This window comes from Raphanus sativus, chromosome 2 (assembly GCF_000801105.2).
Source record: "Raphanus sativus cultivar WK10039 chromosome 2, ASM80110v3, whole genome shotgun sequence".
In the NCBI taxonomy this organism is placed as follows: Eukaryota; Viridiplantae; Streptophyta; class Magnoliopsida; order Brassicales; family Brassicaceae; genus Raphanus; species Raphanus sativus.
Genome location: NC_079512.1, coordinates 24873379 through 24942242, shown reverse-complemented (window position 1 = coordinate 24942242; position 68864 = coordinate 24873379). Strand labels below are relative to the sequence as shown.

Here is a 68864-nt window from a genome sequence, read left to right as displayed (position 1 = left end):
GTTTGAAATTGATCGAGAGAGAGTGGATATGAAATCAGGATAGGAAGATTGTACGATCCGTCATCGTCGATGAATGAAACTAACCTGAAAGCAGCTGAGTTTGAATCTCTCTGGTTGCGCCTCGAACGTGATGCATTAACGAAGAGTTTAATAATTAGGCTTATATATATAAATGGGCCTTTCTATAAGAATTATTTTTGGTTTATTGGGCTTTGTTAATATCCGAATTTAGTATCTTTTAACACATGACTAGATGAACTGAATTCACATTACCAAAATAGATGTTTGAATATTTTTACATGAAAGTAATATTATTTGTTTTTATATTTTTAATCAATAACAATATTCCTTTGTACACGAAAACAGTTTTTTTTTCATTTGCGTGTTTTGATAAATTACCAAAATTTTGTGATTTATTTAGAGGTAAACATATTAATTACATACATTCAAACACGCAACATAAAATTCTGTTTTTGAAAACATATAATATCACCTTCCCTACTCAAGTATTTGTATCACATATATATTGATGCAACTCATGCAATGAAAATTATTTCAAATTCCAAATAACAAAACCATTTGAAACAAACAAATACAAAATACAATCAGAATTTGTTATATGTTTCATTAAAACAAATCCTATTTCAAATCTCAGTAGGGTTTCAAACACGATTTTTAAAGAGCAAGCTTGTTTAGCTATTAATTCTCAGACATTCACATAGTTGGTGTGGCCCGTGTGGTTGATCCGATGGCTCGTCTCTCCACCATGAGGAAATGTCCGAGAGACTGCACATTGTTACGACGGTTGTCCTCGTTTATAGTAATTTTGTTATGGGGAATGACAGTGGAGTGTGTGCTTAGTTTGGAACATATAGAGAAAATCCATGGCTTGTAGGATTTGAGATTCTTCTGATGTTGATGGTTCCTAGAAGCTGTTTGATCAATCCTTGTTCGGTTTGATCTTCTTGAAAGTTCTAGAAAGCTTGATATCCCCATTAGGTTTCCTAGTGTGTAGCCCCTATCTCGGAAAAATGATCCCATTGACTGAAAAAATAAGAGTAGTAAATGTTATATGTCAAAAGTTAAAAGTGTAAGTTGATGCACCCACACGCAACATAAATCTTGATATGGTTGCGATGTTTACTTCCATTGAAGAGGTCTAGAGTTTGATTTTGATGGTGAATGGTGACCAAACAAAGTATAATGTGTAATATCTTTTAGAAAAACTGCAATAATAATCCATATTGTTTTGTAAAACTGAGATCACATAAATTTGAAATTATTTATGAGAATGAGAAAAAAAATCTGTGAATTCACATAGGCTCAGTAAATTATAGATAAATTTTCTTATACAATGGTTACATTCCACTTTCCAATACAGTGTGACCAAAAAGTTGCGAATATATTTGAGAAATTGCTTTGTTTAATATTTTTGTTTTTATGGTATATAGTACTTTTGTAAAAAAAATGGTATATAGTTAATACGTTTAGTTTGAGGATGAAAATTAACAATTCCCGACAAACGTGCCCTTTTCAGACAAACCATCTCAGCTTTAAAGAGCATACAATTGGTTCACGTTCGCTCAGAAGTCATCCAACCAACAACAATACTGTTTTAGTAATTTATAACTTTAATAAACAAAACCAGAAAACAAAATGAAAGACAATGTGAATTGAACAGATCCAAAACAGTAGTCAAAGTATAATCATTATCGAATTTCTCCCAAGAAAAAACGCACACAAAATCAAACGGCTCATCAACTGATATGCAAGGAAAATGCAAGAATCTGCCTAAGACCTATGAATAAATAGTTTAATGTATCGTGTGTTATGTGTTTGTATATGTGTAGTATAAGTAGAGGAGTGTAAATATAAATCTGACCTGGGAATCAAGATCGGAGGAAGAGGGAGAGGAGGGAGAAGGAGAGTGAAGAGAACTGAAGGAGATGGAACCAGCAGAAACTTGTTCATGATGAGGTTCTCTTGTGAGTCCACCAATTCTTGCATTTACTGGTCTCAGACCCAAGGGCCATCCTTCCTCCTGTAACTACAAACATAAGCATGTGTATATATATGTATAAGTGCAAATATGCTATTGTGATTGAGAGAAAACAGGAGCATTAGGAGTACCTGGTGAGCCATTTTGGAGTTTTGAGAGAGAAGAGAGAGATTTGGTTGAGTAATAATTGTAGAATCAGAAGATGCAACAAAAATTAAGAATAAGAAATATTTATATACTTTACGGAAAGAGACCATTTATTTATTTAGTAATTTAATCCTAACAAAATCAAAAGAAAAACAAACAAAGTTTATGGCTTCGCCCGGGTTCGAACCGGAGACCCTCAGTGTGTTAGACTGACGTGATAACCAACTACACCACGAAACCATTTTGTTAGTTGAGTACAAGTTACCTTATATCAATAAACATTGTGAAAGCTTCTCTGTCCAGCCAGTATTATAACTTTGTATCTAATCATCTGATTTCAACTGTTTGATTAGAGAGTGAGAGATTAGAGAGTGATACTCCTCGAAAACCCATTAACTGTTCAATAGTATTATGGGTTTAAATTGTTTGATTAGATACTATCTGGAGTATGAAGGATTTAGTTGCTTATAAGTCTCTTGTTAGCATTTCTGATAAAGGGTTTTGGCCATAATACCATATAGAAGGATTGATATAATATTTAGTAGAAAATGATTTTAAACATGAAAGGAACAAGTAAACAAAGTAACTATAGTAATGCCGTTAGAAGCTCGAAATTGAGAAAAGTAGAAAAAGAAATGCTTTGGTGTGGACAAAGACCATATGCTTCGTTCTGTGTACCTCGAGAGACATCAACACTTTTTCCTTTTTGGACCACATCATTCTGTTTTGTACCTTTCTATTTTTTTTGTCCTTTCAATAACATGATTGGGCTCAACAACATAGAATTCAAACACACAAATGTTCAATATTCAGAATAATCAGCTAACTCTAAAACTGAGGATAACGGTTTTACTTTCTGTTGCAGTGTTATGTTCCATTTAAAGTTAGGGAGTAGATGTTTGCTTCTAAAAAAAAACTAGGGAATAGAGGTGTGACTATGTCAGCGAAGCCCATACTAGCACAAACTCGTACGAACATGATGACTATATGTTCTTAGTTTTGGAGCAAGAAGACTCAATCACATTTTCTTTTAGAGGTCATGTATACCAACTCTAAAATCAATATGAGTTTCGATGACGCAGTACAATGTTTGGATCTATTCTTTTTTCTTTTTATCAATTTGTTTTTGATCTACGGTTATATAATATACATATCAAACTCAGTAGACTATACAAGAACTTCGTAGGAGCTGTACACTGTATAAATATACGTATATAATGTACATGAACCGCGTCAAAACAGAGAGCCTTGACGACTGACTCTGCGGGGCAACCCGAAATTCTGGTACGCCCGGATCTGGCCACCGATCGTGGATGTAACGATCACCATTCCCCAAGCCGTTGGTTGATTATGCGATCCATGACTGCCACTACCATCAAACCAAGACCAGGAAGATATCCGAGATGATAACGAAGTAGAAGGTGAGTCCCCTGGCTTTAGTGTCTCTCCTGTATTGTTCTCTGTTTCGTTCTGCGGAGTATTCGTCGTCCCGGGCTCATCTTCTTGATGTTCTTCTGTTGCTCCGTCGGCGGTGTTGTCATTGTTTTTCTTAGGTAACGGTGGGAGACCGGACTTTTTACCACCGGTTGCGTTTTCTTGTGTAGTGGCGGTTGAAGTTTTTTTCGTGTTTTTCTTGGAATGAGTTTGTGTGGGTGGTGGTTCGCCTTTTACGACGCCATGCCAGGGGATTGCAACGGAAACGTCTTTGCAAGGGAAGGTTTCGTAAGAAGTACACATGGCGATGGTTTTTCTACCGGTGATTCCTAGTCGTGGCTCTTCGTGTTTCCACACGTAAACCTGCGAGTCCTCGCTTGCGCAGATAATGTGTTTAGCGTCTAGTGTGTACGATGCTGTCATTTGGCTGCATGTGTTTTTGAAACCTGCATGTTTATTATGGATCAATACAAGATTAGTTTACAAAAAAAAAAGATTAATATATAGAATATTTATTTTTTTGTGAAATTAGATGAAGAAATGAATGAATTGTTTCAAATAAATTTAGTACCTCGGAATTTTTGAACAAGTTCAGTGCCATCAAGAATCCGAATGCGTGAATCAGCAGAAGTTACAAGCACTTCTGCTGGATTAATCGGTGAAAACTGTTCATACAAAACTCAATGGTAAGGAAAGGAACAATCCTCTCTGATATAAACCAACTAAAGTAACTGTTTAGATTTCTAGTGAAACCTGGAAAGCTGTGATCTTTTTAGCTTGAGCTTTCTTTTTGTTTTGCAGATCAATATGGTTTGTTTGCTCCAGCTTGCAGTCTGATCAATTAAAAGAGAAACAAGTTTTAAGTGTAAGGTTAATTACCAAACATAGTTACAAAACAGAACAGGTCTTTAGCCACTATACCCTCTGCACTGTAAAGCCGGCAGTTTCCTTTATGCGAGCCTACAAATGCAGCCTACGTACCAAAGACACATAGAGATAATTAATACGAGGTCATCAGTTTCTCAAGTACATGAATGTGACAGTCCAAGAGAGAATTATTTACCTGACCATCAGGAGTGTAACAAACCGCGGTAACCATTTCATTTAGATCATTCCACTCCACTACTTGACGGTTCGATATGTTCCAAATACGGATCTTGGCATCAAGTGAGCCACTTATGAAGTAATCTTCATCCAATGGATTAAAATGTACACAAGTAACTGAAAAAACCAAAGCGTAAGGCATTAAAGCTCCGAGAGCATTGTGAGAATTAAAAGACAGCTTCTTATCTTACCATAGTCATTGTGGGCAAACAGTTTTAGGCAGCTTTGAGTTTCGATATCCCATAACCGTACGGTTTTGTCCTTGGAAGATGAAAGCAATAGCTGCACGAGAAAGCACTGTTAAGTTGTTTTGATCATGGGTTGCTTGCATCAAACTTGACAATAAAGAAACATAAACTAACATTTGACCTAGACCAGGATAAGTCCAGAACATCATCCAAATGGCCAGTGAAAGAGCACATTGGTTTATCCGACAGCGAGAAGACAGTTTCAGGCGCATGGACGTAATCCGGTATCTGGTTTCCTTTTCTAGCAGACGAACCTTTCCCTTTCTTCTTCTTCTCGCTGTGCACTTCTGAATCATCACCACCTTCCGCAGAAGAAGAAGAAGAAGAAGAAGCAGACATGGAAGGATGAATCGGTGTCAAGCTCCCTTCGTTCATCGACATGATCTCACATTCCTGAACCTCCCACACGTGAATCGCGCAATCCTCCCCTCCGCTCGCTAACAAATGAGTATCTAAACTGAACTTCATAGTCCAGATAGCTCCTTGATGAGCTTGAATCTCTTGGCAGAGATGCAAAGCGCTCAGATCTTTATGTGACTTCCCCGAATGCCTCACCTTCACCCACTGATTCCCTTGGTCGTTGCTCTTCGCGTCGACTACTTTAGGACTACTACTACTACCAGCAGAAGAAGAATCCTTCTCCGAAGAAGAAGCCTTGGAGCTCATCGAGTGAGCGACTCCCTTTATGTTCTTAAGCAACGCGGCTCCTTTCTTCTTGCTCACTCTCAAGCTCTTCGACATCAACTTCCTCATGTCATTAGTCGAGCTCGCGGCGCTCTCTCGCCTCATGAGGTCTTTAACGACGGTAGAGTAACCGACGCTCTTCTCGAACTCGTCCATCGTCAGCTGCTTACCGGTTTGGATATCGCTGAGCCGGTTCCACATCCCGTTCTCTCCGTACTCCTTCACCACGAACTCTTTGCCTGTATCTAGATTCTTTATCAGGAAGAAGGCGCTGAACTGAGTATTCGAAACCGCGGAGGAGAGCATCGCGCCGCAACGTTTCCCGCCTTGAGATCGACCGTTTGGTTTTGCAGAAGGCGAGGCTTGCGTTTGCGTTCTCGCGCAGTGAGCTCCAACCGCAGCAGACGCGGTTCTGGTGAGACGTGATTTCGACGTTTTCTTCCCTAACATCTCGTCTCTCCTCTTTTTCTCCGCGGAGGAAGATTCGATGTCAGAATCAGATCTGGACCGTACGATCATATGCTCAGGAGAACGATGAAGACGTTGTTGATTCGCTACTACCGGAAAAGGATCACGATCGGGATCTTTGACCTTCGCTGCTTCCGTAACGGCTAGCTGAGCCGTTACGGGATTGCTCACGCGCTGGATCGAGATGGAACCGAGCATGCTCTTCCTCGACTCCAGCCCCATCCCGTTGAGGAGCTTGCGTCGGCGCTCGGTTATAGATCCGGGCGCCGACATCCAGATATCGTAATCGGGAGACATGTTCGGCTCGGGATGAGGAGGAGGAGGGCGGGAGAAGGAGATCCGGCAATCGTCGAACTCGCCTTCCTCGTCGGAGGATGAAGCTAAATCCACGGGTACGACGGTGGAGATGCGGTTAGAGGTCTCGAAGAAGTGGTCGTCGTCGTCGTGGTCGTCTTCTTCAAACTCCCCTAACCCCGCCCAGTTCATCGTCATCGTCTTCCTCCGTTCGAGTTGCTTCCCGTTCACGCCGTCTCGATTCGCCATAGCTATACATAGGGTTTTTTTTCGAATAGTTTTGGCAGATTAAAATTCAAATTTTCTTGCGAGCCATTTTTTTTTGTTTTGTTTCCTTTGTGGTGTGATTGTTTTGGAGGGAGAGGAGTGGGAAGGAGATAATCAAGGGATCCCTAACACTATTAATGGGGTGGGGGATTTGTAAATGTGATGTTTCAACTCGTTTAGTTTAATTTGTATTAGATAAGCCCATATAAAAGCCCATTTTCGTTGTCAGTATCAATGTGTTTAGTACGATGGCCATGTTCTTGTTTTAGACCATTTGAGTGGAGCGATGAGGATGGTGTCCAGGGTTTATTTGGTATGGACAAAAGTTTGGTTCTTCAGATACTGGGGGGTTCATATATTCTCTGTTTCTTTTTGTTATTAGAATAGTTTTAACATTAGGATCAAATGCTTGTATCGAGTTACTTGTTTAACAAGAACAAACGGTCTTCTAATAACGATAATGTGTATGTACGCATTGTTCGCAAAGGCCCGTCTAGCTCAGTTGGTAGAGCGCAAGGCTCTTAACCTTGTGGTCGTGGGTTCGAGCCCCACGGTGGGCGACATTGTTGTATATTTTTCTTTTTCTGATCCTCCTCCGACTTGAGATTTGGAGAACAAATAATACCAAATCATGCAAATATAAAATACTCATTTTAAATTGTTGTTAAACTAGTTCCTAACATTCTAAGCATTTTGTTCCTTCTTTTTTTGCTTATCTTTACGTTACTTTCTTATCACGAGAAAAGCAAAACACAATCCAATATAAAGAACAGAAATTGGTGGAACTACACCTAAATGAATCATATATTTGTCATATGACCTCAAGTATATAGTCCACATTTCTATGACCATTTTACCCCTCTGTGCTATTTCTTTTTGAACTATAGATTCTGTTGCATGACAGAAAGAAACGTTCTACACATTGGACAATTAGTTGTCTCATAGCTTTTCAGAAAAAAAAACAAAACAAAGCTAATTGTGTATTAGTGTTTTTGTCCAGAACATCAAAGAGACATTTATTCTTGTTTCTACAATCATCCTAGTTTAATATTTCTACCAATATTTTTTATTCGTTTCATCCCAACATTTATAATCTCAAAATCCTCTCACTCTCCATTTTTGTTAAATCCTTTAAATCTTCGATATCTATTGTTTCTTTCTGCCCTAATTGCGCATTCAATGTAGGGAATTTTTCTTCTTTAAATGATTTTTGCAGATGGCGAAGAGTCTTTGAATAACCGAGTGAACTCGTATCACAAAATCATGATCATCTAAGCTGGTTATTGACGCCCTTGAGTCTGAAAAGATGGACGGAGTTCTTACGCAATTTAACTTTTGAGAAGACTCGGCCATTGAAGAAAATCTGCCATTCTCGGGTCCCTTTGGACAACATGTCGTTGCGATTAACAAGATTGGTAGAATGTAGAGGTAATAGTTCATACATATACTGGTTTAAGGTAAGTACAACATAGGTCCGCTAACTTTGTTTGATTATTGATAATGGTTTTTTAACGGTTAACAAGATTGATAAAATATAGAGGTGATAGGGCAAGCATATACTTTGTTTATGTTAAATACAACTTATAGTTGCTAATATGTCTGTTGAGGGATACATGTCATTTTAGTGGTTAACAAGATTGATAAAATAGAGAGGTGATAGTATACAGTGTACTGGTTTAGGGTTAACAAATTATTTATCCGCTAAGCTTTTTAGATATGGCTATGTATCCGCTAATTTGATGGCGTCAGTGCACCCCAATGTTTATTTGTGGATAACTATCTTTTTGCGATTAGCAAGATTGGTAGAATGTAGAGGTGATAATTCATACATATACTAGTTTAACGTAAATACAATATATATCAACTAACTTTATTTAATTATGGCTAATTGTATTTTTAGCGGTTAACAAGATTCATAAAATATAGAGTTGATAGAATATGCATATACTTTGTTTACGTTAAAAACAACTTATAGCTGCTAATTTGTTTGTTGATCGATACATATCCATTTAGCGGCTAACAAGTGGCTAACAAGATTGATAGAATAGAGAGGTGATAGTATATGATATACATGTTTAAGGTTAATAAAGTTTTTATCTGATAAGCTGTTTAGATATGGTTATTTATAATTTTAACCGCTAGGATGACACATAGTGTTTACATATTTAGTCTTGTTAATTGATGTGTTATTTTATAACAGTATTTATGTGCACTCATTGAAGGTGGCTGTCAAGTAAATTCTAGAGGATCCGTATACAGTCAGCTGGAGCCCATATGTCCTCAAATCAGTGGCCTCTCAGAAAGTATGTAGTTTTGAAGAACTTTCGGTTTTGAGATGTAAAGAAATCCCTCAAAGTCGAAGCCCAACCGATGCAGCCGTCATGAATGTCCTATTGATTGAAGCTCATGCAGATTCAGTGTCGATGGATGTAAGTTATCACTCCTCGCGTTCTTCCAGACGCCGCAAATCAACTGATTCTTAAATTTCATGAAGATCTCTCGAAGTAGTGGTTGGTCAGTCTACTACAGACTTTGTTTAAGATTTTAAGGATTGTTTGTTTCTTTATGTACACTATCGACTTTTTCATTTTTAACAGATAATTCATGTGTACTAGTGGACCATTATATTTTATTCGTTAAATCAAATCGTTAGGCTTTAAAATAGTGCTTGATCGCTTAGTCATTAACTCAAATCATTAGTCGGTAACAAGATATCTTCCCAAAATGATCAATACAAATAACCAATTATTAGATGTATTAACACGGAATTTAGGTGATCAATACACTATATTTTTGTCGCTAAATTAGCTTAATACACCCAACATACATCTTGTTCGCTTGATTGTTAACTCAAATCGTTAGTCGGTAACAATATGTCTTACCAAAACACAACTCCAAATTTTAACCTATCTTAGTAATACTAATCACTAACACTCATCTATGAAATACATCGAAGTGGTGGTCTTAGAAGAAGACAATGTGTCGAGGTCAAATAAACCATCACAAGCTATTAAATATTGTCTAATTTCCGGTCACGCTAAAAACATCAATACCGAATGCCAGGTTAGTTATCTTTGTAATAGTGTAGGTAACTGTTAAATGGATTATTACTCTCTACCTTGTTGATTAGTATCGTGCTTATTTATCGGGCTTAGTTGTTATTTTGTTCACGCTCTTACCCTATGTTTATTTTTTTTACCGTTATTTTATGTAGGATCCTATGCAGAGTAACATAAAGTGTTAGACGCTACAAAGTTATTTACAACCTTGGTTTATATCCCATACATTGTTTGTTGAAGTCTCATTTTCCTTGTTACTTGGCTAGTTACGGCTATTGAGTAGCTTATCTTCAGAATCATGACCAGATAACTCAGTCGTTGTTTGTTAACTTCATTGTTACCGGCTAACTATGTTTTTAAATGTTAAAAATATTTGGCTTACACCATGTATATTTATCTCTTTTGTTGCTTGTTAACTTTGCACTTTCCTGCTAACTCGTTCAATTATAACCAAAGAACACATAATATGATCTCAACGAATTGATAATAACGATTAGTTACTTGATACATGTATTGTGTGCTGATATATAATATGATACCAAAGAATTGATAATTGGTTTTATGATATTACAAGAGACTTGACGTTCATTGATATATGGTTTGTGTAGATGATAAATGGTTGAATAAATAACTTGCGAACTTGTACATTTTTGATACTTAGTTTGTTAGATGGCAAATGGGTTGATACATAGCGTGGATTAATTTATCTGATACATTATTTGTACTCGCTAAATCAACTAACATAATGTGTACTCGCTAAATTCTAGAGTTACACGTAGTGAAAACTAGGTAACGTTTGACAATAACAAAAGTTAACTGTTAATATATATTGGATATGTAACACAACATATTAGTTGTTATTGAATATCTTATGGGTAATATAATTTTGATTTGATTTTCACTGCTTTATTCAATAGTCAATTGTCTGCTTTGCTGCTGATCTCTGCAGTCTGACACACGTTTCTGAGTTCTGACGCACGTCTCTGACACACACCTCATCTCTCCAGAATCTGTATTTGATAAAACAAGGGTATTTTCGTCCGCACAGTACCAAAATATTACTCATTTTTGAGTTATTCATTGTCATGGTCATTTAACCAATTTGTATCTTCCGTGGGTATATTACACAAATTATCTCTATAAAGAAAAGCAAAACACAATCATTATGGAATTGGACTTGTCAAGAATGCAGTATACCCAATATGGACGGTCCTCCTAATTTTACCATTACCTTTTTCTATAGGTTTGATTCGAATACTTGCATAGAATGGACAAACTCCATCATGGGTACACATTTCTTTTGGTAGCCACCCCAACTTGCCTCATCTTTTTGGTTACTTTTACTTCGCTTTGTCGAAAGTCATGGAAGCCAAACTTTGGAACACTACTTTCTTTTGCAACATCTTCTCTTAAGAAACTTTTTTAAAAACAAAAGAAAATCAACCAATATATAATATCTAATCAATAAATGATAAACTATATATATCTTATAAAACCAATCACAAAATCCAAAAATGTCAAGTAGATCATGGGATAGTTGCTACTTGCATCATGGAGTGTGACAAGTATTTCTATGGTGGTGGGATAGTTTTCAAGTTTGAGGATGTTTTTCAATGTTTCGCTTTTTTTTTCGAAGGGAGCAAGCAGGGCTATGTTTCCTTGTTTAATTATATTTTCCTCAAGATTTGTTTCCTTTTTATTCCATCAAATATATGCAGTTAAAAAAAATTGAATCGTGTGAGAGCAAGTCCTTGGGAACTCCAATAGGACGTTTTCAATTAAAAGTTTGAGATGATTTGTATTAATATGATAAATTCACTGTTGTTTAAACATGGATTTAAAAAATACTTTAAAATCTACTGTTATTTAACAAAAAATTTAAGTTGAAAAAATATTTTAAGTGTTTTTATAGTGTCTGAGAAAGAATTCTTAGTTATAAAAATTAAAATCTAAATCTCATAATTTTATATAAAATTCTAAAGTTATTTAACAAAAATCACATCAAATTCTCAGATTCTTCTGTAATTATTTAGAAACTCAATAAAAATCAAATCACTTCAAATTTTGAGATTCAATACACCCCATTAAAGTTCCTCATCTTGCTAAAAAGATAAGCTATCTGGTTTGTTAACGGTACCTACTGGTAGGCAAGTGCATTGATCAAATAGTGTAATAGTATATTTTTAGTATTTGTGATTTGCTACGTACTTGATGGATATCTGATTTTCCAATTTGCTTTATTTTGCAAAAATACAGATATCCGAATTTGTTTTTGACATTTGCGAATATCACGAATATTTGCAGATATTTCATCTACTTGGTTCAATACAAGTAAATCTAGGAAAAGAAACAATACCCATTTATTTTTTAGAAATATCTTTTAACATAGTAAAAATATAAAGTAAAATTTTAACGAAACCATATGTTTTATAATTTTTAAAAATTAATATTTTTATAAAACATGTTTTTAGAAAAATTTAGTTTTGTATAAAAAATTTATAGTCCTTTTTAATTTAATATTTTTATAAGTAATGTTTGGAATAAAATTTAATAAAATTATTTGTTAAAGAATAATTATATAACGTTATTATTTAAAACTTTATATTTAATCGTAGATATACATCTATTTGTATAAAAATTAGAGCGGATTGGATATCCGTCTTTATTTTTTTTTAATATTTGTGATTTGTTTCATTTTTAACGGTTATTGATTTTTAATATTTACTTTGTTTCGAAAACTTACATGATATTTTTTTATGAATCAAAACGAATCAAATCAAATTTAACTCATGAAATACCAACCCTACCTACTGGTACCACTTTGTTTTGAATTTGGTAAGAAACTAATGGTAATTTTTGAATTGATGGTAAAAATCTTTTTGAAACAAATCACATTAATGGAGTTTGGTTTCAATTTTCAATGGAAATGACTTGTCATGTTAACATCATTCTCAAATATTTAATTTCTCTGTTGTTAGAAAAAGATGGTACGTATTAAACAGAAATGAATACTGGAACCATTATTAGGAGATAAGAGTTGACTACAGCCTTCACAGGTTAGAGATAAGAATTGACTAAAGTCTTGACAGGTGGAAGGGTCCATAATCTCTCGTTTTCTATATAAATATGGGATCACGGCCTCCTCGTTATCTCAGTATCTCTCTCTCTCAAAGCAAAATTAACATTTTAGATTTCTTCAAAGTTTCTTAGAGACGATGTCTTGCTGTGGAGGAAACTGTAGCTGCGGATCTGACTGCAAGTGCGATGGCTGCAAAGGGTAAAATATCTCCCCCCTCTCGTCCTTTTTGTAAACCTTTTGCCGAGAAATTTTTGCTTCATGCAGCAGTTTGTGAGAGACCCTCTTGGTGTTTTCATTTGCCAGAAAATATATTTTGAATTTGGAGATTTTTTTTAATCATCTTGTTGACAAACGATCTTGTTCTTTCGCTTTGTACAGTTGCAAAATGTACCCAGACTTGGGCTTCTCAGGCGAGACTACCACCACCGAGACTCTTATCCTCGGCGTTGCTCCGTCGTCGATGAACTCCCAGTATGAGGCTTCGGGCGAGACTTTCTTCGCCGAGAATGATGGCTGCAAATGCGGATCTGACTGCAAGTGCGACAATTGCACCTGTAAATGAACAACCTCCAAACTCTGCAGTAAACCTAATGTTATGTTATGTTTGGTTATATGAAATAATGGCTCATTTCGCCGGTTGTTTGGCCGGTGCTATTACCCCTGTTGTTTTTTCGTCTTTTCCTGTGTACTTTTATTGTTTGCTCATTAGATATCTCTCTGCATGTTGTACCCGTGTGTGACTATGTATGGTTCCAAATAGTCTTATGGGGTTTGTAACTGAAGTTTCAGTCGGAACTTTTTATGGTTGTTTCTTTCTTTCTTGCTCAGTGCACAACAATCAAGGTCAACCAATGAGCTAATGAAAAACGCGCAACATACAATACAAACTGATTGTTGTTTGCTAGAGATAACAACAACTAAGGAGTCTTTGTTGAGACAAATTGGCTTCTCAAGTATTCCTTACATTGGCTCCTTCGAACATGTTATGTATCTGCCTTGACGTGAACGAAGTCAACGAACCCAACCATCTCCAACTCACCAAGCCATTGATTATCTTCAAAAGGGGCTCACCACACTTTGTTTTGGACTTTGTTACACAAACCTAAGGCTGAGATCATCATCTTCGTTTTACTCTTATTCTGTGATCAATTATGTGTAGGAAAATTTGGATATTTCTCAACCATTTTTGAACAAATGAAGCTACTGTATCGCAAAGAAAATACTTTTATTTACAAACATGATGATGTCATCTCCACAAATAAAGAAATCAACCAAACAACGTGACAGATTCTATAATAAAAATAAAAATAAAGGAAATCATCAGAAAATCTCTCAAATCTTTAGGATCTTTAATGATGGTGATTTAAAAAGCAGCATATATAATCTACACAGAACAATCCCTGAGAAGAGAAGGATAGAAAGAGAACGAAGGCCTTTTCTTTTATGTTAAGAAGGCTCCGATTGTGGTTTGGTTGAGAACTTTCGAGCTGTGATCTAGTCCATGAGATCCAACCTGACAACAAACCAGAACACACATATATTTTATCATGCATGCAATTCTTCCTATTTGATTTAGCGAGACAACATTTACTTACCATGTAAGTTAATGCAGCATAACGTTCTTCATTCAGGTATAGTGGCTTTCCTCTGAGCATATCGATATCCTGGAACAAAAAAGTCAATCGATAACCTTAGCACGTAAACATTTGGATCAACAAAAGATCATACCGATTAAAATTTATTAGATCAAATATTTTTTTTGTAAGGTAGGCTTACCTCTTCTCCAAACGTATCCAAATAAGGAGATGGCCAAGGTGATTGTCTTGCAAATCTTTGTAGCAAAATTGTGGTCCGCTATTGAAAGAAAAAAAATGAAGAATGGTTATAATCAATTTAAAACCCCAATAATGATGCAAAATATATTGTCACAAGAGAAGCTATACCCGTATCAGAAGGTATACACCAGTACCAGCACCACATGTGACTGCGTGAGTCTGACAACCACTTTCTCTGTAGAAGTATGTTGAAAAAATATTTAACTGGTTTCTCAAAACCAGTAACTACGATGTTTCTAGACTAGCGAAAGTGATGAAGCAAATACCTGCAACAAGGTCTCCACATAGGAGAACACAATCTTCCACAGAGAAGACATATTGCCGGTTCTTCGATAACTTTCGTGCAGTTGCTGCAAGGCTTTTTTATATACCTAATAATAATAATGAAAAAAATGCTTTCTTGATTAGAGAAGTTAAGGGAAATAAATTTACAGAACAAGAGAGAGAGGGATACGCTGATGCAAACCTTTGCAATAGGTCCTGGTATAAATTGGGTAATTTCATAAGCTGGAAAGGAATTGCAGGGGTTATGCAAAGGGGTCCTTCAACTCTGTTAACTCTGTATTCCATCTGGAAATGTCGAAGCCATGTTTGCGATGAAGACCAAAGAAGTTCATCACTGATAATGGTATCAATGGGAGGAATCTTGAACATTTTCTCCAATTCCAGCACATGATTCAGCTCAGATTGAGGGCTATACATGAAGTCCATATAGTCATTGTTGGAGTCAGATGGCACATCAAACATATTTGCCTCTTCATGAAACTTCCCAGGCGTAGTTCTCAGTAGCCTCCACAGCAACGCACATCTCCTCAGAAAAGGAAGACTATATTTACGGATCGTCTCTTTAATATCACATGACAGATCCATAGTGTTGGACCTGAAATACTCCCAACCACCTGATTCTCTCAAAGCTATAGAGATGTCGCTAAGCAGATTTTCCTTGAAATCCAACTCACTATTGTAACACAGGCGACCTGCACAATAGGTAATTACAGTCTGCACCAAAGAAAACACAATTAGGAAAAAGTGAAGTCTTAAGAGACAAAACTAGTCTACCACAGGACAATGTTGCATACCTGAATAACAGAGACACTGTAGAAAATATGCACAAGTGATAATAGAGATTGCTCGCATGTGATAAAAGGAGATGGGAGACAAAAGAGAGCCCACATCATTGATGAGAATGGGTCATGTGCAAGAACTGGATCAGATGCTCGACTCCAGAGCAAGTTTAAATTCTTCCATGAACCTGTTGTACCTGAAAATTCTCAGATTTATCAAGAAACATCATCCACCGTTAGCAACTAATTCTTTTGATAACTAACTGAGAAACTGTAGAGTGATTTAAAATAATCCCAACTAATGTCAATTAAAAGTACGCACACGGAGGCCATCTAGATAAACAATGCCATATACTTTGATTCTCTATCAGAATTGGAAACAAAGTACCTTCACTTCCAAATATGCTGCTTGAAGAACTGCTTGAGATTCCAGAGCATATAGACTCCGCAAGATGCTTCATACCCATAAATCTCTGACGAACATGTAAAGCATTCTTTGTTCGGGTGCTCTGTACCACTCGTAATAAGAGTGACAGGGCAATTCCCTTAGAGGTTTTAAACTCTTCGTGCAAGGAGTCGATACAATAGACAGGAAGCATTGAATTCTTCGCACAACGAGTAACAATTTCCATTGAAATTAGAGAGTACTTAAGGGTGTCCCACATGATGATCGATTGTGGTAGCCAAGAACTTCCCGGAGGTTTTTCCTCTCGCTTAGAAAAATAGAAATTCCAGAGCTTGTTGGAGACAGATTGAAGATCTTTCCTTCTTAGCTCATCTCCCTGAAGAGAAACTGTTTTAACACTATCACCATCTTCGATCACGTCAGCAGCAGATTGTAGTAGACACAACGCTTCAGAGAGCCAGAGAGAAGGCATCTCTTCATCTGATCTACCTAACTTAGCATGCGAACTTTCTTGTAGCTTTGCCACAGAACATAAATCCCCAGGACATGCAGGCAACACAGAATTAGCTAGTCGGCGGCATGTAGGACAGAGAAATTCTCCCTGAAAGAAGAAACGATGATGAAGCTTTAGAAGGAGCACATTAAAGCCCGAGAAAAAAATATCTCTAAACTGGTTATATAAATACCTGTAATAGATCCACAATATGTGCACCTTCAAAAACATTTCTTCTCTCAGACCTAAACCATCCAAACAAAAAAAAAGAGCTTTTAAATGCAATACTAACATCATAACTGTAAATCAAGCAAGTAACAGGTGGGACGGAGATATCAACATGAATGAAAAAGGGTTCACAATGGCTCACCTTTCCTTTAACGAGCTTAAATATCGTTCAAGACAGCTTTGATGCACAGCATGTCCGCACGATGAAAGATAGACCCCATCACAGTCGGCAGGGTGAAACCCATCTGAACTGACATCCAGATATCTGGAGGTTTTTTTTGATTGAATATCTGGAAATTGATGCAACGTAGATAGACCACCAACGGAACTTCTCTCCGAACCACTTTCAGAATCAGGCAGTCGAGGTGTAAGGCTTTGGTTTATCATGTTTTCAATTTTTTTGCGAACAGTTTGATACATAGCTATCTCCAATGATTCCAAGTTAGATTCATCCTTTCCCCTCCCATCGCTAGACCTCTTCTCCTTCTGACCATTCCCTATAAGCCGGGCTGTTAAAGCCTCAAGCACAGAATCTGAAGCAGACTCGGAGGTTGCATCATCTGACAATTGCAGCGCATGAGGAATCATTCTTAAACGATCTGAGGAAACATTTATTCTCTGTAGATCGGTAGCTCCACCCATGGGTATATTCTTTTCAGATTGTGGACATTGATCCCAAGATGGAGGGCCTCTATCCACAAAACTCAACAGTTTAGATTTCTGCAGGTAGGAAAAGAAATTATTAAGAAGGATACAAAACAAAACTTCCTCGGAGTATACGTTTGTTTAACATTAAAAATCACAAATAACAGCATCATCCATGCAACTAACCTGGAGAAAAATCAAGAAAGAAACAGGGTCTTTGGAATCTGGGTCATGGCAGAAAGAGCAAACTTCACGGATAGCAATTTCTGAATCCTGTTCCATTACGGAATCACTTGTTTCAGTTTCAGATCTTGGATCATCATCATCCATGCTGGAACTCAAGGTAGACAAGAATTTTGATTGTTCAGCTTTCATTTTTGCCTGCACCCAAGTTAGAAAAACCATAACTATTTTATCCTGGATTTTATAAATTATTACTGTGGATAACAGGTGAATAATGAACATTTAAACGATCTAGACTAACTTAAACCTAAAATAAGAATATATTACTACCTGCAGGCTTCCTGTTAATAAACATCCGGAACATAGATTTGAAACTTAAAAATCTTACCAGAATAGCAGCCTGCCTCTCTCTAGCTTTAGCTTTGCGTTTGTCATCCGAAGCAGAGCCTGGTGTGGATTTATCAAAGACAGAGTGACCAACCACCTCCGGGGCAAGACTTTGCAATAGGTTCATACAAACAGAATCAATTGCACTGAACTTCTTCAGCAAGTTTCCAATCCAGGACGAAATATTACAACTGCCTGCCTCTGGAAATTGATGGAGACCATCGTCTTTACGGGTCCTCATTAATGAAACAAGAAGAGACAACAAACTTTCTTTTCCAGTCCCTTGATTTATACCAATAATTTCTAGACCAGCTAATTCCAGAATCGGAACTGAATCTTCTACGTAACAAGCCTGCGTATTAGATTCCCTTTGCTGAGTGCAAATATCCAATGATAACGAGAGTAAGTGTAATGCACTTATGAGAACGCCCTCTTGAGCGCGTGATTTAGCAGATGTACCACTCTGTAGTGCGTAGTATAAAGCAGAGCAGATGATTTGAAATGTGGCTTTGCAAGTGCCGATTCTAGAAAGTCCCTTCAGAGGCGGATAGATCATTCTCCACCTAGGAAGCTGAGTGGTCACCGCAGACACTCCACAATAGCGTGAAAATCTTTCTTCTGCAGATTGCAATTCTCTTGAATGCCAACGAGGGTGGTAGAGATCCAATTCCTTCCAGCAAGATGACCGTAGTGAATACTTTCCCTGCCAAAGAACTAACGTCAAGTGAGTTTTACAATGCGTGTCAACTTAAGGGTGAGGCCAGCAATGGATTTGAATCAATGCCTGGTTCATGCCGGATGGATTACAATAGACTGAGACGTCGTCTAAGACCTCCTGGAGCTCATCCGACTTGGATAGGTCACGGGGTAAAGATCTGACCAATTGACTATGAGTGAAATCTCCGGTGGCTAACTTGAAGATGATCTCTCTTCTCAAACTTTCAGCAGTAGAAAGACCACAAAATCGCCTTTCTTGCAGAATCTGTATCAGAAGAGCAAGCATTTCTTGGACTAAAACTGCTTCATACCTGAAAAAAAGAATTTTATGATTCGAATAATGTCAAAATCAGGTAAGAAAGACCAATAACAGTGAACTCTTTAGATACAGGAGATTCGTTTTGACTGACCATCTAGCAATACATAAATACGAGACAGAGAAAACTTACAGAGTAATACAATTAATTAGCGACTATATGCTTCTAATCAAATGAAGAGAATCATACTGTACGAGATAACTTGACAGTTTCATGTAGCAGAACTTTTAAACCATGTACTGAGAACGATTAGCGGTAGGAGGATAATAGCCACATACTCATTTGTCATATCGGGGTTTAGTGAAAGATAGCTCGAGAGCCCAAATCGGTCGAGAATCTTATTAACATAAGAATCTGCGGGAGCCAACGCACCACAAAACTGCAGAAGAAATAGATCAAGCTCAAGTCCCTGTTCTGACCTGTAAACGGAAACGACTAAAATGAACAACATGCGAGTGAATGATGAGCTACAGCGCTTCATGATAACAATACTATTCTTTCACATACCAGCGAACTGACCGATACCACTCACAAGATACTAACACGGAATCCCCATTCTTCTTCCACATTCCAGCAATAACTTGGGCACAGAATACCCTAACCCGGAGCACATGCTCCATAACAAGTGCAGAAAATCCATAAGGATGGAAATCTCCTATCACGTAGCTGAAGAAGTCGGCATGTGGGATCTCATGACTAACATTTACTCCAAGTTGCAATGCCGATTCTCCATAACACCTCTCTAATGCTTTTTGTAAGAGCAAAGATAGTAACCGGTGTAATGGCAGATGAACTGATATAGGCTGAGAGCTCACATTGTAATGGATGTCCGGCCAATCACACAGACCAAGTATATGTACTCCGGACGCATTCGGATCGGAAGAGTTGCAAGATACTCTCCTAGAGTCAGCGTTAACATCTGTCCGAACCTCCCCATTCGATCCATCAACATTATCCAAGCTAAGATTTGTTTCTATATCGCCGCATAGAGGTGATAAGGCAGTACTCGGATCTCTGCTAGAACTGGTAAGAGCACTGGATACACTTCTTCTAATTCCAACCTTTGCAAAATCTCTCTTTGGCCATGACATCGTGCTGCCAGGGATGTTTCTGCCGCTAGGAGAAAACAACTTGCAAAGAAATTTTGATATACCTTCATCATCTTCTAAACATGTCTCCAGAACTTTCAAACACTCGCGTATCAACCATATGGCAGAAGAAGGAAGCTGGGCACGGAAAGGGTCAATTTTGTTGACTTCAGAGACCATCGCGCTATCAACGGAGCTGCTGCTTACCATAGCAGTACATACAGAATCTTCATGAGACAATCTCCCAACTTTTGCATACCTTTCTCCATCTCCATCACACTTGTCAAGTCCTGCCTTGGTGGTTCTCTCATTTTCTATTTCTTCATCACTGGCAGTAGCATATGCACCAGTAACCAACAGAGAGTGAATAACAGCTACTGAATGACCCAAAATAAAGAATAGATGCATATACTCATTTTCGTCTTCAATATGGATTCCAGTCTCTCTTTTTATAGGATTCATTCCTTGAGCGAAAGTCAAGAGTATCAACCATGATCTCGATAACTCCCGATGTTCATGTGTTGCATACTCCGATACTACAGCATGGCTCGTAACAAATTTCAAGTCTGCAGTGACACGGTCACTTATCTCAGACAACCGCTCCCACTTTGTAGCCTACAAAAGAAAACGGTCAAATACATTTAACTGCGAACACAATCAACCGGAAATAAAACTCATCACCGTCAACGTAACATAACACAACAGTGAATAGAAAAAGTGTCATTATACCAAACAAATGAGAATCGAAGCTATATGTTTGTTTTACCTGAAGCACACCATCCTCTCCAGAACAAGAAACAAAGATATCACTGAGGCATCCCAAAAGCATATCTAGAAAATTCATTTCCTTCACCAGAAATGGTGTTAGAGTTGGCACCGTGAGGATTTGCACAGAAAATGTAGACAGTAGCGGATATTTCTTGACTGCACTATCGTTACCCTGCCTAACCGCTTCACTTATCACAACTGGATAGTAACTCGCAAACGCTTTTGCAAATTCCGACTTGAACACTGGATCAGCTATCAATTTAAGGAACAAGTCATGCAGTCTTTTCGTTACATCAAGGTCCAAGAACCTCTCAGCCTTCACGAGATAATCCAACAGACCACTCGAAGAGATAATCCTTCTAGAAACGAAACTCAGCAAACTCTCAGTCGACTGACTAAATTCAAGAAGCATCTCAACAACCGCAAACGTCAACTCGTTTGACATCTTTTGAACCACTAAAGGAGCATCGTCTGATCTAGCATCTTTCCCAGCAATACTCTCCGCAGACGAGAGCTTATCACTCCAACAAGCGAAAACCGCATCAAGCACAGGCCCAACCGAGTTCGCTACGTTCTCAGGTAAAGGCTGAATCTGCTCAGCACCTTTATGCTTCGAACAGAAACCCTCCCGTTTCCACGCCGTCTCATCCCCGCAATCACAGCAACCACCCCCGGTGTAAATAACCGAATAATCATGCATCTTGTGATCCCCATTCTCGAAACAAGACACACAGATCGCACAAGTCGGATCGTTCTCGCACGTCCTGCACTTATACGCTATATCATTCCGCCCCCAGACGGAGCCGCAAACACCCCGCTGATCAACGTTCAACTCAGCGAGATCACTCAATGAAACGCCAGGGTCTCCCTGGAACATCAGCCACTGTAGCCAATCCACGATCTCCCCGAACCTCGTTTTCATGGTGGGGCTCACCGCGGACTTCCGAGACCTGTCTCGCTCCTTCGCTTCCTTCAACCCGGCTCTAACGTCCTCTTCGGTAGGTAAGAGAGCAGAGACGATCTGTGACGTTTTGGAAGGATTAGCTCTAACGAACTCCACAAGGCCGTGTTTGGAGCAGCCTTCTTTAGGAACACCAACAGAGGCAAGCCTCTACAAAGTTAAAAAAAAATCACAGTCCAGTTAAAAAAAGTAACAAACTCTATTATATGGATCTGGAAATGGTTACCTCGATGAGGGAATCGATTGAGGTGGGAAAAAATGAACCAAAGAGAGGCGAGTCGGTGTCCATCTCAGTGGTTAACGAGATGCGGCGGCGGCGGAGATAGAGTACCACCACAGACACAAGGCTGCAGAAACACCTGCTTAACCGTAACACGGAGCTGCGACTCTCCAGGGCTTTGTTGGTTCCTCCGCCGAGGATAGCAGCAGAAGCAGAAGCAAGTGATCCCCTCTTCAAAACGATTATATCAATCAATCAATCAATCATCAACAAGGCTGGGATTTAAAATCAAATTCTATCTAAAACAGGAGGAAGAATAAATAATACCTTTCCGATCGAAGATAAAACTCTATGGGATTATCCGATTCGAGAGAGAGAAAGAGAGTTTGTTAGTTGATAAAGCGAGCCGTGACGGTTTGCGAAGCTTGGCAAGTCTCTTTCGTTTTACAATTTTAGAGATAGGAAGGGAAGAAAAAGTCTGGGGAGCTGTTTGGGACTTTGATTTTCTCTTCTAATCATTGAAAATATTGTTTGCTTCTTTCTTTCTTTTGTTTAGTTGTTGATTTTAAAAAAAAAAATATTATCAAGTTGAAATTTTCAATTACTATAAATGTTTCTATTTATCAATTCACTTGCTCCACGAACATCTTTTAAAAATAAATGATATATCTTAAACTTCCATTTTTGGTCAATGTTTATTACATTTACACTAATTAACACTTAGTATAATGGACTGTCTGAAAACTATATATTAAAACGAATATTCAATTCAAAAACAGTGACATCAACTAAATAGAAAATGTTAGTATAACGATTATGTATTTGAAAATAATTATTTTCAAATGAGGTTATGCACTAAATATAAAAACTGTGTCCCAGTAATTTAGTAAAAGTTTCCAATCAGAAAATATAATTTTTGCAACATAATTCATAAAGAAAACAATATTTATTCATTAACTATATACTATAATCGGAAACTGGCCCATGGACGAAAAGAAAGTCTATTAATAGTTAGCGATTCCACAGAAAGCCTAGAGCACATAATGGGCTGAACCGATTGCTATCCAAGCCTTTTTTTTTTATCCAAGCCTATTTGCTTTATTCACAATACTGGAAAAACAATGTTAACTAGATTCTGATCCGCCCTTCAAAGGGCGGGTATATTTTTTGTTTTTTATTTTTTTTATTTGTGTTTTTTTTATACTCATATTTACTATATTTAAAAATTATTAGTTAAAAGTTTTGATAATTATATTGAATTTGTGATATTATATAACTATACACTTGTACACAATATTTTGAAACCGATCCGGATTTGCGAATAAACCGGCAAACCCGTGGATCTGGTATGTAATTTGGTTTGAGTTTTAGGAAAAACATCATTGTTTAATAATCTGGTAAAACCCACGAAACTCGGTAAAACCCACGGAAACCCGGTAAAACCCATGGAAATCCGCTAAAACTCAAAATTCAGTTACCAGTTGAACCACTGGTTAAACCAATACGTAATTTTTAATTATTAACTTTTTAGATTTTTAATTATATTATTAGAATATGTTTCTATTCTAATTAGGAAATTAGATTTTTGGTTTTTATATAAAAATATATATATATGATCTTGTGGATTATGAATCTATTTACAAATCTAATTGTTGTAATTTGGTATTAGTTTATTTTTGTCATCAATTATCAATTATAATTTTATGTTTTACTTTTAGGTTATTTTAGATTTAAAATTTAATTTTATTATTTACAATAGACATTTAAATACTTAAAAAGTTATTAATATTTTGTAAAATTTAGTTCAAGCACATGAGCCTTTCATAGAAAACCTACCTGTATACATACATATCCACTTTCTATATTTTATAAAATAAGAGTAAGGATAAATACATAAATACAGTATATTAGTCCATATCGTATATGTAGAAAGCGGTTATATTTTGATTCCTGAATATTTTTGGTTGTTAAATAAATACTATGATTTTGGAATTAGATATAGGATAATTAATAGGTGAAGTAAAAGAGTAAGGAAAATGAAACAAAAATATATATATTCGTACATTTATGTTGCAATATTTATAGCCCTTAAAAGTAGGACTTAGTGGTTATGGAGATTGACTATATATTAAGTTATGCAGTTTTCTTATTATTATTATACGGTTACTTTAGTTAGTTATATTTGGATGCCATTTTTATAAATTGGACATAACCCATATCAATTGGACATGTTGAAGAATTAATAGTATTGATGTCTTTTAAATAGTTGTATTCCATTTCATTATCTTTGTTTGGTTAAAACTTAAAAGTTCCAAAAGTTAACAACATCCTTTTTCTTTACTGAGCAAGAAATTTCAAAGGTTAACAATATGCAAACATGTATAAGTGATAGACACGAACACTATCAAATTTTTTTTTGTTAAATAAAAAACAGGTAGACTGAAATTCATAGTAATTTTCCAAATCTATAAACAATCGCTAGTAATTTTATATCGTACATATATCGTAATTAACAGAGAAATAAAAACATGTATCTTTTTAGTGTAAATATCAAATTTCTCTTTTTGACAATATGCATCGTTTATGTTTCTTGTAAAACAGTTACTTTTGTCTAATCATATAAGGTAAGATTTTATCTGGCGCTTGAGTGTGGAGTGTGGTAGACTCCAAAGAGTGGTATGAAAAAGTCAATAAGTCAACGATGAACAGAGAAAGATGAGGAAGAAAACAAAGTCCCAACAGAAAGAGAGAGGGAGAGACGGGAAATAACTTTTAAAAACTCATATTGCACATTTGTATTTCGTTTCAATTAAAATAAATATTTATCACAAAAGACTTTTCCTGTTAGGAGACAAAGAAAAAGTTTGGAGTGTCATCATTAGCCAGCTCTATAGTTTTCTTTCTTCTCTGTGGGAACCTTCGTTTTTTTCTTTCTCCTTTGTAGTTTTCTTGAGCCTTTTTTCTGTTTTGGTTTTTGCTCCATTTCGCACGTCTTCTTCTGGGTTTGTGTTTATACACAAAATATCTTTCTCTTTTTGCTCTTAATCCAAGAGAATAGAGCTTGAGTGAGTGGTTGGACTCCTGTGGTGGTTAAAATGGGAGCTTGTTTCAGCAATCAGATCAGAACAGATATTGCTTCCAGCACATGTGAGTCTTCTTTGCTCAGTTTCTTGTCTTTCTACTATTAAATTTGAGGAGTGACAGAAATTTAATGATTTATTCCACACTTGCTTTGTCCTGAATTAGAAAGGTTTTTATTGTTCAGATTAGAAGTCCTTTTATTTCCATTATTAGTAATAAATGAAGAACAATACTTAGGTTCACCCCTGGGGTGAACTTTTTAAATTCACTTCACCTCTATAGCCAATTAAATCGCCACGTAGGATTAATGACAAAAAATATTAAATACATTTTTAAAACGCCAAAAAATCTTTTAAATGTCAATTTTAACAAAATTAATATCGAAAACTAAACACTAAATCCAAACCGTAACCCTAAACCCAAACCGTAACCCTAAACTCAAACCCTATACCCTAAACCTAAACCCTAAGCCCTAAACCCAAACTCTATACCCTAAAATCAAACGCTAAATTCTAAACCTAAACTATAAATTCTAAACCCAAGGGTTTGGGTTTAGGGTTTATAACTTGGTTCTAGGGTATAGAGTTTGATTTTAGGGTTTAGGGTTTGGGTTTAGTGACTGGATTTAGGATATATAATTTTATTTTAAGGTATAGAGTCTAGAGTTTAGGGTATAGGATTTGGGTTAAGGGTTTAGGATTTGAGTTTAGGATATATAGTTTGGATTTAGAGTTACGGTTTAGATTTAGAGTTTAGTTTGCGATATTAATTTTGTTAAATATGATATTTAAAAGATTTTTTGGCTTTTAAAAAATGTATTTAATATTTTTTGTCATTAATACTACGTGGCGACTTGATTGGTTAATAGAAGTAAGGTGAATTTAAAAAGTTCACCCCAGGAGTGAACCTAAGTATTGTTCATAAATGAATCTCTCGAAAGTATATTGTCGGTCGGCTGACTATAAATGAATGTTAGCTTCAATCTGTTTCTGTCATTATGTTGTTTTAGTTCTTGCCAGATTTGGAGAACCTTAAAAGGCCGCCACATAATCAGATTCATAATTAAACCACTCTCTACGTAATTACAATCTAAATGCATTGGCTTGTAAAAATTCTTGCAGGGCTGAGTTCGAAATTCTTGAGTAGGGATGGGAGCAAGGGATCGTCGACTACTTCCTTCTCCCATATGCCTCGAACCGAAGGAGAGATATTGCAAAATGCTAATCTGAAGAACTTTAGCCTCAGTGAACTCAAGTCCGCAACTAGGAACTTCAGGCCTGATAGTATGGTTGGTGAAGGTGGTTTTGGTCGCGTTTTCAAAGGATGGATCGATGAGACTTCCTTGGCTCCTTCCAAACCGGGGAGCGGAATCCTCATTGCAGTGAAAAGACTTAACCAAGAAGGGCTTCAAGGTCATCGAGAATGGCTGGTTAGTTAGTCACATCTCTTTGTTTTGTTATTTCAGAAAAGTCTCTATTTCAAAGAACCGAGAGCTAGTGCTTGAACATTTTTTTTTCTTTTTACTATGGGAAAAAACAGGCGGAGATCAATTATTTAGGTCAGCTGGATCATCCTAACCTTGTGAAATTGATTGGATACTGCTTAGACGAAGAGCAAAGGCTACTTGTGTACGAGTTCATGCCTCGTGGTAGTCTTGAGAATCATTTGTTCAGAAGTAAGTTCAAATATCTTCAAAGAAAACAAAGCTCGTGATAATTAATCTGTTTTACATATATCTATAAATCTTTTTATCTTCTGATTTCTCAAAAAAAAAAAAAACAGGAGGAACATTCTTTCAGCCACTTTCGTGGAACACACGGGTCCGAATGGCTCTTGGTGCAGCTAGAGGACTTGCTTTTCTTCACAATGCTCAACCGCAAGTTATATACCGAGACTTCAAAGCATCCAACATCTTGCTTGATTCGGTATGTATAACACCTGATTTGATTGTTACTCTGTGTAGTTTTGGATGCAGCCATAGAAGTTTATATTTTAATGTTTCTCTCTGTATCTGCAGAACTACAACGCAAAGCTTTCAGACTTCGGCTTGGCTAGAGATGGTCCAATGGGTGACATTAGCCATGTAACTACCAGAGTCGTGGGAACTCAAGGATACGCTGCTCCAGAATATCTAGCTACTGGTATGTCTCTATGCATTTTCTATTGCTTTTTTCTATCAATTCTGATCAATGCAAAGAACTGACGTTCTTGTCAAATATTGAAAGGTCATTTATCGGCAAAGAGCGATGTGTACAGCTTCGGGGTTGTGTTACTGGAGCTGTTATCAGGAAGACGAGCAATAGACAAGAACCAACCAGTAGGAGAACATAATCTAGTGGAATGGGCAAGACCTTACTTAACAAACAAAAGAAGGCTTCTCCGAGTGATGGATCCTCGTCTCCAAGGCCAATACTCGCTAACCCAGGCTTTAAAAATTGCAGGTCTTGCACTCGACTGCATAACTATAGATTACAAGGTCAGACCGAACATGAACGATATCGTCAAGACACTTGAGGAACTTCATGTCCCAAAGGAAACACCAAAAGAGAAGCAGGGTCATCAACCCATCAGTGATGACAACAACAACATCAAATCTACACAAGCTGTGAATTATCCTAGGCCTTCAATTATGTAACAATCCACAAGAAGTGATTTGACCGGGGATTTAGATTTACAGATTACAAGATTAGTGTTGACAAGATTCATAGTATGTTTATCATTCAACTATCAAAGATTAATTATATGTATGTTTGGTTAGTATTTACTACTAGTGTTGACAAGATTAACAGTATGTTTGGTTACTATATTACTTACCTGTTAAAGTTTATATGCAAGTTTAGATACTATTTTACTCAACTATCAAAATTATATTTATGTTTAGTAAATTCATTAGTTGCTCTCTCTGTTTTTGTAACACAAGTGTTACACAACAGAGAAGTTACTTGAAACGTTATTTTGAAACAAAGATAAATTGAACGTAAATATTACTTTTCACTTCTACAAATCAGAACTGAATAAGTTATTACATCTTTTTGGCCGAATGCATATGTTAGTTACTACAGTTTTTATTCCTATATTTGGTTATGAATTATGGCATCTCCTATCATAAATAAATCAAGATGTCTTTCTTTTGGTAAAAAAAAAAAACGAATTGGGAATCGACCCAACAAACAAGTTAGATGTCACATTTGAAGTCACCGGTGATTTCCTTACGTTCGTCTATTGTTATTTTGTTCTTTTGTGCCGAAAATATTGATGCTTTAAAGATGAGATAATATAGGATTTATGCTTTCCACCATCTTTAATCTCTCTATCTTTCTTGCAGGTGAACCGACCAAAATAGACGGACCAAGATATTTGTATATATCTTTTGATATATATGGGTGTATCTTTATTTTTTTATCACAACTTTAGGTTTGTGTTATTGTGTATTGCTGTTTAAAGGAAACTGAAAACTATTAAAAGAAAAAAAAACTTGAAAATGCTATTCTGATTCATATTGATGGCCTCAGTTAAGAATAAATTGTCCGTCTTGACCAGCAACATACAGCGACCTAAACTACTTTTTGGTTTTGTGATTCGCAAAAGATAATTACGATTATTATGAAAAGATATCCTACCATTATTTACATTTTTTTTTGAGAAAGGGCTTTTGTTTACAAATTTACATATGAACATTTGATGTACATGCACGCTAACTAACAAATACCTCATCTCGAAATAGTTAAAGAGAAGAAAAAACTAAAGCTTTATGTTGTAGATTGTCCCATGGTTCCATCAATTTTGGTTCCATCAATGTTGCTTATTCTTTCTCTCTTTGTGTTTAGGTAGTTTGATTTCCTCTGCTACTAGTTTCTATGAACTTTCCGTTAAAAACTCAAAAAAAATTTGATATAAATTTTTAACATTTACACACAAAGCCGTTGTATTACATCACTGGTTGATGCTATCTAAATAGTATGCATCTGGATGTAAGCATATGAAACATTGTCATGGGATAAATAAAAACCCCAACAATAATGTATGTAACAAAATATCTATAGATAAAAACGCATTATTTATTCATTGGTTGGTCCATCAACTAAATCATCAGAATCTAAGATAAGATTCTGTAAAATCTGATTCAATATCTTATACAGTATTAATTTTTGTTTTTTTTTCTCTGATAAATTGTGATCGCAGATTTCACATGATGATGGTGTAATGCATTTACATCACATCACATGAATTATATTCTCCTTACTGCATCACCTCTTACATAAGTACATGCCAATGTACGTATAGTACACCGTATATCCCGGAATTATGGGCCGTATAATCTATAGATTCCGTGCTTATAGTTATAGGTTTAACACTTTAACTGATCAAAGTATAGTGACTTTACGTGAACGATAAGGGACACTTTCATTTGAAGGTGACTAAAATTTATACTGACATTTTTAAAACGAATATGAAGTTTGAATATATTTTAATCGCCATTTGAATGTTAAACACAACAAACCAACATAAACAATCCATATTATTTTACAGATACAACAATTTTCATTTCGATGAGAGTTGAGATTTTGGATATTGTTGTGAAGTTACATATTATTGTGACTAATCGTTCGTTATTTTTGAAGGTTTTATGTGAGTCTTTCATAGATTGATCGCGAGTGGCAACTTTGATATTTTCTATAACATCTTATCAAACTTGTCTAAGTGTGTGGCTCTATCTTTGTACTTGGTTGATTCACATATCTGGATTTAAGCCTCTTGGCTTGCACATCATGGCTTGTATGATGGTGCTACTATTGTAATCTCTTAGGTTCATTAATGAAAACTTTGGTGCACAAAAAAAAGCAACCCATACATTACATTAATATATTAAAATATTGAAGATAAATAAATGGGATCAAAATGAATGGCCAATCATTTATTTATATAAATGGAAAATCCAAGTTTCTTAATATCATAGATATATACTTAATACAATGATCAGAGCGTAAAAGAGAGAGAGCTGCGGGCTACAATTATCTTTATTCCGACCCTTTCTTTTTGAAGCCGCTTCAACCTCTCTACAGAACCAAACTAGACATAACACAAAGTCTAAATGTTTTTAAAGAGAACCTAACTTCCAAACGAAGCAACCCAAATACTTTCCCTGAGAAAATAAGGGAAAATTGGTAGGAATCCCAATTCCAAATCATATCTAATTAATTTTAAAGACACGTACGTAATATATATATTAGGAAGAAAAAAAAATCTTCAAATATATCTTCAGCAGATTATTGTTTTATCTTCTAGAAATCAGACGCGGAAGTTCTTGCCGGAGAAAGTCTGACCAAATTGCCAGTTACTGGGAACGATGTTGTTGGAGGTGGAGCTTCGGCCATCGGAGGTTTTGACTCGGAAAGAAAGAGATTGGCCGACCAGAATTGCGTTTGATTGCCAGTTTTGTCCCCAATTACGGCTAAGACCTAACCAACCTGTGTTGCTTCCTTTAACACTGACCATCTGGACGTTTCCGGCTCCGGCTACGTTAGTGACTAGCACCAAGTTGAAGTACTTGGATCCATTAATAGTGAATCTCATACCTCCTTTCTTCCTACATGGAACCCTGCAACACCCCCAAAAGTTATAAATTTCAATTACAAGTTATGTCTGAAAATGTATACTCAACGAAACTCTTTAGCTTAGATTGATGTTTTTTACGTTGATGTCATATTTAAAACAAATTAATAATTAGATAGAATATTATAATAATTTTACGTAACGTCATGAAAGGGAGTGAGTTTATAGTATGTTTTTGATGACCCGGGTCGATTTTGGGTTATGTCGATGACCCGGCAAATGTATGGGGTGAAGCGAAGAAGTGCCGGATCTTAGCTGACTAGTGACTTCAATGCCAAAAAAAAAATGTCTCCGGATCTTATGGACTGAGACGTGCAAATTACTGAATAGCCCTCCGGATTTTACTCGGACTCATTATTATAACCTCATAGTTTATAATCAAGAGGGATAAAAACAGAGTGGACTAGAGAGAGAGATGAAGATTTTTACCTGCGGTAAGAGACGGGGACGATACCGGCCTTATACTTAGCAATGGATAGGAACATAGGCATGGCGAGATCAAAGTGCTCACGCGGAGGGTTACACCAACCACCATTGTCGCTAGCTTGAGCAAAGTTAGGCGGACAGAAATTAGTAGCGGTGATAAGGATTGATGGGTTTCCTGGAAGACACCAGCCTGGATCATTAACACATTTGAGCTCGAAGCAAGCACCACAACTCAAACCATTGTTGAACAAGGCCGTGCTTAAAGCCGCCGTGTTCACACCGTAACCTTGGCTATATAAGTTCCCGTACCCGCACGCACCACCTACAAACAATACAAACCGTTAGTTAAGTGTCTATTCAGTGCGTAGTGTGTTAAATAACGCTACCTTAAATAAAAATTCGTACAGAATACGATAGAAGCTGAAGTTAAACAACCTTTGATACATAATTATTAGACATTTTACAAGTCAATGAAAAAAAAACAGAGGAGTGAGAGAGAGATAGTGTACCCATAGTCCCTGAAGCGTCAGCTTCGCCGTAGAAAGTGGCGTGAGCGTTGATCCAGGGACCTCCGGTGTAAACTCCGGGGATTTTGGCGTTCACTGTGGTCGCCATCAGAGCAGCAACCACTATAACCGCCATTGCTGGCATTACTTTGGCAGCCATTTTTTTCTTCAGTACGGAAAAAGTTTTTAAGAAGAGGGAGAAAGAGGAGATTTGTGTGAGGGAAGTGGAAGATCGGAAGGCTACTTATGGAGGGAGAGAGGAGGCTTCAAAAGAGTTTACGGCTTTATTTAATTGTGATTTTATTTTTTAATCGTTTTATAAAATATTTTATAATTTCTTAATTTTGTTCCTCGTGATCTAATAAATATTTCTATTATATTCCACCGAACTCAACCAATTGGTGATACTTTAATGAATTAAATTAATGGAAAAATAAAAAGACATATTTTATTTGATGAAATGATAAATATAAAAACAAAAATGAAGATGAGTAAATTTAAATATTTTTTTCATTTGTTCCTCATCAAAATTTAGAAAAAACAAATTTCTTCGTCAATTTTTCTAAATATGAATAAACAGAAGAATCAAATAGGATCTATAGTAATCAAATCGAAAAAATTGACGTAATTGGTATAACATTAGAGTAACAAAGAATTTATCATTTAAAAAAATAAAGTTTCCAATGTTAGAGAACTTAAAATTTTCCATCAAAAAATAATTATTGACTGGTTTTAGTAAATTAAATTAAATTAAATTATTATTGAACTGGTCTATACAAAAATTAGGTTTGATTTTTCATTTTGTTTGAGTCTCTCTGTTTATTATATCGGGTGCATGCTTATTTTTTCATTAATAAAAATTAGTGAAAAATATTGTTTTATTAAGAGAAAAAGATGCGTTGTGGAAAACATAAGTTGATTTTATGATATTTAGCTGTGTTATCTGAAAAAAGTCTATAGTTGTAAATTTTATAAATTAAAGGGAATGCAAATGTTTACTTATTATAAAACTAAAAAATCAACATCTGGTACTTATTCTTCAAGAAAGTGCAAAGAGAATAACTGAACACTTGTTTCTGACTTTCTTCTCTAAAGCAATAAAAAAGGTAAATCTTCAGAGCTTTTTCCTTATCAAGACTTTTTATCTTATTTTATTTGTTTTGTTTAGATAAAATAAAAGCATTGGACTTAAGTCTATCAACCAAAAGTGAATACCTAAAAACATCTAGAGAATGTCATAAGGTTATAAATCCTTTTCTAAAGTTTATAATTATCGGGAAATCCTTTTCTAAAGTTTATAAATCCGTTGTAAAAAGCTTGTAAATATGAATATCATAAGGTTAAATTGTTTTTAATCACTTGTAAGTCAGCTACATAAGTATTTTTTATATAAGCAAAAAGTATAGCAAACGCACGTGGTCCGCACATGGGCATCTCATGCATTTTTCCTTGGTCAATTTGCGAGTTGTGTGACAATTGGAAATCCCACATGAAAAATATCACATCCGATCCAATTCACTGCAATAATTTTCGATCAATAGTCATACAAAATTAATGAATATCGAACAAAGAAAAATGGTTACAAATACAGTAATTGATAATGGGAATGAATTCCCTTTCTCCCGTCTATTTCATATCAGTGGAAACACAAGTTACAGTCAAACGTTTAATCATTAAAACTCTTATACAATAGCCAATTAAATATCATAAGATTTTGTTGTTGTTTCTGGACTATAAATGAGATTAGAGTGTCCGTATGAGTACACGGAAAACACGGTATCGCATTTAACAGGACCGTGTGTCGATGCAATTGGGACTCAACTGATTGCGGGGCCATAATCACGTTTTACCACACACATAGGGACGCATATATTCATTCTTAAGTGTTCTTTCATCAAGTGAACGCATCTGAGTGGGTTAGAAAAACACATGAATAAATGTGTTTGAATGATCATAAGGAGCAGCAATGAGTTTAATCGATTTGTAACGTGAAATATGTATAGTTTTTCAAATGCATTGTAGAACTTAACCTTTTTTTTGAGCGAAGTAAGTAAAACTTATCTCATTCCGATACAAATCTCATTCTGATACAAATGCATAAAGAGAAAAATACAGAAGATCACATCACATAAAGTATTTCTAAAAGTCTAAACGTATATTGTTAATCAAAGTTTTCTTTTTGAAAAAGGTCAATCAAAGTTATATCTAGCAAAAAAAAGGTTATATCTAATTATCTAGCAACCCAGGAAATAACTTCTTATAGTATATATATATATATGTATGTATATGTATAAGATAGTAATAGAGAAATTAAAAATATTCGACCACTATATCCATGTGGCTTCATTGCCTATTTACATTTGTTTAATAGCATAAATAATTGATCTCAAGGTACGTAAACCATTATATTACCCTTTAGGCTTCGATACTTATATATTTTATTTCTAATACGTTACGTACACCATAAATGTTTTCACACTTGTTGGGTTTTTATCGTTTCATCATTCAACAAATTGTATTATAATTACATTGTGCATTGTTTATACATATAGTCTTACAGTAGTACGTAAGTGAATTTAATTAAACGAGAAGTCAATAAACGTCAGGGTCCTCAGAGATTTATATTTCAAGTAAAATTTCAAGAAGCACATGTGATTGTTTCCAAGAATGTTCACTTAGAATTATTCATTTATAGCATTATACGACAATTTATAAATTCGTTTTCTTTTTGTTTGATAAAATGTACTTAAATTGTTACTACATGTGAGTTAATTTTTATGAGAAATTAGTAAAGGTTAATACATGTGCATTAATTTTTGCTAGAGTATTTTTAGAAGCAAACAAACACTTAGATCGCACGTCGTCCGTACTACTTGACATCGACCAATAGTTTAATGGTACCAAATGTATAACCGAAACCGCCCCACTTTACATTTGTTTTTTATTGATTCCTAATTGAGATAAGTATTTGACTATTTCATTGATCATAAACAGAGAAATTTATGCTAGCTTTCACTTATTTTATCTCATAGTAAACATCATTTGAACATTTAGTTTTGAAAATGTTATTTTATATTACTTTTCAACTAACAAATGATATTTTCTTCCTATCTGAAGAACGTATGTTAATAAGTTAATATATGCATAATGCAATACTCATTCTTATGTATATATCAAATTATCAACTAGTACGGTGACCGGTATTAATTGTTATGAAACATAATGTAGGAACATAGTAACATGAAAATATTCATTTTAGTGTTACGGCGTACATTCAGCATTTGACTTTTTCATTTCCTCCTGCAACTAAATTTTCGTTACGTGTTGGACTCTGTATACAATGTACGAATTCGTATTCTCTGTTTTATCATGGTGTTTTTCACACCATTGTAAAAAAACACCATTGTATATATGTTTTTTTTGTTTCAAGTCACTAATCCGTATCAATTTAGTCATTTTTGATCTTTTACATGTCTAAAGTTGGTAGAAGAGGGAAGAAAAGGTGCATGAAGAGAAGATGTTTTTTTGGAGCAATCCTGCGAAGAACACTCAAGTAGAACAGTTCCGAGACTGTTCTCTCTCAAGCGGAACAAGTAGACGGAGTGATCCCGAGATTGTTCCTGACGAATATGAAAACTCCTATTTCGGGAATTAAAGCCTTGTTGTCCTAATCTCTTTTCTACCTAATTGGCGCCTCCATATAAAAACGCCATCTATCCTATTTTATTTTTTACGCTAGTTTTACAAGACAAGTTTCATACTTTTGGATTCAAGCTTTTTGTAAGGGCGACGGTTCACCTCTTCCATAGAGAAGAACAACCTGAACCCTAGTTTTATTCTTCTTAATCTGATCATGAGTATTTCAGTTTCATCTGTTGTTCTTCACTGCATCATGATTGAGTAGTCGACTGTTGATCTAGGGTGATAGAGTGCATTCGCAACTGAGCATAGATAGGTTATCATTTAGTAAATCTTCATTCATTGTTTCATGCCTGCGCTAAACTGATCATCTAGCGTTTGATCCTAAGTAAATATGTGCATCAAAAGTGTAATAGGTTGCTAGATCTTGTATGAATGAGCACTGCATCCTTAGTCGTACGAAAGTAAATGTTAAGATGCGTTGTGAACAAATCAGAATCAATCATTAAGGTTCACCATCAGATCTCAGACCAAGCGACATCTTAGGAGCTGGGTCTGATTGGTGAAAGGAACAACTACACGACAGTGTGTTGCTCTAGCCTGTTCTCCGAGTTCTAGATATAACTACATCGAACCTGAATAGCTGCTCGGTCGTGATTGAGATCACTCGCATTTATCCTAGATTAACTCCTTTTAACTTGAATTCATCACTTGTGCTTTTTACTTGTTCTCTACGTCACTTTTAAAACCAAATTATTATCTTCTTTTTAACTTGATTTCGGAACTTATAGAACTAGAGTGTAAACTGGTCTTCTGAATTTGAATCTCAAATACTACAATTGCAACTGTTAACTTGGCAGTAGAAATGATTCATTTTTAGTGTATCAGTACGTAATATAATCTATACTTGAATATAATATCCAAAGTTATACCATACAGAAGCCAAGTTTCCAAAAAAAAACATATAAGCCTAGAGTTAAGGCTCAACAATGTGAAGTCCATATGATTAGATCCGACATCCTTGAACTCCACGCTACGTTAATATCAAGTGAATATCTTTTTTTTTTTTGGGCCTGTTTGAGAACTTCAGATCGATCGATCAAATCCAAGATAGAAAAGGTAATATATACCAAAGCAAGTTTGGAGTTTCTTATGTTGGTTGACTCACAATAAGATTATGTAAAATTGTATTAATTACTATATCCCCAGGCGTTTAATTCTTAAAGCAGATCATACACATGACATCCCAAATTTTTCAGTTGCAACAAAAGAAAAAGATTTTAAAACGAGAGGTGGTCTGAGAGAAAAGATCTAGCCTTAAAGTCTTTGGTTGGAGAACTGGTTCCCTCTGGCTTTGAGCCAGATCAAAAGCTTTACTCAGAGTTACGGGCTCAACAATGTGACTGACTCAAAGCCAGAGGGAAACAGTTCTCAACAATGTGAAGTCCATATGATAGATCCGGCATACCTTGACTCTCCATGCTATTAAGTGTATATCTTTTCAAGGCTTTCAAGCTCTGTATGAGACCTTTAGATCGATCAAATCCAAGATTGAAAAAGTACTATATATCACATTGAAACCATAGCTTCTCCTCCTTTGGTCTCTTTTCCTTCAGGAGTTATGATAAAACCCCTTTGTCACAAACTTGTCCGACTTCTCCTTGAGCTTCTTGTAAAAAATATGGCATATATCAACTCCATGCAAAAAGAATAGGTCATCGCACGAAGAGGACGTTAAACAAGATCATCATCTTCGTGAAAAAGAACTGTTCCAAAAATAACAAATGAAATTTGAGGATATAGCTCAACTGATCATCACATATATATGAATTCCACATGCATTCAGATTTGAGATCTCTTCAGATTTTGGACGATTGAATCCCAACGAATATCAAAGGAAACGGTGAGTAGCTATTCTGCCACTAGCGCCACTAATGAGAATGTGGGGAGACACGCCATTGAATGAACTTTCGAAGCTCTACAATTTTTGCCATTAAAAAATGTACTAGCATTATCGCCGTCCGATGTAAACGCAGTATGTTATTCAGTATGACAGGTGTCTTTTTGATAACGGTGCAGATTGCTGTCACTCTAGTTAATAGTAATTCCTTAAGCAGTACTTTATATTTGCAGCCCAATTCCCGCCGTATTCAGCTCTGGGCCAAGGACGGCATTAATGACCGTCTGATGTAATGTCAGTTTCTTGTTGAGTATAATGCGTTACTGCTATCAGTTATTAATAATCCCTTAATATGTTTTGGGCCCAATTCTAATGTATGTATTTAATTACGGGCCAGAGACGTTCATAATCCATCATTTTGAAGATGTTCTGTGTATTATATTGACAAACCACTCCGATTCACTAGCAAAAATGACATGGTAAGATTTTACTGATTTATGAATTTTAAACTTTTCTTACATTTAGGTTGAAAATTATTGGACTAGAATTTATAATTAGTTTTAAACTACACCTGATCCAGCGGTTTAAAATTTAGGGATTTTTATTTGAACTTATAAACACAACTCGGAAAACAAAAATGACATAGGTCATTTGAAAAAAGTTGAAAAAGACAATGGAGGAAAAGTAGGTACAACGGTAAAACAATTCTAAGCTCTAACAGACGTCTCAACGGCGACCTTGCCGGAATATCCAACATCCGATGATTTTCTGTCGGACTCCCATAACTCTGGTAATGCCTCTTTCATGTTGTGAATGTTTTCCAAGGCGTAATCTGCTCCTTTGACTTTGTTTGGTGAACCAACCTGAAAACAAGAAACACAAGAGTCAACTAAAAACTCGGTTTAATTAGTTTAGATTCCGGTTAGGTCTAACTAAAGTAAACGTACCAGAACCGTGTGAAGACCAACGCGCTTTCCAGCTTGTACATTTCGAACACTGTCCTCAAAGAACAGCTGCCAAGATAAATAGATAAAAAATTAATTGTGCTGTCCCCGTTTTAAGAAAAGAAAAAATCGAAAGGAAGAAAAATCATTAAAACCCGGTAAGCTATACCGTTCGGTTAGGATCAATATTGGCGATTTCGAGGGCTTTCTCAATAGCGGATTCAGACGGTTTACACACAATAGGCGTTTTAGGGAGTGAACCGACCGGTTCAGACCGGTCGAAATATCCAACGATATCAAAAATCTCAGAATTTTCAGAAGCAGCGTTTGTGTGAGTCGGGTTAAGCGTTTCGAAACATATGATCCCTTCGAAACAATCCTCTAATCCCAACTTCTTCAACGCCTTGGCCGCGTGAACTCTATCCGCGTTGGTAAATATCTATTAACGGGAGGAAAATGTTGCTTAATTCTTTATCAAAACTATAATATAGTATAAAAATATGATTGTGGCACGTACGACTTTGCGGAGAGGAAGGCTAAGCAAGATGCTTCGGAGAACAGGGTCAGGTTTTATGTTATCGTACGGTAAACGACCGTGGACGAAAGCGTGATATTCGTCGTAGTCAAAGTCATATCCGATCGCCTATAAAACGAGAAGATGTATCGGGTTAGGAACGTTCATACCAATAATAAATAAAAGTATACGAAAATGAGATTCAAGAATGGTATTGGATGTTGATCACATACTCTAAGACCGGCCATTGTTGTTCCATAGTTCTTGTAGAGAAGATTAGACAATTCAACGATTTTGTCCTTCGGTATACCTAGTTTCTCGACCATATAATCTATCATACCGGAAAAAGAAAAGTCAGAAATGGTTTATTAATCGAAGAGTTTTTGTTTTTTCTAATCTTTAACTGTTATAAAGTTTTTTTTTCTTTTCTAAATACTGTCTTATTAATCGAAGAGTTGATAGCAAGACAAGAATGTTACCTTTGATGTTCTTCCCACATTCTCTGGCGAGTCCGGTGCTAAGAGGATAAAGAGTGTCGTCCAAATCTAAAGATAATTTTTGATAACCTGGTCAGGTAACTATTCGTGTAATTTAATCAAGTTTCATTGGTATGTTATGGCTAAGGACGTACCGAACAAGAGACAGTCGTACTTCTGCGTCGCTGAAAGCCCGTACCGGTTTTCGAACTCCATTTTCTGAAACAATTGATTTGATCATAGAAGAAAAGCATTAAGTATTTGTTACTTTAAATAGGATTTTAATTCTGAATCACAGAGATTATTCATGGATAATAATGATCCAAATGGATTTTATCAGATTAGATTTGTATTTATGAAAGAGGGAAACAGAAAAACAAATAACGGAAATAATTTTGTGAAATGAGTGGACACAGTTGCTTGTGTCCCAAGGAAGTCGTGATAAGATGTTTTAAAACGTGAACTGAGAGATTCAGCGAATTACAACCACTGATTGATGACTTTTACAAATAACTATCAGTATACAGATACAAACGACAATATATATGTGTTTGTGCACGTATCATGTATACATATAAGACTCACACGTGTGTGGACGGACAACACGATGTAAAATTCTTTTAACACAATGTAATTGTCTATGTACTGACCAGTTTTAAGGAAATGGAGGAAAAACGAGAAAACGGCAAGGAGTTTGAAAGCAAAATACAGAACCGACATAATGTTGCTAGACGGAAGACTCACACGTGTTCTTAGTAGTTCTACCTTAGCTTTGAACAGAAACGGGCAGAGTCGAGAGTATCCAAAGAGAGAGGGAGAGAGAGGTAGTAGGGGAAGGATGAAGAGAGTCTGAGAATGGTTTAAATAGGAAACTCTCTCCGGCTCTTTTTGATCACTAAAAGCTATTTGCAATTTGAACTATATATTATTATACTTAGCTAATATACCGTGTGTGTGAGTTTCCAAGTTCTAACGTACAAGTCAAACTAAGAGGATGACCGCGCCATTATCTTTCTTATTTCGCTCTAATATAAGCAACATTGCAATAATTATATGTATCATATGATTGTTTTACAGAAAAGACATATATATGGTAATAGTCATATTTCTTTCAACTTCGGATGTTTGGAGTTGGATATATTAAGGACAAAATATCTGAGATCAAAAATATAGAGAAGGTAAAGTTTAAATAATATGTAAATGGTTAGTCTCAATCTACTTATTATTAATTGGTTTTAAGTCGTAACTAAATATAATTTCCAATCCCTGATTAATATAAATCTAAATCCCTAATTAATACGGTTCGTATCGGTATAGATTTTTGGCTGATTAAAGCAATTATTTCCAAAAATGATATTACAGATAAAGTATCTTATTCGGAAATAAGAAAAAACTTAAGTAATATATAAAAGAATAAGTTCAATCTACTTATTAGTAACTAATTTTAAATTGAAAACCTATAGAGTAAAGAATTACGACCAATTCACCTTTTACCAATTAGTTTTAAATTGTAAGCCACCAAATTGATCCACCATCATGAAACTATGACAAACTTAAGTAATATATAAAAGAATAAGTTCAAGCTATTTACTAGTAACTAATTTTAAACGGAAAACTTATAAAATAAAAAATAAAAAATACGGCCAATCCACTTTTTACCAATTAATTTTAAATTGCAAGCCATCAAATTGATCCACCATCATGCATCTAAGATAAACTTTCAGATAGTTGATATTGAAGTTATATATATACGACTTTGATAAATTTAAAATGTACTGTGTGTCGGGAACTATTATTTGTTTGGGTTGAAATTCGGCAATATAGTATGTAAAATAAAATGATCAATAATATTATGTATAAAAATACTATAATATTGTTAAAAGCTATGTTCATTTAAAGCTTTTTGTTTCTTTTGGCATCAATCAATAATAGCGTGTTGATTTTAATTATATAAACAAGAAGATAGGATCAAAAATCATCCTATCTCTCTGGTTCCAATTATTGAGGAACTAAAACTCATTTAAACATTTGTATGACTTGTTGGTGAGTCTAGGACGCTCCAGGACGCTAGTTCCTAGACTACAGGACATCATCTAGAACTTAGGCACATGTGTCCTCAAGACTCAAAATTTGGAATTTATGGACTCTATCACTAAATTATTATTTTTGGATCTAAAAAGCTGTGACAAAATAAACGGAAAGTCATGTTCAGCTTTTCATCCGGATATGAATACACTATTAGATACCATTCTTGGCTCTTTTTTCTTCACACTAAAGCTTGCATTGATTAATAACGAGGGAGGAATATAGTTTTTGGGTGCCTAAGCCGACGAGTATGCAATACCCTCGGAGACTAAAGCCAGCAAGACAACACAATTCTTCTAGAAACAAAAGACACAAATGATACCCGGAAACCTAAAGCTTTACAAAAGACATAAACATGAGAAACTAAAAGCAAAATCTAAATCAATTCACAAAACACCCAAGCAAATGATACCAATGCAAGGAGGAGATTTTGGAGCAGACACAGCTTCGAAGGCCGAACTTAAAACTATTTTTATTTATTAATATCTTTTTTAAAAAAATATATAATTTTGTAAATATATATATATATTTAAAAACTGAATATAAAATAACAAAATCTTATTGGTCAAGTTCAATCCTAAAAGTGAATCCAAAAAAACTCTCTCATTAACTGTCTCCGCCCCTGCTTCTACTCGTTTCTCTTGGGCTTTTAGCCAGACTTCCATTTCTGAACACGATCTCGTTGAGGATGGCCACGCCAAACACGAGCATGATCAGATTTTCTATATTATTTATGGTGAATATTTTTTAATATTTACCTTGATTAGCTATCAATCAAGGAATCACCACTAGTTATTTGAATTAATAATGGGAAATATATAGTTGACAAATGAATGTGAACATATGATGTTCATGTAAACTTAAAATACATAATGACATGTGCATTAAAACTGAAAATTAATAATTTTAAAGTAGTATTTTCTTTATTCTTTTGTCATTTGTATGTGCACGTATTTCCCCGTATTTCTCTATGCATGCACTCCCCCATATCAAACGCTGTTTATTTGTTTATGCCGCCCGGTAAACCTTGGGAGTACAATTATCTATTACTAGCGAGTAATAACAACAAACCATATATAACAAATAACTCAACTTTTTTTTTTTTGAACAACAACAAATAACTCAACTACAAACAGAAAAAAACATCTTATTTTACCCAACACAATACTTTCGCAATACCCAACATACAATAATTAGAAATCGTAAATATATTCAGATTTGTTTGTAAACATTCAGAGTAACATTAGAAGAAAATACTAACTAATATAGTAGAAAAATTATCAGCTCTGTTCAGTTTGAGTATAAGAAATTTTAGACAGATTCTATATATGAGTTGTGTTTGTTTGACAGAAATAACAATCAAACACAGATAAATATATTTCAAATGTCGAAGCCGGCCGATGTGGGACAAAACCCATTTCTGGGTGTTTTGTGTTTTCTTCACATCAAGCTACCAACTTCAAGTTATCATTTCTCATTCAATATTAATCTTTTTTTGAAGTTTAAATATACCAGGTTGTAGTACTCATTACAAGATTTACAACGAGCTGATGATCTGACCGGAAAGACCACCGTTTTGGCCGGAAAGGTCGCCGGAAGTAATCAGCTTATATATTCTCTGTAAAAGCAGAGTTCCAACACAAAAAACTTCTATTTATTAAATGTTTATTTTTCATTGTAAGTTTTTGTTTTATGATCTAATTTGATTGGTGTCAGTACAATTTGGGTGGTTGATTCTAATACTTTTAAATCGATACTGTGCAGATGACCAAGTGTTCATGCGTACATCTCGTTATGTGTCACATGTCTTCATCTTACTCAGTGGCAAACTTGCACGATTATACTCAAAGCAAATCGAACGAGATTAATTCATCTGCGGTTGTGATCAATAACTAAATAAAATCAGACAACCATTTCTTAGAATATATACACTGATCTCCTTATCTGTATCCCATGTTATTAAATTCTCAAACGATAAACATATTGTTTCGGAAATTATTTAGTGGTGTGAACCCAAAGATTCACATGTATTTCATCATAAGTCGTCCCCATGTAACAACTAACTTTTGAGAATATTTACAATACCCTCGTACATAAAGTACTTTTTAAAAACCATGTATCATAAAATGCATTTAGATTTCAATAGTCCATCCCAGAGAACAACCATAAATCAATCGTGTTGACATCGAAACAGAGTAGTGATCGGTAATTTGGTATATTAAAAGCGGTATTTAAAATGTACTGCCAGGTATATGAACTGAAACAAATGTGTGCTGATATATATAAAAAGTTATAAGATTTTTTATTACAAAAATATCACATATATATACACATATATATAATGTAACAATCTAGTATAATCCAAAAACATGACTTTAGATCTTACGAGTTACGCCATCCAATCAATTTTTATTATATTTTTATGTTCACTATACAAAAGTAAATTATTTTAGTTACAATGATCATCGTCTTTCAAACCACTTAATTCGACACAAATACAAGGTTATAAAGGTAATCTTAAACTGTCGAGATATCTTAATCCGAAGAATCCAAACACCCTCTAATTTGGTTGTTTCATATATGTGGTTGCAAAAACAATATTATAAATATTTTGGAGTTCGTTTTTCTTTTTCTTTTTTTTTATAACTAAAAACTAATTTCGAAACCCACAAAAATCTGGATTTTTTGTCACTTAAGACGTCTATAGATGGTTAATGCTACGCGAAACCATGGCGAAAACACCTACTAGAACTTTTTTACCGGTAGACCAAAGCGATTTGGTTAATTTTGAATTTGCTTATTTCATTATAAATTGTCTTCCTATAGTTATGACCTATTATTTGTGTTTCCAACTATGGATTTATTTTTTAGAAATATCGTTTTAATTTATATTTATGAAATAAAATATTTAAATTTCTAGAGAAGTGTTTGTTTACCAAACAAGCTAAGGCGTGAAAATAAAAATACTACTAGAGTGCGAATCTGTCTCGATATAATTAGGTCATACTAAAAATCTTTTGTTGATCAGGAAATAAAGAAAATAAAATATGAGTAGTACACAGTGGCCATATGATAGGTACTTTTGAAAAAGACTAGAGTCGAAATGCACAACTGTACAAGGAAACAACAGCTGTTTGCAATTCAGTTTTTCAAAACAAAAAATATTTTTCTGATGTATAAAAGTGGCAAATAATTGGACTCGTGGATTCTGAAGAAATACGAACGAAAACATTAAACGAAGCTACTCAAAAACTTTGTCATACATTTAAAGTTTACTAATCTCTGGAATTTTACGTGCATAAAATGACACCTTGTTACTTCGATTTAGATTGACTTTTTGGGGGTCAAAACTTATACTCCCTCTGTTTCATTATAAGTGTCACTTTAGACTTTTGCACACAGATTAATAAATCATTTAATTTTGCATATTTTCAATAAAAAATCATCATTACCCATATAACTCAACCAATAGAAAAATAAAATAGAGAATAAAATTAATAAATTCTGCATTGAAATGCTAAAACGACATTTATTTTGCAACGAAAAATTTTCTCTACAATGACACTTATTGAGAAATGGAGGGAGTATATACTAACTAAGCTAGTTGGCATTGATACTCACATTTTTGCTCATTTAACTTTTCTCAAAATTGATTTATTTTAATACATTTAAAAATCACGTTACTTATTTAAAAATGAAATGTACTTCTGACTCGTAAAAAGGTTAATTCATTGATGCAGCCGTGAAAGAGACAAAACCTAGATAATCAAACAGACGAACTTTACCTTTTTTCTCGCTTCTCTCTACGAAAAGAAGAAAAGACCTCCGTGAATCTCCTTGCTCCGGCGACTGCCGTGCGGTCGTCGGAGCCCCCCAGTTCTCGTGTGTCTCTGTTCCTCCTTGTGTTCCTTCGTGGTCTCGGCGGAGGGTTTGTTAGACAAGGTCTTCCTACCGGTTCAGATCGAGTGCTCCCGGCGTAGCTAGAGGGTCTCGGTGTGGTGGAATTCGCTTGAGGACGGTGCTGTCTCATCGTGCCGCTCTCCTCCTCTTGCTTGGAGTTTCAGTCCGGTTAGGGTTTTTTCTCAGATCTCGTCTAGCTTTCTCAAGATTGGTGGTGCGTGAGTCGTCGGTGGTCCTCTCCAAGCGTTCTCTCATCTCAGGGTGGTGCGTGACTGATGGTGGGTACGGCGTCTTGTTGTTGGGGTTCCGGTTACAAGCTTTGTGCTCCGGCCATTAAACTCTGGCTTTGTTTTCTGCTGGTGGTCTCTGGTGGGTTGTGTGGGGACTCCGTGGGTTGGGCTCCAAGCCCTTCTTATGGCGGTTCCGGTGGCAGCGCATTGCGGTTCGAGCCGCTTCAAAGCTTTGAGTTTCCGACGGTGTGGCACTCAACGCCCCTCTCTGTTCTCCTCTAGCTTTGTGCAGGTTCTATTGCTCACTTGGGGTTGTAGTAGGTAGTTAGGATTTGTTCAGGATGGCAATTGGGTCTCGGGTTACGAGCTCACCAGATTGCGCCACTCCGGAGGTTGTGTACCTCTCCGGTCCGATTGTTCTATATGGACTCTTGGTTAAATGGGTGTATACGGTCTCGGTTGACGGTTTTGAAGGCGGCAATCTTCATGAACGTCTACCAAACGACGGCATCGCTGGTTTGTGTCGCTACCTCATGCCGCCGGTGGTGGTGAGCGTCAGGTTGGTAAGTGTATCCGTGCTTGTGATTCTCTGGACTAGCTTTGCTTGGTGGGTCATTAGGAAGCTGTAGGCACCGTGCAATCAAGGTTTGAGGGCGCCTTTCTCTCGGGCTCGCGGCAACCATCGATCATTCCTCTTATGCTCCGGTTCTTTGGTCTGAGCTCGCCTCGTTCTCCTCCTGTACTTTGGTTGCTCCTGCTCTCCTCTCTCGAGCTTTAGGTCTTGTATTACAGCTTCTGTTTAGTTTCATTTTTGTATTTCTGCTACTAGTTGCCTATGTAATTTATGTCAAAAACAGAAAACTTGGTAATATAATCTTAACATTTTACCAAAAAGAGACAAAACCTATAGGTACTAAAATGATATTCTAGAAAGACATCAAAATGAGATGACCACATCATTACCTTGCATGCAAACCCCCAGTACATTTTCCTTGTTATTTTGTCCTTTTTATTTGAATGATTTTTGTACAACTGTACAAGAAAGTAAGGTTAGGATGCTTGTTAACTTTACTAAAGCAAAGTGATTATTTTAATTGAATAATTCAGTTGGAAAACATATATAACTGAACATTTTTATTGTTTTTTCTTTCCTTACATATGATCATTGAATCTCTAAACGTATAATATATCGCATGATTTTGGAGTCTAGTAGCGTAAGAGTAGGACTAAGTTTTGTTTGATAATGAACTTTTATATTAAAGCCAACCTGCAAGCAATGAAGCAATATTGGATAGTTAATTATTTATTTTAATGTAAACCAAGTAGATACAATTATCTTTCTGCCTTCTGGTATTCCTAACCATCAGCGAGAGTATGATGGGCACTGCCTCCATGTTCACATACGTATACGTTGACATTTCTGCAAAACTACAAATTTCAATTAAAGTTTTCACTGGCAACAAAGACCTGCAAACAACTCTTGTGTTCCACATAAAATCTGTTGTTTTTATATTGAATAAATTAATATTCATCAAAGAAAAAGAAAATATATTCATCAAAGAAACTATGTCGTAATTATAAGATTTCTTTTTTAAAAAAAAACGTATACGAGGACCAAGTAAATCGATGTTGAAACTGAAGGACCGAGTCAAATGCAACGGAGTAGGAAGAAAAATCAAGGACCGCAACAAAGACACGAAGCTGAGAATATGTCATCCCTAATAGGAGTTTGAAATTACGCATCGCCGGAGCTACAAGATCACATAAAGATCTTTTTGTTGCCGCCTGTCAATGTTCAAAAGGGGAGAACAAGCTCTTCCGGGTTTGATTTATTAACTCGAGTGGACCTTTATCAAAAAAAAAAAAAAACTCGAGTGGACCATATATTAAGATTTGTTGGGTTTGTTCTTATACTCGTAACTCGTTGTTTCGTATCTTCTTGGATTTGAAGATTTATTTTGGTGGGTTTTATCAGAGCTTCACTTTTAACTTTACTTGTCTATTAAGCAGCTCAATGGGCCATATTTCCTTTTAGGTAGGACAAAAGTTTTCGGGCTTTTAGATGCAAAAAAAGAGCACTATTTTTCTAAATTTCCCGCGCAAAGGGACTTGCTAAGCAAGTTGGCGAAAAAATAACAAATTAAACATTATTATATCAAATTTGGTGCTATTAACTAATACTAATATAAGTCCACGTCTGTGTATCCGGTTCATAATCAGCTGTTATAAACAATCTCAGAGTCCGTTTAATACGAAAGAGACCAGAACAGTGTATTCCTGTTTTCCTTTTTCTTCCCTCCTAAATTTTAAAGTTACCAAATATTTGACTTTTAAAAAAAAGGAAATTAATCTAAAATAAATTTTAAAGTTAACTATTCATACTATATATATATATATGAAAATAAACATGTAACCGCTTTCTTCTCATAGTAGCGATTTTGAAATGGAGGGGATGGTTTCAAATAGAGATCTACACGAGACTAAGAATGGAAGAGGAAGAAGGCTGTACGACGCAGGGAAGCGGGAAATATACAAATCCGGTGTCGTCTGTTTGTCCTCCGACGGCGAGGAAGAAATCAATAGTTGTTAGGAATCGAGATCAACCGAGGAACGGTTATTTTCAGCCGCCGGATCAGGAGGCTCTGATCTATGCACAGCCTCGAAGAGAAGCCTGCGCTTAGATTTGATTTTTTTGTTCGATCTAGTCTTCTTTTTTTTGTAGATGCATCTTTTATTATTCAGAATAGGATTGTTGTTGTGTTGTTTGAATTTGATCTGTTTTTTCTCTTAAATTCAGTTTGATCGAAACTCTGATTCATCTATATTCAGCGATTTTGATGCCAAGTGTTTCTTCAGTTACATTTGATTTGAGGGAGAAAGATAGTGACTAAAAAAAGAAGACCAACATAAAAATTTGCAGATGTCCTTTGGTTTATTAGTTCTGTTTTGGATTTGTGTTTCTTAAAAAACAAGGGGAAATATTCACGTATGTAGGATCAGCTTTCTTGTGTTACATCATAAGTGTTGGAAAAAGTACTCCTCCGGGCTCTTGTTTAGTGGTTGGTGTCTTTGTAGCTTCTTCCGAATCTTCAATGTTACAATGAATCGAATATATTGCAGGTCTTCAACGTTTTCTTGTGTTGGTTTTTTAAAAAACCTTTGGAACATCATTGCTCTAGGGTTGAATTAGAAGGGTCTTTTTAGACATATTCAACGTACGCCTCGATGCAGAGGAAGTGGTCTAATCGCTGGGTTTTGTGTCTTCCTTCTATGGCATAAGAAAGAATATTCTGCACATTCTATATCTGCGGATAGACATGAAGTATCAGGAAGAGATGCTTGTTGTTGCTCCACAGACAAAAGTAGTTGTGTAAGGGTAACAACTAACAAGTCTGCTTCTCTAGCTGACAAGATTCCCTTTTCTGCTCGATTCCTCCGAAACTATCATCATATCGTCGATATCGCTGAGAGCAAATTAATATCGAATATCAAATGTCATAAATTTCAACTGCATAGCAATCATAAACCGCATGCTGTTCCCACGTGAGAATGAGACTTGCATTATTGCATAGGGCCCTGACATCTAAAGAACACGTTTCATCATCTGACAATAAATAAATCAGTGAACAGAGATTTGAACTTATACTATACAAGCGTACAACATTATTGAGCTGACCGAGTCACACATAGTTTCAGATTTTTTTTTTGTTGTTGAAAGAATAGTTTTAGATATTTGAATAGATAAATATTACATAGTGATATTACTCTCGACAAGGAACAAAAAGGAAAGAAGAAGTAGGTATTCGACTATATATATAGCACTCTTGAATCTTTTTCAACAATACAATTGTTACGATAAGTCGATAACATGAATTCGTTGGATCACTATATGTAATTCAGTAATTGGATCGTTTGTTCAATACTATTAGGTTTACGTTCAGCAACAGTGGAGGTAAATGATTAAGCTGTTGAAAGAAGAAATAAAAATTTTAAAAAGCCCTAAAAGGGAAGAAAATTAATTACGCAACCAACGTAGCGTGTTAAACAATCAAAAAACAAAGCAGACGACTACTAACAAACAACTCAAAAGTTACTACTCATACGCATGTGTTGGTAAACGAAGCCCACTCACTCACTATAGTCACGTGCATCCTGCGCACCTTCTTCTATATAACCATTTCTACGTACAGCAAAAAATAAAATAAAAACTATAATTACACAGGTATTGACGATTTTACCCGGGTCGGTTATCTACGGTTCAGGACTCGATTCCTAGTCTCTGTCCAGATACATCACATTGTACCGGAGCCAAACCGATTCTTGATCTCTGCAAATCAAATTCGATCCACATGTTCTGCTGATGATGGTGACCAATCACGTACGCCTCCATTCCCATAAGATCGGAGTTTCCGAACGTGAAACAATAAACCGAATCGTTCCCAACCGTCAGATGTGGGACTCGGTACAGTAGAGGCTGGCCTGAAACCGCTATCTCAGCTCCTTCAAAAACCAGTGAAACCGATGGTAACCGGTGGAGTATCCCGGTACGAATCCGAACCGGCGAAATCAAGTAACACAAATCCATGGTCCCTTGGAAAACGAAATCCGGTTCGTCGTAAACCGTAAAGGTCCCGTTCGTCTGGTTTAAGAATTCGGTTCGAAGCGCAGTGTAAACCGGTCCTAGCAAGAAAGTAAACTGAGTACCGGAATCAACCATGGTCTGACCAGCACCGGTATGATCCGGCACGAGAACCGATTTAGGGATGGGCAAAAGCTTGCCGTTGACTTTAATACCCGTGAGCTGGACGGTGTAAGCGACGCGGTCGAAGTAAGGCAGCGGCGTGGAGATCCGGATCAACGGCGTGTAGTTTAACGGCGTCAGCCACGTGAAGTTGGAGTCGCCGAGGAGAAGAAAGCCCGGGAAGTCGTCGGTGCCGGAGATGCAGTAGGAGAACTTGGGGAAACCCATCTGAGAGATGAAAGAGAGGGAGCCGCGGTTCATGCCCAGCAAACCGGTGGTTTTGCTGTCTTCTTCCGGGTCGGATCCGGATACGGATCCCATGCACCCGAAAACCAGGCTGGAGTTGTTGGTGGAGTTTCCGAAGTGGAAAACCTCGGCGGCGAGGTTTCCTTCGGAGGAGGAGGCGTCGGCGTAGGAGAGAGTCGCGTGGCAGAGTTTGTCGGAGTCGCAGGAGGCGGGTATGAGGAAGTCTCGGGTCCGGGTCCGACAAGTGGGGGAGGAACAGGGGATTGGTGAGTAGGAGGAGGAGAGGGTCGGGTCGAAGTTGTTGGTCGGGTTTGGGTTTGAGGTGCGGTTGCAGCGAAGCCAGGAGAGTTCGCTGCCGGTGTCGATGACCATGGAGATGTTCTGAGGAGGAGTGCCGACGGTGAGTGTTACGGTGAGAGTGACGTTGTGGTGGAAATGGAGTTTGTCGGTGGGTCGATGACCCGAATTATCCGTTGGGGTTATTCGGGTCTTTAGAGGCAAAACAAGAGTTTGAGAAGAATGAGAAGAAGAAGAAGAGAAACACTGATTAGTTCCAATGAAAAGAATGAGAAGAAGAGAAAACAGAGGATAGAACGTTAGATGCATGGTGAGAAATTTATGACGAAGTAAGTTTGTGAGTTTGGTGCAAGTTCACTGGAACAGAAATGAGATATTTGTTCTTGCTTTTCAACTGGAAAATATCTCTTTTGCTTTCTATTTTCTCGAATGTAAACTCACGATATATAAGGCTTTTTATTAACTAGCATAGACATATTTTTTAAAATATTGGTGCAAGTTTTTTATCTGTCATTGTCATAATTTTGTTTTATTAAATTTTTGTTTTCACTTACGAATTATTACATTTAATTGGTATATATAATTTTAGAAAGAAACAAATGTATTTTTGATATGAATAGTCACACCACATTATTATTATGATATGACATACTTGTTGGTTTTTAATATTGAAATGGTTAATCTGTAAGAGTGAGACACTAACATATGACATGCACTAATGAACATAATAGAGCTTTAGAATAGCTTAATTCAGTCAGATGATTTTAAATGTATGCAGCGACCATTGCAAACGGCTCTAAATTCAAGGCAAATAATTAGGGGAATGAGTTTAGTATTATTAAACTTCTTCACTAGGTTGAAGTTCGTTTGAAACCTTGAATTTTAGCTGACACTTTGTTTTAAAAACACTTAAGCATGTGTGTTTACCTTGGTTTCATCACTGTATTTGCCATGGAAGTTTGGACGGTGCGCATTTTAAAATAGACATTCAGACATTTATTTACTTCAGCGGTCTAGTATTTAATGTTTTCTCAATATTTGAAAAGTTTTTTGTCTTTGTTTTCAGTTCTATATTCATCAAAGAACACATGAGACTGATCAAGAGAGGTTACTTGTGAGATTATCGACTTAAATCATAATCAATCAAAACCTCAATTGACCATTTAAAAGCTGTGACGTATTTTCCAATCGATGGTTCAACGTTTGACATTTAAAAAACATTGGGGGGATTCTAAATAAGTGACTAGTAATATTTTGGATTTGATAAGGTGTGGATCCCATGTTTATATGTAAGAACTTTAACTTTTCAGTTAATCATTAGACTAAAGAAAATTCCACATGTTCCCAAAACCATTGATACAATTTACAGCCACTAAAAGAAGAATAAACAAGCTGTAAGATGAACTAATGTTTACTTTTAGGAAAAAGAATAAAAATGTATGAAAAAAGAGTTTGGAGATGTGACGTTCACATGGAAAAAGATCTTTGAGAATAGAGAGGGATGGTTGCACATGTTATTTGCCTTGCTGTTTTAAGGACAAAACCCCATCATTTATGAGCTTGGGGTCCATTTTTCTTGAATCCTGCTCCAAATCAGGATACCTTCACTTACCAATCAGTCTTATTAGGTTGGGTCCATTTTTCTTAACATCTTCACTTGCCCACTAGGTATGCTCGTGTGACACATTAACTTTGAATACACAATACGTAAGGTTGTAAAGTCTAATATTTTTTTTTTTGGACAAATAAAGTCTAATATTTAATTATAACATTTGACAACAATAAAGTAAAATAAATTTCATTGTAAACCATATTAAAGTACACTATAAAGTCTCTTTGGATACTATGTTCGGCTTCCCTTAGGCTTGTTTTCTAAAACCAACAAATCTGAACCCAAACTGTAAAAACTAAACTATATATTTTTAAACACCGTATACAACAAACACCTAACTTAAATAACCATAAAAATTGCACCCAGTCATGTCATTTGGTCGGCTAATCTTGAGATAGCCGAGTAACTACCACAGCAACAACTCACCAACCCGATCTGAACAAATAAACACAAAGGAGATTAAAGTTCTCCACGATATGAAATCACTATTATCTATACAGAAGGAAAAAACATAAAGTATAGATACGTCCATACTTGTATGTTAGTTAATTTACCCTCGAGGATACTAAGAAAACATATATATACGCAAGGAAAGATAAGAGCCTGCAACCAAAATAAACATTTTTTAAATTTAAAAATTTTTGATCGAAGAACTTACAACAAGAATTGCAAGGAAGGATCCGATTGCTACAGCCACGATCGCTGAAAATGAAAGAATTCGATCATAGAAGCTATGATGAGATGGGTTTCTTGCGTAGGAAGTTAGAGAATGTAGCTTAGTATTAGGTTACTTGATTATAATTTATGAAGTTATATAAAAAAAAACAGGGGAGAACGGATATATATAAAGAACATTACCAAAGAAAGGACTGAAGTAGAGGCAACAAGAATTGTTCTAAAGAGCATCAATACACCAAGATGAACTCATCTAGTCGGGTTGGACTTATATACATTCAAGAACGTCTGCATTGACATTTCATTGCGGCTGTCGCATTTGAGAAACATTTCAAGTGCCAAATTCTTTGATATATGTCGAATGCCGATCTACAATGAGACGAATAAGATTATCCTCTACAATAGATTCAGGCTTCTCGCTATTGCACCTAACCACAACGTTACCGCTGCTTGAAACAACCACAACCTCTTCCTTGCGCGTTGATAGCTCATTGGCTACAACAGCATGCACTTTGTACTTTTGTAGAGCCTTTGTAGCCTTTTCTATCAGAATCTTTGAGTCTGTCTCTAGCTGCATTCAAAATTCCATATAAGTTTTTCTCTATATCTGATCTAGGAGAATCTTATACAAAGAGAGTAGAGAGAGATTTGACCTTGAATGATATGCAGAAAGCCTTTGGAGCCCAATTTGTTCTCAAGATTGAAAGCATTTTAGGAACTTGAGCTAGTCTTATGTCCAGAGGACCAGATCCTGATTCTATTTTATGTTCAACCTGGTTTCAAAATAATACACAAGAAGCATTTCTTCAGACACAAGAATATATAGTGTAGGCCATGATCATAGGGGCATGAGACTCTTACCATGCTCTTCCACGGCACATAAAAGTCAGACACAGCAGCAGCAAGATAAAACATGGAACATGGACCGACGTCTTTCATTGCCGTTGCAATCAACCGCAACATCTTTAACCGGAAACATTCACAAAGCAAAAAAAAAAGTTTTATAGCTGCAACTCTGTTGAGGAATTATCATAAAAATAGCATGTGTATAAACCTGAAGATACTCATAGATGGTTGTGAACGGGAGCTTTAGTAAGCGAGCTTCAGCTACTGCCTACAATGTTTAAAACACACAAACATAAGTGATCATCATTTTTTTTTTGGTAAAACAAAGGCTGTAAAAAAATAAGAAACAAGTGGTATAATACGCACAGCTTGCTGGTCCATAACAGCCATTTTCACAGCTTCCGCATGTGATGCATGAACTGAAAACACCCACTTAGTATCCATCAACCGCACCCATTTACATTTGAGGGTTTATAGTGAAGAAAAAGAACCTCGAATGTTGGTGTTATCTGGAAACTGGAAACACTCAAGGAATGGATCATCAGGAAGAGACCGGCAATATGGCTGGCAAGTTCCCCTAAAGATTGAAAAACCACTTAAACTGATATCAACTAGAAATACAAATCAGAAAGACAGAACAAAGTCAATGAATCTACCTCCTAAAGAGAAATATGACAGCATATCCAGCCTTGACGAAGTTCCTTTTGCAACAAAGAATTGATTATGAAACAGAGAGAAAGAAGGTAACTGTTTTGCTAGAGACTAAAAAAATGAAAAAAAGAAAGAAGTAAAAAAACTTTACTCAGTAGAAGCAGCACCTCGATTGCCAGAGCTGAAGTTATCTATGTATCTTACGCATCGCTGCTCCAAGGGAACCGTAGTTCCGCCTGAGGTTACACATACGATCCTCCTCCCTCCTGTGGAATTGAGCTGGATGAAACCGTTGAGCTTATGGACAATCTCTTCCATGTTCTTGAGAGGTGGAGACGACTCGAAAAAGGAACTAACTTCATCTTCCCCCAACACAGATATGGAACTCATTTCTCAATCCTCTACGCAAACATAATCATTGAGTCAGATTTTGCTGAAATGAGAACATAAAGATCCAACCAAAAAAATAAAAACAGAATCTATTTTTTCAATCTTAAGATGAATGAGAGATCTTGAAGAGTGTATGAATCATCATATATATAATGCAATGGGCAATGTGATGATTTTTTTTCATCAAAAACTAAGTGAAGACGCATTGAATTCAAAACCGATCCTAAGATTACAGAGCATAACAAATGAGAGATAGGTAACTTACTAGAGAGCTGAGATCAATTCCACTATGAGATTCGATCTTGATCTTGATCTTGATCGAGATTAGTCTGTGCCTTGGTTGATTTCAGTAGTTAAGGGTTAGAACTTAGTAGATTAGCTTGAAACGGAATTTACAACAACTCTGTTCCTCTTGACATTGTTAAACAGAGCAACTCTGTTCCTAATAAACAGAGGAGTTTAAAAAGGCCAGAGTTAAACCTGCAGTCCATTAAGTAGTTGGGCCTATTATAACATGATATAAATATTCAAAAAAAAGATCCTTAAACCTCTCAGTATCTCCCTCGCTAAACCCTGGAAGAATCCTGCCACAATATGTCGTTATTTTGTGGAGCATCATCGTCTACAATGGCCACTCTTTCCTTCCGTGCGGTTAGATCTCCGGTGAGTCTCCAAACTGGTGCCCGTAGAATGACTCTTGGATCTTGGTGGTGGTAGCCATCAGTTCAGCAGCGCATCGTTGATTTCATTCTTGAGGGTTTCCACGCTCAGTGCTATCTCCGGTGGATAGTGTCTCCATCCAAAAACCCCGAGAATCTGAGAACGCCGACCAAGGACCTGATTTTGAGTATAAGTTTGATTCACAGCCCTTCATTGTCTCTCGATATATATATATATATATATATATATATATATATATATATATATATATATATGATTGGATATTGTTACGGGGACTGAAATTTTAGGGGGTGTTTTATGCAGTGACTTGGATGAGAGTTTGCAGAAGGCTTTCCACATCTTCTTGGAGATAAGAGGGATCACGCCGACCATCACTGACTTTTTGGCTGATTATGTAGCCAACAAAGACAACAGAGAGTATCTTCATTGGCTCATGGATGTCAAGACTTTTGTTGAGAAGTGAAGACTGATCTTTATTTCCAAGAATAATAATGATAATACGAATGAAACTCTTAAGTGATATTTTTTTTTGTATTTCAAAACTTTTGAGTTTTATCTTAGATGAACTTGTTATCATCACCATCGAGAATATTTGTTGCTTGGTGACAATATTTGCTACTTCTATTTACTTTTGATTTGATATTTCTTTCTAGTTTAACTCTTCCCCAATAAAAAATTGTCAATTTTTGCAAAAATAAAAACTTATCCATTCTGTTCTTAACTACAAACTCTGTTGTTAGTAGTAGTCTGACTCTGGTATTAGTGCAGTTATGACTAATGCATCATCATAAAGGGGGTTTGCGGAAACAAGAGAAGAAAATAGCTAACCAAATATTTTCTTTGAATTTTGAGTATATAGATATACAATTTTGTATTAGCATAAAATTGAAGAACCTTTTATTGTAATGGTTGGATAATATCAAAAGAAACCGTTGAATAAATTCTCGTTCAATATTATAAAGGAGTATTTTATGTTATTTTTAATAACTAGAAAGGAATATATAGGAGGAACAAATAATAATATTAAGGGAAAATTGCCAAAACGGAACAAAAATTCAGTATGGTTGTCCTTATAGTATAAAACCATCATTTAGTTGTCCCTTTAGTATAATTTCTTTCATAATCCCAAAACTAACCCTTGATTAATCTAATTAAACACATTAAACTAATAGAATTTAAAATAATAATAATTAAAAACGTTTAAAAAGGAAAAACAAAAAAACTTTTAAAATTTTTAATAAAATAAACTTTTTAAAACTTAATAAAATAAAAATAAAAATAATTTACAATTTTTTTAATAAAGAACAATTTACAAAGTTTTATTTTTTATAAGAAGTTTATAATGTTTGTAAACTTTTTAATTTTATCAAAATTTTTCATAAAAAAAAATAAATTAAAATGTATTTTTCTAAAGTTTGTTTAAATTTTACAAATTTTATAAATTTTGTTTAAAGTTTTTATTAAACACAATAAACTAAAAGAATTTTAAAAAATAATAATTAAAAACGTTTTAAAAAGGGAAAATAAAATAAAACTTTTATTTTTTTAATAAAAATAAACTTTGTAAAAATAAAAATAATTTACAATTTTTTAATAAAACGTTAAATAAACTTATTAAAAACATTTACAAATTTTTATTTTTATAAAAAGTTTAAAATGTTTTTAATAAAACTTTAATTAAATAAAAAATTTAAACTTTATAAAAATAAAAATTTACAAAAAAAATTTAATAAAAAACTTTAAACTAACTTTATAAAAATATTTTTTACAAAGTTTTATTTTTATAAAAAATTTAAAATGTTTGTAACCTTTTGAATTTTATCAAACTTTTTAATAAAAATAAAACTTTTAAAAATGTTTTTAATAAAACTTTTAATAAAAATAAAATTTGTAAACTTTATAAAATAAAAATTAAACTTTACAAAAAATTGCACCTAATTTCAAAACATCACATGTTGTATAGATATGTATTATAGAGAATAAGAGTTTGTGAAAAAAATCAAAAGAAAAACTATGGAAAAACCATAGATTAATGAAGAAGACAAGGGAGAATCATTTTATAAAAAATTTGACAAGTAAAATCGAAAATAACACGTTTTAGGAAGTTAGAATATTTTTAGGAGATTTTTAGAATATTTCCTTAACTGAATTTTTCATTAATTTTCGCAAAAATCAGGTAATCTTATCCGTAGAAGGTGCTTTCTAAAAGTTTAGAACATTGACAAAAATCTAGAACATGCTTTCTACTTTTAGTAGACGGGATAGTACATTTTAGAAAACACATTCCGCGAAATTTAGAATACTTAATAAAAGTAGAAGATGTTTCCGGACGAAAAGTAGATAGCTTTAGAATTAGTAGAATGCGCATTCTACTTTCTTAGAAAATTAGTAAATAGTAGAGTGTACGTTCTAAAAATAGTAGATGAACGTGTTTATTTAGAAATTGCTTTCTACTATACCATTTTCCGCAGAAGGCACATTCTACCTTTAGTAGAACATATTTTCAAATTTTTATTTATCAACTTTTTGAAAAAAATAAAAATACCAGCATGTGTATATAGGTGTTTTATTAATTCTTTATATTTTTAATTTTTTTTTGATTCACAAAAGTATTTATTTCATTAGTTTTTAGAAATGCAAAGGGTAAACATGAGAAAAATTGGACAAAAAATAATTTATACTAAAGGGACAACACCCATATTTTTTTGTTCTCTATTGGCAATTTTCCCTAATATTAATGGCATAAAATCATATAGGCTATCTATCAGATCGTTTGACTAGACCAATATTAAACTGCATGTAGATCTCCTGCTAACTGCTTTTCAAAAGTAGAAAAACATGATTGATAACTCTGAAACAGGAGAACTGCATTTGTGGGTGAACTGCGATTCTCCCGCTGCACCATTCCAACACTAAAGCGTAGTCTCTATTGAATCGCTTATTGTCTTGTACTATAAGTAAGGAAAAGGTAATCCGTATCCCGAGGGTTAAAAAACCATACACACATTTGCATGTTTTAATTGCCTATATATATATTTAAACCTCAGGATGCAGATTACCAGTTCCTTTGCAAATATCACCATCTTTATCTTCTTCTATATGTTGCTCTATTTTTTGCTGTTATTCTATATGGTAGTGAGTTGTTTTGTTGTTGTTAATGGTGAGAATATATATAGAGCTAGTGACGCTAACAAATAGCAATGGTGCAAAAGAATAATACTTATGCCAAAGGTTTAATCCTTCTGGAACTAATGCTCATAGAGAAAGGCAATATATTTTCTTGTCCATGGTTTCTTATATATATATATATATATATATATATTCCTATTTATAGTTATCTTGAGTTCAGCTCACATCTATAGAGTATAGACTAATATAAAAGTATACTTTGTAATAGTACTCTTAACGTGTCTAACGTTTGAAGAGGCCTATACATCTACATAGTTTTGCTTACAAAACGTATTGTTTGAGATTGACTACCGTGAAGTTAACAAAGTATCAGATGTTCAAACCTGACGTCAAGTGCACAATAAAAAAATTGAAGTTTAATAATTAAAATACATGCCTTTATGTAAACTTCCGTGTTGACTAGGTGTTTTCCTGCACCATGTGCAATAAAAGAATTTTAAAATATTTTTTAAAAGATAAATATAAATTATATTTATTTTTATTAATATTATAAATTTTCTTTTTTCTTATCAATATTTTAATATAAATTTGATTTAACTGAACATTAAAATTAAAATAAAACCAATTTTGTTTATTTTGAATTATATTTCAGAATGTGCATGTATATATTTAAAACTATAATATTAGGTAGATTTTTCTATCTATTTATTTTAATTAAATATATTAAATAAATATGTAAAATTTCAGAATTGTCAAAAATTAAAATTAAACAATATTTATAAAATCTGTAAATATATATAAGAAACAATGATTTTACGATTTAATTTGATTTTATGATTTAATTTTATAATTTTCTAAAAATATGTATATATTTTTGAAATATTTTTAATTTAAATGATATTTCAAAATTTGAAATGCCATAATTGAATATATTTATTTTAATGATGATTTATGCGTTATTGCCATATTTTTAAAAAGTCCAAAAATATAAATCGATAATAAATATAATATATGAGTTATTACCATATTCTAAAAATTTTATCAAAAATATAAATTAACATTATATATAATTGTCCATGTCATATTAATCTATAAGACATGTCATCAATTTTAGTAGCTATGTCACAATTATTAATCTAGGTGTTTTCATGCACCATGTGTACTGATGAATTTTTTAAAAATTAAATTTTATATTTTAAAATGTAATTTATTAATATTATATATTTTATTATTTTGACTAATAATTAATACAAATATCATTAATTAAGCATAAAATTAAGAGAAAATATTTTTTTTATTTTAAATTATATTTAAGAATATATATGTATATATATAAAGTTAAAATCTTAGATAAAAAAATTATTTATTTCATTTGGTTAAATTATTATATCAACTTGTACAGAATTACTAAAAATCATATAAAATTGTATAGTTATCAAAATTTAAAACTAAATAATATTTATATAATTTGTAGATATCTAAAATAAACTAATGATATTACGATTTATTTTTTTTAATTCAGAAAATTTAGAAAATTTTAGATAATAAAAATTTTATTATTATAAAAGTAAAATTATATAATATTTCGAAATTCAAAATATCATATTTGAATATATTTATTTTAGTGATGATTTATGAGTTATTACTATATTCTACAAAGTTTACCAAAAATATAAATCAATATTAAATGTAATATATGAGTTATTGCCATATTCTAAAAAGATTTTCAAAAATATATATTAGCATTAAATGTAATTGTCCATGTCATATTTAACCATATGACATGTCATCAATCTTAATAGACACGTTACAATTTTTTTTTTGAAAACGATTGTAGAGAAAACATGTGGCAAATCACTTCTCAAATATAGACTAGGGGATATGTTTTGGTTTTTAATAATCTTTCTTAAAATACAGTTGAGATCCCCCTTTTTTTTGCTTAACTGTAAATATGATTAATGAAATGTTAAGAGTTCACAAAGCAAAAGTTTTTTTTTTCTGAACACAACGCAAAGCAAAAGCTTTTCTCATAGATTTTGTTACTTTGTCAAAAACAGTGAAAAACAAAGGAACAAATGGGAACAGATTGCAATCGACAAATGAGATCATTTTAATATACAATACTTCTGTTGAAATTTCAAAGAACAAATCGAATAGTAATATGTATGATTTATTTGGTTTATACAATGTGTAGATAGTAAAGAACTGGATTGTGAGAGATAAAATCATGAGAAATTGATTCTTTGTTGTCTATGAGCCAATGATGGCACTTCGTTTTTTCTTTTTGCCTTTTAATATACGAATAGTCTGAAATATTCTTTGACTGCTTTTATTTCCTTCTCTCGGGTCTCTGCTCATATTCACATGAACGATTTTCATCCCAATTATTAAATAAATTTCATATATTTGAAAAGACAGTTAGCTAATATATGTTCACATTTTATAATAAAGTAGAAACATTTAGTTCAGTTAAGTCCACTAATTCTGAGTAATCCACGTGCAAATGTTTCTTTCTTAGTTACACTCTCATTTTCAAAGCATGCAATTACGATGAACCGTAATTTACCATAACCTTTCTTTTTAAAATGACAATCTATTGGATTGTTAGAGATTTTGAATATAAATCCATAAGCATCTTATTTTGAATTTTGATTCTTTTTTTAAATTACATGCTCAGATCGCAACTATATGAATCCGATTATGTTCATAAGTTGATAAATAATTTGTAATGAGTATATATAAAAGCCATAAGAAAACCATATCGAATTTTATTTCATATACGTACATATCAGGAAATAAACAAACAACAAGGGTGTATAAAAAAGACTGAGAAATGGGTACGTTGGAGAATAAGTTCTATTACAAAAGATATATTTTAAGAAGAGGCAAGGTTACGTGGTTACGTGTTTAGTCCCCGGTCAAGACTTCTGTCTTAGCTGGATCGTGCACATAGCTTCCGGATATCACCAAACCCCGGCACGAAAAGTGTCAAAGAATTTTAACAAAAAAAATATTTTAAGAAGAGGAAAGGTTATATATCTTTCATTTTTTCCAAAAGCAAATGCAAATGCAAAGTTAATGTGAAGCAACAAAAGCACATTTTCAGCTTTTGCTCTCATGGGCTCTTCAAAAGCCATGTTTGTTTACCCTTTTTAACCATTATTGGATGGGATACACACGGAATTGAATCATAAACTACCAAAAAGAATAGTTTTTGAACGGTTCAAACTCGTTTCTTTTAGTAGAGTTAAATAATAAATATTACGTCTCAATTAGGCTTGGATGTTTGGGTTCGGATCGGGTTTTCGGATTATAAATCTTCTAGATCCTGTCCTAAAATTTTATTATTACGGATCGATTTCGGATAATAACACTTCAGATTTGGTTCAAAATTGTATTGCATCATAAAACTATAAAATAACCATATATCGTTTAAATTCTCGTTATATCTGTTCAGTTCGAATATAACCAGAATAAATAAACAAAAACTTAAAACAAAATATACTAAAACACATAAATTAAATAACAATTAATCTATCACACATACTATTGATAAAATAACAATAAAAATTATTAAATCAAAGATGAAAACAAACATCATTTGTAAACAATATACATTACCTTATAAAAAATATACTTGTTGTTTCAATGAACAAATTATAAAAATTACTTATTTTATAATTAACTGTGTACATAAAACATTTATTAAAAAATTGTTATATTATATATATATCATATTACAACTAATATTAAATTTAATAATTGAAATTCTTATGTATATTTCAAAATATTTATATTGACTATTAATTTCAGATTTTTTCTGATTACCCGTTTGGTTTGGTTAATAACACTTTGTGTTCGAATATTTTTTGTACCACCCAACAAAATACGTTCAGGTATTTTTCTATTTTGGTTCAGATAATAGGTCGGGTTTTTCGATTCGGTTCGGTTCGGATTTTATGCCCATGCCTAGTCTCAATCACTCATACCAGATGGTTTAGTTACTCTGAAAAGTTAGGGTTTCAAAACAGAGTTCAACTACTCACCAGACTATTATTTCCTTTTTCTTTTTGACAAACTTATCACTATTATTTCCTTTTTCTTTTTGACAAACTTATCAGACTCTTAAGTATTCAAAATAGACATTCTTCATCGCATTAACAATCTGGATTTAGTCGAATTTCATTTCTATGGAAATCATTTTCATTCTTTATAGATTAGTCAGAAGAAGAAAATCTAAAAACATTCTAATAAACACATCACATGCATTTCCATTTCTCATATCTCAAATACATTGTCAAACGTTACGTCGAACATATTTTTCCTTCCAATACAAATGATATCATCCTACAAAATCATGTAGAAACTGATGATTACTACCTCCAATAAAATCTCTCCCAAACGAACGATCCTGCCCTTCATACCCACCACCACCACCACCACTACTGCCAGCGTCAAGTCCAAACCTCTGAGCAGTTGTCATTGGGAAAGGCTCCGGCAACCCAATCTGATGATGAAGCCCTAACGTCAACGACACTCCTCCATTTGTGCTAGTATTCATCCCCGGGACATTCGATGACGCAATACCGTAGGAGAAGTTAACCGCGCCGCCGCCTCCAACATTCCCACCGTTTCCAGCGTTCATAAAGCGGTTGTTATTGTTGTTGGTGATGGCATGAACGTCATCGTTTCGCACCCGTCTAGCGGGAGAAGAGCTGTTGTTAGCTTGTTGAGCCGTGGAGGAAGAAGGATTGTTGTTGTGGTCGGGGAACACAGTGGTGGTGTCTCTCCAAGAAGAGGAAGATTTCTGAGATTGTCGAGTCTCCAGCATATGAATCTCTTCGACCATCGGTTTCCAAACCCTAACTCGTGCGTTTATGAACCAATTAGACACCTGAAAATAATCCACCAGTTAAGTTCCTAAATAGCCAGTTTCAATAACCTACGGAGCATTCCTAGAAAGTGGACTAAATTAAGTAGTTGAATGAATATCATGACACACCAGACGATTGATTTCTTCTTATGTTTTACCGCATGGTTTAATTGAATTTTAGAAATATAATAATTTTTCTGTTTTATTAATGTCGTTCTAGAATTTGCTTTAGCTGTATTAAAAAGGAAAAATGATCGTTGGCTACATAAAGTATTGGCAATCACATGGCTAAACATGCAAACTAAATTAATGTATACCTAGCTACACGAAGTGTATATTATGCATTACAACATCCCTCAACTTAATGATGCTATGTAGTTAACATCACGAGTTTAATTTCATTCATCCCAAAACTGATGTGGATGACAAAGACTGTTTAAATACCACATCTTATCAATTAAAATATAACCAATATGACCGTAATTTATCTAAAATTAGATTTAAAACCACGTTTTAAAAGCGTAGGAATATTTTTAACAAAATTTAATTTACAAAATCAATATGTCTTAATATTTTTTGATTAGTAGTGTTTTACGTTTTTATTTTAGTGAATTTGAAAACTATATAATTATACTATTTTGTTCCTATTAAATTTGAAAGTTATATAAGATTATTTTTTAAATTATTTTAATCTGTTTTATTATTAAAATTTAATATAGTTCTGTAATTCATTTGATTAATTATGTGATATATACTTATCTGATAATTGTTTTGATGTCTATTTATATATTGACTCTAAATTTTTATTTTTTAATACAAAATTAATTAAATTAATGAATTATTTTATTTATATTTTCATAAACAAAAATTTCATTCACTTAAACTTAGTAAAACTGTAATATTAGATTTGTATTATTAGATTACATTTATTCTTAAAAGTGTAGTATTAATAACTATATACACAAGATAATATTTGGTTTAAGTTGACATCAAATAATTTCTAAACAAATAAAATTTCAGATTGACGTTAAATAAGTTTTATAATTAAAATAAATATATAATATTTTATATGACTTTCAAATTTATATAAATATAAATAATATAATTATATACTTTTAAAATACACTAAAATAAAAATTCTAAAATATTACTTATCAAATAATATTAAAATATTTATTTTGTAAATTAAATTTTGTTAAAAAATTCTTACGCTTTTAAAACGCGGTTTAAAATCTAATTTTACATAAATTAAGGTCAGATTGATAATATTTTAATTGATGAAACGAGATATTTAAATGGTCTATGTCATCCTACATCAATTTTTGGATGAATGAAAATAAACTCGTGATGTTAATTACATAATATCATTAAGTTGAGGGATGTTGTCATACATAATATATATTTCGTGTAGCTAGGTATACATTAGTTTAGTTTGCATGGTTAGCCATGTGATGGCTAATACTTCACGTAGCTAGCGATCATTTTTCCTATTAAAAATGTAAGATAGTTTTGAAAAGTATATAATGTAATATTTAGTAAAACTAATAAAAATTAATTGCCGGCACTAGAAAAACTCCATTGTGTATTAGAATAAGCTAACTATACCTATGCTCTTAATTATCTAGCAAGTAATTTTGCTAAATTGCGAAGAAGAAAGAAAATAAAAACAAAGCTGATATATCAGAAGTGAAAACCTGATTCCTGGAGAGACCTGTCTGTTTAGCCAACATGAGTTTGTCTGTATCAGTTGGATAACTGCAAAAGACACAGAACTATAACTTATAATATATTTTTACATTTACAAATATAATTAGAAAACGACATAACCATGTTTGGGAAACAAACAAGCATTCGACATGTCCCATCTAGAGCATACTTCCAAGTTATAATACACTTCTATACAAACAAACACATTTATCTATAACTATCTGTTCACAAGTATATGCATAATGTGGTTCATGTCTTCCTGACACATGACTATCATATCACGATATGTAGACATATAGTTATTCGGCTATTGGCCATTAGACAAGTGTAACATCGGTAAAATGATTGATGGTCTGATCAAATTGACATGGTTAACGCGTAGTATAATTAAAACTAAGCTCAAACTCAAATCAACTGCTCTAAAAACAAATATATGGCTAAAAAGGGTATACTTACGGATGCAAGAAATGATCGAAGAGCCAAGCCCTTAAAACGGTGACAGCACGTTCGGGCAGGCCACGATGTGGTCTCCATACAGGAGCATGATGATCAGGGAATCCATGTCTTTGACCAGCAGAACACAGGCCTCTACTACTATCATTTCCTCCAAACTCCAAAAATTGTTGTTGTTGGATCTTGTTATTGGTGCTAAACTGAAGCTGGTCTGTTATAGCATTCTTCAAACATTTGAAATGCTTAGACAACACCTTTAATGTTAAACTAGCATAAGGAGCTGCGTGCCCGAGACCTGCGACGCATTCGAATGAGCCCATCACAGCTTGAAGCTGCTCATAGTACTGCTTATACCTTTTGTAAACCTTGAAAAGGTCACATGGAAATGTTTTTTTAGATTCGAACCAATTATGTAATAATCATGTAAAAATTATAAACTCCAATGGCTCGTACATTATTTACTTACTCTAAAAGTATGCTATATACTACAGAATAAACTAGTTAAAATCTTTAAGACCCTAGCTTTAAGATGACATATCAATCTCATGCATATATTCCCTTTCATAAAGAAGAAATTCTCTTTTAACACTTTAAGTTTATATCGTTAAGATATGAAGAATCCAATTCACAAATTTAGATCAAGAGCCAGGGAAGCTCAATATAAAGTTACTTATAATATATTTTTATTTAGCATAACCTTAAAAATCCTATTCAAAATGAATGTATCATCCATCTGTTAACTTGGGATTAATAACATCTTCTACTCATGCAACGTAGGGAACGTTCAATTAAAATAACACTTCCTCTTATAATGAATGAAATAAGATAAGTATTTAAAACGATATAGTTTTTAAATGGCTGTGAAGGAGTTCGTTTTCCAAGGAAGATCTTTTTAAGAAACATTATCATTTATCACATTATTGCCACCAATTTCAAAGGACACCGACCAAGAACTGTGAACATTTAACACAATAATACACATACATATTAGTAATTTCAGACAAAAGTTTTTTTTTTTTTTTGACAAACTTTTACTCAGACAAAAGTTTTAAATTGTTTTCCAGATAATAGCATAACAAATTATAATTAATTATTACCTCGTCGAGCATGGAGATGAGCTTTGATTTTTTCTTCCCACTTTCTCCTGAGCCGGCGTCAGAAACGCCGCAGAGATTATCAATAGTTGGGTCAAAAAGCAAAGAGGAATAGTCCTCGTCGTCGTCGATGTTTTGTTCGGTGTAAACCGCACGACTCACACTACAAAAATCATCAAGAAGCATCTGTGCTGGTTTCAAGAACTTCGACCCTTTCAGAATAGATGCGTAGCCAGTGAACGGCCCGAGAGGACCGGAGCTTCTTGACGCGACGGTGACGGCGGCAGCGGCAGCGGCGGCTTCAGCTGCGGATCTACAGAATCCGGAGTTAACAACGCCGGGAACGACGAGATCGTAAGTAGGTCTAGGGTGAGATGATAAAGAGAGAGATAAAGGCTCGGGTTTGAAGACAAGAACGTCGCCGGAAGAAAGTCCGGCGTTGAAGGAATGATCAACAGCGACTGCGGTGGATGAAGAGGAAGATGGCCCACCGAGAAAACCCATGAAGTTACTGTAGCTAGGGTTATTGTTGCTGTTCGAATGAAATCCACCACCGGCTGCGAGGAAATCAGAGTCGGCGGTAGGAAACACGCCGCCGGAAGAAGAAGGAGGAGGAGGAAGAGGATGGTGAAAGTGGAAGTGGGAATCGAGAGAAGGAAGCCGAAGTTTATCTCGTCGGCTTTGTTGGAGAACATGGTAAGGCTCGTACGCATCGGACATGGCAAAGGATGATTTCGAGATGAAGAAGGAGAGAGACAAGTGAGTAACAGTGTAAGAGATAATGGTGACGGGTGAAACGAGAGGTTAAGAGAGAGAGAGAGAGAGATAGGGGTTCTTTTGCTATCTTTTTGAAGCACGATCGAGTGTGTATATTATCCCATCATATATATGTACATAGTACTATTATTTAGTTCGAAAAGAAGAATATCTAAAATATCTATGCCTTCGGAGACCTGGAATGTTTATTGAGCATCGCAGTTTTGGTCGAGGTTCATTATTTGGATTTTGGTGGTTGTTACCAGCTATAGTTAGAGCTTAATCCATATATTGATAAAGTTTGACGGTTCTGTAGAATTTACTAGTTATTTACATGATCCGCTGTAATTTAGTATTAGTAGTTAATAAAAAAAAACGAGTATGCGAGCCATGTAAAATTTTTTTTTGGTGATAGATATGTAGTTTGGTGATTTGTTGTACAAATGATTAAAAGTTATAAACTGAACAGTTAAAAGTCCCGGGTTTGGTGGGAGAGCCTATATGAGAAATCGAGAGAAGGTGACCGGCTGTAACCGGTAGAGAGATTTTTTTTTTGTACAAACTGTTCTGTGACTCAGTCTTTCACATACTTACTGACATTTCTACTGCTTTTTAAGTCTTCTTGTTGTCGTTTTATCTTCTTTTTTTTGCTGGAATATATACTTTTTATTACACCATAAATTTTAGTGGAATTACATCATGTATACTAAATTTTTGCCCTAATTAGAGCATTTCCAATCCATTATTATTTTCACTTCCATAATAGCATTTGGAGGCAACCCACCTCTATTTTTTCCTTTACAATAGAGATTTCTATTTTTTCTCTATTTATAGAAGAAAAAATAACATTCCTCTATTTTTTATTCTATAAAATAGAAATTGCTATTTTAGAAAACTACATTAGAGTATATCTCAATTCTATTATAAAGTTCATCTATTTTAGATATAAAAATAGCAAATACATTAGAGATGGTCTTAAACCAATATCCTAAATCCCACACCATAATATATTTTTCCATATACGCCAAATTTGTTCCATCATAAGTATTTTGTTAATTTCATCATATTTTTGGATTTTAAACAAATTCACTCTAAATTTTAATCATTCTAATCATTCTACTAGGCGTCTAGATGATATATCTCGCAAGCTTAACACGAGAGCGCGAGTTGGTATCTGAGGTAGCGAAAGCTTTTAGTGATTCTAAAAATAACTGAGAACTATGTTTGAGAATACACTTCTCATTGCTTAACTAAAATTCCTTTAGCGTTTAAGAATACTCTTATCAGTGGTTTATAAAAACATA

The 68864-nt window shown here is 34.5% G+C and overlaps 10 protein-coding genes, 1 long non-coding RNA gene, 2 other non-coding genes and 1 pseudogene across 18 annotated transcripts in view; 4 read left to right on the top strand and 10 right to left on the bottom strand.

The window, feature by feature from the left end:
• Positions 1-133, bottom strand: part of LOC108841400 (uncharacterized) — a 1997-nt gene extending 1864 nt beyond the window's left edge. The window contains exon 1 of one of the 2 annotated variants that reach the window (XR_008938785.1): positions 85-133. This is a non-coding gene — a long non-coding RNA (uncharacterized LOC108841400). The remainder of the gene's footprint in view (positions 1-84) is intronic. The other variant, XR_008938786.1, reaches the window with a different exon arrangement.
• A 447-nt stretch (positions 134-580) lies between these two features.
• LOC108840730 (uncharacterized) lies at positions 581-2192 on the bottom strand. Of its 2 annotated transcripts, none has more exons than XM_018613555.2 (3): positions 2131-2192; positions 1883-2047; positions 581-1044 (listed from the first exon to the last, which is right to left on the bottom strand). In XM_018613555.2, the coding sequence occupies exons 1-3, from the start codon at positions 2140-2142 to the stop codon at positions 715-717; spliced, it is 507 nt and encodes a 168-aa protein (XP_018469057.1). In that variant the 5' UTR covers positions 2143-2192; the 3' UTR covers positions 581-714. The 2 variants fall into 2 exon arrangements, with proteins under 2 accessions (XP_018469057.1, XP_018469058.1); XM_018613556.2 differs by having other exon boundaries at positions 1883-2041; positions 2131-2185.
• Positions 2193-2312: 120 nt separating this feature from the next.
• Positions 2313-2386, bottom strand: TRNAV-AAC (transfer RNA valine (anticodon AAC)). Its single transcript has one exon. It is a non-coding gene; the product is annotated as a tRNA-Val (tRNA).
• An 890-nt stretch (positions 2387-3276) lies between these two features.
• LOC108840439 (uncharacterized) lies at positions 3277-6771 on the bottom strand. Its single transcript, XM_018613266.2, has 7 exons — positions 5047-6771; positions 4876-4966; positions 4644-4801; positions 4502-4553; positions 4334-4413; positions 4152-4245; positions 3277-4026 (listed from the first exon to the last, which is right to left on the bottom strand). The coding sequence occupies exons 1-7, from the start codon at positions 6625-6627 to the stop codon at positions 3380-3382; spliced, it is 2703 nt and encodes a 900-aa protein (XP_018468768.1). The 5' UTR covers positions 6628-6771; the 3' UTR covers positions 3277-3379.
• Positions 6772-7132: 361 nt separating this feature from the next.
• On the top strand, positions 7133-7205 carry TRNAK-CUU (transfer RNA lysine (anticodon CUU)). Its single transcript has one exon. It is a non-coding gene; the product is annotated as a tRNA-Lys (tRNA).
• A 5615-nt stretch (positions 7206-12820) lies between these two features.
• On the top strand, positions 12821-13602 carry LOC108841812 (metallothionein-like protein type 2, MT2-4/MT2-25). Its single transcript, XM_018614578.2, has 2 exons — positions 12821-12981; positions 13162-13602. Exons 1-2 carry the CDS (start codon positions 12920-12922, stop codon positions 13343-13345), a joined length of 246 nt encoding a protein of 81 aa, XP_018470080.1. The 5' UTR covers positions 12821-12919; the 3' UTR covers positions 13346-13602.
• A 389-nt stretch (positions 13603-13991) lies between these two features.
• Positions 13992-22600, bottom strand: LOC108841811 (E3 ubiquitin-protein ligase PRT6). The gene is made up of 18 exons (XM_018614577.2): positions 22423-22600; positions 22102-22326; positions 20913-22025; positions 19566-20761; positions 19337-19477; positions 18809-19052; positions 18026-18727; positions 17641-17835; positions 16952-17529; positions 16775-16826; positions 16071-16689; positions 15698-15879; positions 15085-15617; positions 14885-14989; positions 14727-14793; positions 14560-14637; positions 14379-14447; positions 13992-14296 (listed from the first exon to the last, which is right to left on the bottom strand). Exons 2-18 carry the CDS (start codon positions 22162-22164, stop codon positions 14225-14227), a joined length of 6009 nt encoding a protein of 2002 aa, XP_018470079.2. The 5' UTR covers positions 22165-22326; positions 22423-22600; the 3' UTR covers positions 13992-14224.
• A 2355-nt stretch (positions 22601-24955) lies between these two features.
• LOC108821840 (probable serine/threonine-protein kinase PBL11) lies at positions 24956-28003 on the top strand. Its single transcript, XM_018594835.2, has 6 exons — positions 24956-25242; positions 26298-26605; positions 26716-26851; positions 26959-27101; positions 27194-27317; positions 27402-28003. Exons 1-6 carry the CDS (start codon positions 25191-25193, stop codon positions 27809-27811), a joined length of 1173 nt encoding a protein of 390 aa, XP_018450337.1. The 5' UTR covers positions 24956-25190; the 3' UTR covers positions 27812-28003.
• Positions 28004-30076: 2073 nt separating this feature from the next.
• Positions 30077-31951, bottom strand: LOC108829242 (expansin-A9). Its single transcript, XM_018602908.2, has 3 exons — positions 31725-31951; positions 31219-31537; positions 30077-30775 (listed from the first exon to the last, which is right to left on the bottom strand). The coding sequence occupies exons 1-3, from the start codon at positions 31879-31881 to the stop codon at positions 30466-30468; spliced, it is 786 nt and encodes a 261-aa protein (XP_018458410.1). The 5' UTR covers positions 31882-31951; the 3' UTR covers positions 30077-30465.
• Positions 31952-37841: 5890 nt separating this feature from the next.
• LOC108841274 (uncharacterized protein C24B11.05) lies at positions 37842-40073 on the bottom strand. 2 transcript variants are annotated; one of them, XM_018614046.2, is made up of 8 exons: positions 39939-40073; positions 39350-39413; positions 39198-39263; positions 38952-39049; positions 38722-38847; positions 38374-38643; positions 38208-38273; positions 37842-38123 (listed from the first exon to the last, which is right to left on the bottom strand). In XM_018614046.2, exons 2-8 carry the CDS (start codon positions 39408-39410, stop codon positions 37968-37970), a joined length of 843 nt encoding a protein of 280 aa, XP_018469548.1. In that variant the 5' UTR covers positions 39411-39413; positions 39939-40073; the 3' UTR covers positions 37842-37967. The 2 variants fall into 2 exon arrangements, with proteins under 2 accessions (XP_018469548.1, XP_018469549.1); XM_018614047.2 differs by having other exon boundaries at positions 39960-40073.
• Positions 40074-48292: 8219 nt separating this feature from the next.
• LOC108841569 (aspartic proteinase PCS1) lies at positions 48293-51129 on the bottom strand. Of its 2 annotated transcripts, none has more exons than XM_018614320.2 (2): positions 49648-51129; positions 48293-48873 (listed from the first exon to the last, which is right to left on the bottom strand). In XM_018614320.2, exon 1 carries the CDS (start codon positions 51000-51002, stop codon positions 49668-49670), a length of 1335 nt encoding a protein of 444 aa, XP_018469822.1. In that variant the 5' UTR covers positions 51003-51129; the 3' UTR covers positions 48293-48873; positions 49648-49667. The 2 variants fall into 2 exon arrangements, with proteins under 2 accessions (XP_018469822.1, XP_018469823.1); XM_018614321.2 differs by having other exon boundaries at positions 48295-48850.
• A 2017-nt stretch (positions 51130-53146) lies between these two features.
• LOC108839977 (phosphopantothenate--cysteine ligase 2) lies at positions 53147-55288 on the bottom strand. Of its 2 annotated transcripts, XM_018612782.2 has the most exons (9): positions 55133-55288; positions 54629-54878; positions 54483-54527; positions 54318-54403; positions 54193-54245; positions 54035-54094; positions 53842-53943; positions 53634-53753; positions 53147-53551 (listed from the first exon to the last, which is right to left on the bottom strand). In XM_018612782.2, the coding sequence occupies exons 2-9, from the start codon at positions 54865-54867 to the stop codon at positions 53312-53314; spliced, it is 945 nt and encodes a 314-aa protein (XP_018468284.1). In that variant the 5' UTR covers positions 54868-54878; positions 55133-55288; the 3' UTR covers positions 53147-53311. The 2 variants fall into 2 exon arrangements, with proteins under 2 accessions (XP_018468284.1, XP_056858707.1); XM_057002727.1 differs by lacking the exon at positions 54193-54245 and having other exon boundaries at positions 54645-54878.
• A 173-nt stretch (positions 55289-55461) lies between these two features.
• On the top strand, positions 55462-56011 carry LOC130508646 (uncharacterized; annotated as a pseudogene).
• A 6911-nt stretch (positions 56012-62922) lies between these two features.
• Positions 62923-67678, bottom strand: LOC108818842 (BEL1-like homeodomain protein 9). Its single transcript, XM_018591791.2, has 4 exons — positions 66808-67678; positions 65714-66075; positions 65245-65305; positions 62923-63571 (listed from the first exon to the last, which is right to left on the bottom strand). Exons 1-4 carry the CDS (start codon positions 67522-67524, stop codon positions 63020-63022), a joined length of 1692 nt encoding a protein of 563 aa, XP_018447293.1. The 5' UTR covers positions 67525-67678; the 3' UTR covers positions 62923-63019.
• Positions 67679-68864: the final 1186 nt, after the last annotated feature.

Excerpts from the sequence above, each read along its gene's own strand:
- LOC108840730 (XM_018613555.2), bottom strand. Across the intron at positions 1,045-1,882 it reads CCTCCGATCTTGATTCCCAG|TCAATGGGATCATTTTTCCG; the intron begins GTCAGATTTATA and ends TTATTTTTTCAG.
- LOC108841274 (XM_018614046.2), bottom strand. The coding sequence starts at position 39,410 with ATGGAGTTCGAAAACCGGTACGGGCTTTCAGCGACGCAGAAGTACGAC. Across the intron at positions 38,644-38,721 it reads GCCTTCCTCTCCGCAAAGTC|ATATTTACCAACGCGGATAG; the intron begins GTACGTGCCACA and ends TCCCGTTAATAG. Across the intron at positions 38,274-38,373 it reads ATATTGATCCTAACCGAACG|CTGTTCTTTGAGGACAGTGT; the intron begins GTATAGCTTACC and ends TTATCTTGGCAG.
- LOC108841569 (XM_018614320.2), bottom strand. The coding sequence starts at position 51,002 with ATGCATCTAACGTTCTATCCTCTGTTTTCTCTTCTTCTCATTCTTTTC.
- LOC108818842 (XM_018591791.2), bottom strand. The coding sequence starts at position 67,524 with ATGTCCGATGCGTACGAGCCTTACCATGTTCTCCAACAAAGCCGACGA. Across the intron at positions 66,076-66,807 it reads TCATCTCCATGCTCGACGAG|GTTTACAAAAGGTATAAGCA; the intron begins GTAATAATTAAT and ends GACCTTTTCAAG. Across the intron at positions 63,572-65,244 it reads CAGGTCTCTCCAGGAATCAG|GTGTCTAATTGGTTCATAAA; the intron begins GTTTTCACTTCT and ends GATTATTTTCAG.
- LOC108829242 (XM_018602908.2), bottom strand. The coding sequence starts at position 31,881 with ATGGCTGCCAAAGTAATGCCAGCAATGGCGGTTATAGTGGTTGCTGCT. Across the intron at positions 31,538-31,724 it reads TGACGCTTCAGGGACTATGG|GTGGTGCGTGCGGGTACGGG; the intron begins GTACACTATCTC and ends TATTGTTTGTAG. Across the intron at positions 30,776-31,218 it reads GTCCCCGTCTCTTACCGCAG|GGTTCCATGTAGGAAGAAAG; the intron begins GTAAAAATCTTC and ends GGGGTGTTGCAG.
- LOC108841811 (XM_018614577.2), bottom strand. The coding sequence starts at position 22,164 with ATGGACACCGACTCGCCTCTCTTTGGTTCATTTTTTCCCACCTCAATC. Across the intron at positions 17,530-17,640 it reads CTTTCTTGATTTTTCTCCAG|AAATCTAAACTGTTGAGTTT; the intron begins GTTAGTTGCATG and ends TCCTACCTGCAG. Across the intron at positions 14,794-14,884 it reads ATGTGGAGACCTTGTTGCAG|AGAAAGTGGTTGTCAGACTC; the intron begins GTATTTGCTTCA and ends ATACTTCTACAG.
- LOC108840439 (XM_018613266.2), bottom strand. The coding sequence starts at position 6,627 with ATGGCGAATCGAGACGGCGTGAACGGGAAGCAACTCGAACGGAGGAAG. Across the intron at positions 4,554-4,643 it reads GTTACACTCCTGATGGTCAG|GCTGCATTTGTAGGCTCGCA; the intron begins GTAAATAATTCT and ends TTTGGTACGTAG. Across the intron at positions 4,414-4,501 it reads CCGGCTTTACAGTGCAGAGG|ACTGCAAGCTGGAGCAAACA; the intron begins GTATAGTGGCTA and ends TTAATTGATCAG.
- LOC108841812 (XM_018614578.2), top strand. The coding sequence starts at position 12,920 with ATGTCTTGCTGTGGAGGAAACTGTAGCTGCGGATCTGACTGCAAGTGC. Across the intron at positions 12,982-13,161 it reads AAGTGCGATGGCTGCAAAGG|TTGCAAAATGTACCCAGACT; the intron begins GTAAAATATCTC and ends CGCTTTGTACAG.
- LOC108821840 (XM_018594835.2), top strand. The coding sequence starts at position 25,191 with ATGGGAGCTTGTTTCAGCAATCAGATCAGAACAGATATTGCTTCCAGC. Across the intron at positions 27,102-27,193 it reads CCAACATCTTGCTTGATTCG|AACTACAACGCAAAGCTTTC; the intron begins GTATGTATAACA and ends CTGTATCTGCAG. Across the intron at positions 27,318-27,401 it reads TCCAGAATATCTAGCTACTG|GTCATTTATCGGCAAAGAGC; the intron begins GTATGTCTCTAT and ends AAATATTGAAAG.
- LOC108839977 (XM_018612782.2), bottom strand. The coding sequence starts at position 54,867 with ATGAGTTCCATATCTGTGTTGGGGGAAGATGAAGTTAGTTCCTTTTTC. Across the intron at positions 54,528-54,628 it reads CGAGGTGCTGCTTCTACTGA|GAACTTCGTCAAGGCTGGAT; the intron begins GTAAAGTTTTTT and ends TTGTTGCAAAAG. Across the intron at positions 53,944-54,034 it reads CCATCTATGAGTATCTTCAG|ATGTTGCGGTTGATTGCAAC; the intron begins GTTTATACACAT and ends TTCCGGTTAAAG.